The sequence below is a fragment of the Hevea brasiliensis genome, unplaced genomic scaffold, assembly GCF_030052815.1.
Source record: "Hevea brasiliensis isolate MT/VB/25A 57/8 unplaced genomic scaffold, ASM3005281v1 Scaf1, whole genome shotgun sequence".
NCBI classification, from domain to species: Eukaryota; Viridiplantae; Streptophyta; class Magnoliopsida; order Malpighiales; family Euphorbiaceae; genus Hevea; species Hevea brasiliensis.
Window position 1 is genome coordinate 3,331,612 of NW_026614585.1, and position 65,017 is coordinate 3,396,628.

The window sequence follows — 65,017 nt, forward strand, 5'->3', positions numbered from 1 at the left end:
GAGGTAGTTAAAGCGTCGCAGACGAAATCTCCACCGCACGCCCCAGAATCGCCCGCATTACTGACATGCGCCAGAGTATGTCATGATAGCGCTGTACATCCTAATCTCCACCGTTGATCTTACTTGTAAGGACGAGCTCGGAGCCCTTGAATCAAAGAAGAAGACGAAAAGATCAGCGCCTTTCACTCCTAGCCCTCGGATCGCTCTTGACAAGAAAATTTTGGGCCGTCAGATTAGAAGAGAGAAAGGACAAATATTTCGGAAGGGATCTCAGCCGTCCGTTCGGATTCTCTTTAATTCCCGAGCCTCAGATCATGTCCTTTAAAATTTTAACCCTCCATCTCCCTCAAAACAAATCCTGACCCTTCATGGGGAGCACCCGGTTCCTATAAATACCTGCATGAAAACTGTTCAAAGGAGGACGAAAAAAAAAGGGTGGTGACTATATCGGAAGAGCTCTGAAACTTAATTCAGTTCGTTACTCTGCTATTTTTGAAGCTTTCATAAGAAAAACTTTTGAAACCAGTTTTCTGAAGTGTTTTCTTGCGAAAGGGATTTTTGAATACTGAAACTCTCTATTTTCAGTTCGTTCATTATCCTGTGACGCTCTCACTTTTAGTTCTTTGTTATCTTTTTTTCCACTCCCATTGTCCAAGCTCAACTTCATTTAAACTCGGTTATTATTTTGACTCGATTGCATTTTAGTGAAGCATTCTTCATTTCAAGGCGAACCTTAGCCCTCAGGCTATCAGCCCGCAGTCCCATTACGTTTTGTGATACTGTAGTTAGTTCAATAGATTCGACTCCCTACAGGTGAGTGCTCATATTGCCGTTTTATTAAGTGCTCATTCTTTTTTACGTATTTCCTTTGTTCTTTTTATGTATGTAATTTTCTCCAAGTTTATATTGCGCTAAAGAACACGAAGAAGGTTGTTCTCGAGTTTACTTCCTTGTTGACCAGTCCACTCTTTTTGTTAATCTTTTTTTATTTCTGAAGGTAAGTCTTCTAGTCCGGAGTAGCGTATAAGTGGTTGGATAAAATGTAGGTAACTGTATCTTAAGGGTCTCTTTAAAATAATGAAAGGTCTGAATAATAAGTCAGGAAAATAGTAAGGCCGAATCACTAGAATAACACAAAAGACAATCGGGTAAGACGTCACAAGGCAGAGTAAAACCGAACCTTAGATAAATAAATGGAATAGATTGGGTATCAAAAGGTACTGGTAAGGCGACCACATAGGAAGGTCGGAAAATTCAGTTTGGTATCCCCTGTCTGGTCACAAGGTACCAATGAGTTAAAAAAAGCCTTATTCCGATCCCCGGCATCTTTGAATGCCAGAACCCTTAGTCTTAGGCTCTTATGAAGTGTAATTGTAATCAAATTTTGAGAGGTCGGAAAAGTCCTTATCCGACTCCCATTAAAAATAAAAGAGATCGGAGGAGAGTTCTTATCCGATTCTCACCTAAAAATTTTAATAAATATTTAAAAGAGATCGGAGGAGAGTTCTTATCCGATTCTCACCTAAAAATTTTAATAAATATTTAAAAGAGATCGGAGGAGAGTTCTTATCCGATTCTCACCTAAAATTTTTAATAAATATTTAAAAGAGATCGGAGGAGAGGAGAGTTCTTATCCGATCCTCAAGCCTAAAAATTTTAATAAATATTTTAAAGAGATCGGAGGAGAGTTCTTATCCGATTCTCAACCAAAATTTTCATAAATATTTAAAGGAAATCGGAGGAGAGTTCTTATCCAATCCCCAAATTAAATTTTAACAAATACGTAAAATGATCCCCCCCTAAAATAAAACTAATACACAACAGCAACTCACTAAGGTTGTCTCATTTACTTATGTATCTGGGTAATCCGGATTAGTGAAAAATCAAATATTCCTTTTTGTCAAAAGGATTAACATTTCCGTTCAAACCCTCCTAACTATCAATTCTAATTTATAAAAAACACGAAGTTAAATCTGCTTACCCTCATTGAGGGACGAGGTGGGGTGCCTAACACCTTCCCCACCCGTTTACGGACCCCGAACCTAGAATCTCTGTTTTTGAAATGGTTTCATTTTAATTTATTTTCGCAAATGGTTTTCTTTAATTTTCCTCAAAATTAAAGTGGCGACTCCTCACTCTTTCCCACTTCGGTGAGTGTTCGTCCGGGTGACCGCAAAATCCCTTGCGACAGCTTGGCGACTCCGCTGGGGAATTTTGACTTAACCCCGGTCCAGAGGTCCAAAAGTAGATTTAATTTTGCGATCAAATCACAGTTAGGTGGGCTCACTCCACAAAATTTTATACGTTAATTATTGTTATCCCTACTAACTGTTTTGCTTGTCTTGCTTGTTTTACTTCTTACAGCGCTCTTCGTTTAAAAGAAAAAAAGAGAAAATTCCCCCATACTGGGAAGAGGTAAAGGTGTCCCTTCACACACTGAACACTCACACGATGTCCTCACACACTTCAGCCCTATACCCGGGCTTTCTTACCCTTTTAGGAAAGTAGGAGGGAGTCATGTAGCGGTACCCGTGGGTTTTACCCCATTAGTATCCGTGAAGGCTTCTGCTCAAATTGAAACTCGTTCTATTCACTGTGATACCCATGGAACTTTCCCGATAGTATCATGGGGGATAGAATGGGGCTCTACTGTTTACAGTAGGGGCAATTTGGGAACCTGTGGCTTTTAGAAGATTAGACCTTGAGCTAAACTGTCACGATAGTTGAAAGCCATAGCAAGCTACCTTATAAGATAGAACTATCCAATTAGGTAGTACCTAGCCGGTACTAGGACTTTCCTTATTTTAGGAAAAAAGGGGCATACTTACTCCTACCCTATTCTGCTTGTGTTTTAATTAGTTCTTATTTTTGGGGGTAATCTTGAATCATACTGTTAAGAAAACCTACACACTTTCCTACTTTGATAAATGTGTAGGTGTCACTCTGCCAACAGTATAATTCAAGATTACCTGAATTTATCCTGCTAACAAGTTTTTCCTGCAGGCATCACCAAAATAAGGTCTGTAAAAGGATAAGCATCATTTTTAACATGGCATCCTCGAGTTAGTAGGCAGAAGATTCTTAAGTCAGAACAGAATGCTAAACCATGGCCCGAATCGTCTCATAGCTCAGTGCCCCCACAAAGGGATACTAGCTCATTACCTCCATTAGACCTGAGCAAGATTGAAGTCAGAATGAACAGTCTCGAGGGTTTGGCTAATGGTTGGAAGTCATTTCCCGATCAGGTCAAAGCACAATTTGAGAAGAGATACGGGAGGATTGCAACCTTGATGCGAGTTAAAGTTCAAGCCCCGGCATTAAAGGCCATGTTGCCAGTATGGAATCCTAGGTATGGGGTGTTCTCTTTCAACGACATCGATACTGCTCCCACTATGGAAGAATATCAAGCATTGCTAGAAATTCCTTATGTGGCGCAGAATCGGATTTACCTACACCTCGAGCATAGGCAGACTTGGAAATGGTTCGCACATATGCTGGGTATTCCACTAGAAGAAGCAAAGGTGAGGGAAACTATCAAAGGGAACATGCATGGATGGTATTGGACTTATCTCAAGAAGGGGTTAGATCAATGCATCCAAGATGAACAGTGGGATCGAGCTTCATTGATGCTCGCTTTAGCAATCTATGGCCTGATTTTGTTCCCTGGACCTTCTGGAATCATAACCTGTGGCGTTGTGGAAATGTTCTGGGCAGTAGAGAAACAGAAGGTTAATCCAGTACTGGCAATTCTTGCCGAGACTTTCTTAACCCTTACTTACTGTAGACAACAAGGCAAGGGGTCCATTAAGTGTTGTTCTCAATTTTTGCATCTCTGGATTATCAGTCATATGTGTCCTGTGGAGACGAAGGGATTAACTTGGTACCTTGACCAGCCTCTCATCGAGAAAATGACCCGATTAGTAATCAGCCCGAAGGATGAGCCGCATTGGCAAAAGCAGATTTTGAGCTTCAATAGCCATGACTACTGTTGGAGGAAATTGTGGACGTCAAGTCAATCCATTTTGATCAGCACGGGGGGTAATCAATCGGTATCCCTAATCGGAGTGACTGGATACACAAGTTACACTCCGGCATTAGTAATGAGACAGTTTGGCTCAACACAGTTCAGAATCAACATTGAAGAATACCACCAAGGTCATTTCTACCATGAGCTCAAGGAAGAGGAAGGGTTGAAAATAGCTCGCAAATCTTGGGAAAACATCACTCTGATGGAGAGGTCGCCTAAAGGCCCGAGTGCCACGGGCGATTATCTTAAATGGAGGGCTGACAGGGATCAAGAACACTTGACTGCAGATTCAACAAAATTCAAAAACAGCGACCCTCGCCGAAACGTCCTATCAGAAGAAGCTAATAATCATCTGGCCGATTCCTTACAAAAGACAAACACCGAGAACTTGCAACTGCAAGAACAAATAAAGCAGTTGGAGGACCAATAGCAGATCCTCAAGAGAAAAGTAAGAAGGCTCAGGGAAGAGACAAGGGCCGAAAAGATGGGGTTCGAAGAGCAAGAGATACGGTGGGAAAAGGAAAAAAGCTCTCTCCAAGCTGTAATAAAAGAAGCAGAAGTACAGAATAGCAAGCTTCATGAGAAAATGAAATATCAGGAGATATTCATGGAAGAATATAAACAAGAAAACAAAAAGAAGAAGCTCGAATTGAAGGAACAGGCACTACTCATCAACGATATTCTGAAAGAATGTGCTAAGGAAAGAAAGGAAAAAGAAAGACAAGCCGCTCTCTATCAAGAGCTGAAAGAGAATGTTGACCAGCTGGAAAGAACGATAGCACAGGGAAAATAAGAACTCCTACCTGAATCCGAGTATGCTCTGAAAGGGTTTAACCCTGCCAGACAAGAAGAAAGGTTATATGAGTATCTCAGAAAATGTCATTGCATTATAAAGAACCTCTCTGAGCCTAGGCCGATGTAAAGAATGCTGTGTACAAAATATTCAGTTAATGGAATACTTTTGGGCTATTGTTTAGCAAAATTATGAATGAATAGTATAACTCCCGTAGGAACCCCCTCGCTAGGGTTATGCGAAAAATTGGATGTGCCATATGGACAGGTATCATAGATGCGCATTCAATCCAGTCATTCACAGTCAGACTATCGAATGATGCCATGATAAAATTGATGCAATCATCCTTCTGCATATTTCATTTTGGCTCCCAAATGCCACTGTATCCTTTGTCCAAACCAGGACTTTTAGTTTTTTTTTACGAAATTCAAAATTCATTAAAAGCTTTTTTTTATTTATTTCCCTACAGAAAATCAACATTGCTTCAAACAAAGCAAGTCTGACCAGGCACACGGTTCAACCCAAACGAGTGTACTTAACGAGATCCTGAATAAAGAAGATAATGGAAGACCAGGAACAAGTCCAGAACCTACAAGGATAGGTTTCCGAATTGAAAGATCAAGTCTGGAAGCTCATGAGACTAATGAGGGAGATGTCCCAAAATAAACCCGCTTCAGAACCTAACCTACCACTACCTCCCCCGCCACCTACAACAATGGATCCTCATCAAGCTTCAACCTCTTTCACCTTTCAGTTACCTCTCCCGGATCCGACAATTACTGTTAATCCGGCTACCATAAATAATGACCTACCTTTCTCCCATTACCCAATCGTCTCAAATGCCGACCCATACCCTTCAATACTAATTCCTCCAGTTCATTCCGCCCCTCATCTCCCAACTGGGGGAGCATTTCATGCAGTAGGAGGAGAAAATAAGACCAGGGAAAATGAGAAGCTGTCTGCTCTAGAGGAGAGATTGAGAGTAATAGAGGGGCTGAACATGTATGGTTCAGTTGATGTGGCGTTACTTAGATTGGTGCCAGACGTGGTGGTGCCACCCAAATTCAAAGTCTCGGATTTCGACAAGTACACCGGGAACTCAGATCCCCGCATTCACCTGGCAACCTACATTGCCAAAATGTCTACCTTTACAGAAGATGACAGACTTCTCGTCCACTTCTTTCACGAGAGCCTCTCCGGAGCAGCCCTGAGATGGTGCATACAGTTGGACAGGAGCAAACTGCGCTCCTGGAAGGATTTAGCTGATACCTTCTTGAAGCAGTATAAATTTAACTGTGATGTGGCCCCCACAAGGAGAGACCTCCAAAACCTGGTGCAGAGGGATAGGGAAAGCTTCAAGGAATATGCCCAAAGATGGAGGAAGAAGGCTGCAGAAGTCTATCCTCCAGTGACCGACAATGAACTATGCTCCCTGTTCATCGAGACATTGAAGGCTCCTTACTTCAATTTGATGATTGGAAACACTTCCAACAGCTTCTCGGATATTATCCAAGCGGGTGAGAGAATTGAGGCCAACTTAAGGATGGGACGACTACAGGAGTTGGCCGAGAACCCTGTAAAGAAGACTGCCAGTTTTGGAAAGAAAAAGGAGGGTGATGTGCATTCCATCACCCTGCAGAACAATTATTCCCCACTTTCCCAAAATAACTACCGGCCATATCTTCCCCCTCATGGCCAAATAGTTGCCAACATTCCTCCCCCTTTCCCAAATTATCCTCACCCATGCCCACAATATCCACCACCTACAAATTACCAACCCAGACCGCCTCCTCCACCTACCCAACCCAAGCCACCTCAAAATAACCTGAGACCACCAAGAAATCCTGATCCACCCCTTTCCCTCCCACTCAGCGAAATATACCGATACCTCGTCGGTATAAACCAGATAGTACCGGTTCCCCTTGACCCAATTCAGCAACCATACCCTTGGTGGTATGATGCCACTGCCCGTTGTGAATATCATGGAAGGGCACAAGGGCATTCAACCGATAACTGCGGGGCACTCAGAGGGAGAGTGCATGCCTTAATCAGGAACGGGTGGTTGAAGATTGAGGGAAACGGTTCCCTCCCCAATGTTACCTCAAACCCGTTGCCCAATCATAATGCGGGCAATGGTGTAAATATGATAGAATCAGACCGAGAGGGGTCGGCACCAGAGGTAGACAAGCTGATTCCTCACTTTAAGGAAATTTTTAGAATAGCGGTAAGGGAAGGTTACCTCCACCATCAAGCCTCAGAATTTGAGACTGAAACAGGATGCCCCTATCATGGAGGAGTAGCTGGCCATGAGCTACAAAGTTGTGAAGAATTTAAGCAAGAGGTCCAAAACTTATTGTCCCTCAAAGTTCTGAGATGCCAGGAAAAGCCAAAGATGGAGGGTGGGGTAAATACAGCCCGACTCGGCCAAAACACCTCCACCCATAATCACAGAATTACTTTCTCACCCCCAGTATCCTCACCTCCAGTGACAATCATCCGAACCCCGCCTCAGCTCCCTGTTACAAACACCCATGCCATACCTTGGAATTATAACTTCCAAGTTTTCACTCAAGAAGCGTCAAGTAGTACATCGGTTCCTAATCTTGCTTCACCTTCAGCACCTCCAAAACCGTGCTTCACTCCTCATGAGCATTTTAAGATGACTTACGCTGGACCTACCAGCAGTACTACTCCCCAAACTAATCCTCAGCCCGTCACTGCCACAGAATCCTCCCCACCAGAGCAAGAAGTCGAGTTTATAACTCGAAGTGGGAGATGTTACGGGAACGAAGAGAAAGAAAAGAAGAAAGGGAAAGTAAAAATGGGAGAGTCACAGAAGAGTACAAAAGAGGAGGTTGAGAAAACGGAGGAAGTAGAACCTACCAGACCAAGAGAAGAAGAGGAGCTGTTGCTTCAAATAATGAAGCAAAGTGAGTATGATGTGGTGAAACAGTTAAGGAAGACACCTGCCCGAATTTCACTGTTATCACTAATTTTGAGCTCAGAGGTGCACCGTCAAGCCTTGCAGAAAATCCTGGATCAGGCCTTTGTGAACCCCGACATCGCACCGGGGCAGTTTGAGAAGATAGTGGGACAAATCCAGGCATCCAGTTTTGTCACCTTTTCTGAAGAAGAGATAGACCCTGCAGGCTTAACGCACACTAAAGCCCTACATGTGACAGTGAAATGTAAAGGTTGTATAGTGGCCAAGGTCCTTATTGATAATGGATCAGCCCTCAATGTACTGCCTAATGCCACCTTGGCTAGGCTGCCAGTTGACCAATCGAATATACGTCAGAGTGCTATGGTGGTAAGAGCCTTTGACGGTACAAGAAGAGAAGTGCTGGGAGACATCGACTTGCCACTCCAAATTGGCACATGCACCTTTAACGTCACCTTCTAAGTGATGAACATTGAACCGGCCTACACTATGTTACTAGGGAGGCCTTGGATCCATTCAGCGAATGCCGTTCCTTCAACTTTGCACCAGAAGATAAAGTACATCATGGACGGCAAAATCATCACGGTGAGAGGGGAAGAAGCCATATTGGTCACTAAGCCACAATCACTTCCTTATGTGGAAGCGGCTTAGGAGTCGTTGGAAAGCTCCTTCCAGGCCCTGGAACTACAAGAAAACGTTTCAAGAAATGAAGGGGCTATGGCTATGGTAGCCAAAGTGATGTCAAGGAATGGGTATGAAGAGGGCAGAGGCCTAGGCGCCGCATTACAAGGGATTGTTGAACCTATACCGGCTATCCAGAAGGTGGGCCATTGCGGTTTGGGTTATGAGGAGGATGCCCTCATGGATGGGCGATTCTGGATGAGGAACAGACTTCGGGATCAGAGATTCGATCAGAAAATCAGGAGAATGAAGTTAGTCCCGAGAATCACGGAAGTTTTCACTAAATCGGTCATTGAAAATCCGGCAGAGTGGAAGAATCACCCAATGAACCATCCATCGATGTCATCCACCTGGATTCCTTGTATGAGGCTCTGGTCTCGTCAATAGCTGAGGGGCAAGAACTGGACAACTGGACAACAGAGGACATCCCTGTACTTAATTTCGAGTAAAGTACCTTTGGTTATCTACACTTGATCATTTTGTCCATGGTGGCAAGTGTAACATTGTAAATGGACCCTTTTCTTATGTCATAAATCTTAATGAATTAATAGTGCATTTTATATCCAATTCTCTTTTTCTTTCCATTTGAATTCTATCCTTATAATATATTCTATTTTCGTTCATCCAGGACCATTCATCAATTAACACCTAATAATTCAATAGACTCAGAAATTCCTCTGGTTAATTTTGAAATCCCCATAACTGCCATTACTTCAAGTGATTCTGAGGTGGAGCTCACAGAAGAAAGGGATGAAAGGGATGAACCTTCCCTAGTGCCTTGTGGAGACGAAACGCACACCATAAACTTAGGCACGGAAGAAGTGAAAAGGGAACTTAAGGTTGTGGAGAGTGAAGAATTGGGAGATATGATCAGTTTGCTCAAAGAATTCTTGGATATATTTTCATGGAGCTATGACGATATGGTTGGTTTGGACCCCCAGATAGTGACGCACAAAATTCCTCTAATTCCGGGGACAATCCCGGTAAAGTAGAAATTAAGAAGAATGAATCCTGACACACTGCTCAAAGTTAGGGATGAGGTCAAGAAACAGTATGATGTTGGGTTCCTGGAAGTAGTCAAATATCCCCAATGGATAGCTAACGTTGTCCCGGTAATGAAGAAGGACGGGAGAGTCAGGGTGTGCGTTGATTACAGGGATCTTAATAAAGCGAGCTTGAAAGATGATTTCCCTCTCCCTCACATTGATGTGTTAGTAGACAATGCAGCGGGATTGGGCAGGTGTTTGTGTATCGATGGGGCATCAGGGTACAATCAAATCCCAATGGATGAGGGAGACAAGGAGAAAACTGCTTTTATCACTCAATGGGGGGTATTTTGCTATCGGGTCATGCCTTTCGGGTTAAAGAATGCTGGAGCCACCTACCAACGTGCCATGGTCACATTATTCCACGATATGATGCATAAAGAAGTGGAGGTGTACGTGGATGATATGATCATCAAATCCCGGGGAGAGGAGAGGAGAGCCATGTCCAGGTGATGAGGAAAGTATTCGAGAGACTCAGGAAATATCAGCTGAAACTGAACCCTGCCAAATGCATATTCGGAGCTAGATCTGGGAAATTATTGGGGTTCATAGTGAGCGAGAAAGGGATAGAAGTTGATCCAGACAAAGTCCGAGCCATTCAAGAGATGCCTTCCCCAAAAACAGAAAGGGAGGTGCGCAGTTTCTTGGGGAAATTAAACTACATATCAAGGTTTATTTCCAATCTCACCGCTAAAGCTGAGCCTATTTTTAGACTACTCCGAAAGAACAACACCACTCAATGGGATTCAGTTTGTCAAGAGGCTTTTGAGAAAATCAAGCAGTACCTGTCAAACCCATTAGTATTGGTTCCGCCGGTGGCAGGAAGGCCCTTGATTCTGTATATGGCAGTCCAACAAAGCTCAATGGGATGTGTTTTGGGGCAACATGATGATACCGGCCAGAAGGAAAGGGCTATTTATTGCCTGAGCAAGAAGTTCAATGATTGTGAGTCAAGGTACTCTTTCCTAGAGAAAACTTGTTGCGCATTAACCTGGACAGCAAATCGTCTCAAGCACTACATGTTGAATCACAAGACATGGCTCATCTCCAGGATGGATCCTATTAAGTATATATTCGAAATCCCATTCGTGCCAGGAAGGATAGCCAAATGGCAAGTCATTCTCTCCCAATATGACATTGTCTATATGACCCGGAAAACGGTGAAAGGTAGCGTGATCGCTGATCTCCTAGCAGAAAACCCTATCCAGGATTATGAAGCTCTAGATTTTGAGTTCCCTGATGAGCATATTAACGAAGTAGATTGCGAAAAAGGAGAGCCAGCTGATGTATGGGAAATGTATTTCGACAGAGCTGTCAATTTATCCGATAATGGAATCGGAGCTGTATTGGTATCCCCGGATGGAAAACACTTCCCGATAGCTATCCAGTTGAGATTCGACTGCACCAACAACATCACAGAATACGAAGCTAGTGTAATGGGTCTACAAGCTGCTATCGAAATGAAAGTCAGGAAGTTGGAGGTATATGGAGATTCAGCCCTGATCATTTACCAAGTCAAGGGAGAATGGCAAACTAAGGATCCGAAGCTAATCCCATATCATAAGTACTTACTGGAGCTGACTAAGAAATTTGAGGAAATCTCTTTCACTCACCTTAGTCGAGACAATAATCAATTTGCAGATGCCTTAGACACCTTGGCTGTTATGACTCAAATGGAAGAAGGGCAGACGACTCAGGTATTAAAGATTAAAGTAAGGAGTGAGCCAGCTTACTGCTTCATGATCGAAGAAGAACCTGATGATAAACCTTGGTACCATGACATCTTGCTCTACATCAGAACCGGAGAATTCCCTTCAGGGGCAAGCAAAAACGAAAAAAGGATGATTCAGAGATTGGCATTGGGATACTTCCCCAGTGGAGAAACTCTATACAAAAGAAGCTCCAACGGCAAATTGTTGAGGTGTGTGGATGCAAAAGAGGCGAAGAGAATACTTTTCGAGACTCATGAAGGAAACTGTGCAACCCATGCCAATGGGCACATGATGGCTAAGCAAATCATGAGACGAGGGTATTTTTGGACTACCATGGAAAAGGACTGCGTCGAGTATTTTCGAAAGCGCCATAAGTGCCAAATCTACGTGGATCCGATAAATGTTCCGCCTCACCAACTGTTCAACCTCATTTCACCATGGCCTTTCGCAATGTGGGGCATTGATGTGATTGGTCCCATCAACCCTAAGGCGTCCAATGGGCATAGATTTATCCTGGTGGCTATCGATTATTTTTCTAAATGGGTCGAAGCGACATCATATGCTCACATTACACAGAACACATTTTTCAAATTCCTCAGAAATAATATCATCTGCCGGCACGGCCTCCCCAATGAAATCGTCACTGACAATGCCAAGAACTTGAATGGTCCAAAGATTCAGAAGTTATGTGATCAATACAAAATCCGATATGTCAATTCCTCACCATATCGTCCCCAGATGAATGGAGCAGTGGAAGCCACAAATAAAAATCTCAAGAGAATAATCCGGAAAATGACAGTCACTTATAAGGATTGGCATGATATGCTTCCCTACGCCCTTCATGCATACCAGACTTCTGTAAGGACATCAACTGGGGCAACTCCATACTCAATGGTTTATGGGATGGAAGCTGTACTACCTATTGAGGTAGAAATTCCTTCTCTAAAAATTCTGAAAGAATCGGGGATTGATGAGTCGGAATGGATCCAGTCAAGGTTGGACCAGTTAAACCTGCTAGATGAGAAGAGGCTAGCAGCGGCATGTCACGGGCAACTGTACCAAAGAAGAATGGCCAGGGCATTTAACAAAGGTGTTCGCCCACATGAATTTCAACTGGGGGACCTAGTCCTGAAGAAAGTGCTTCCGAATCAAAACGATCCCCGGGGGTAAATGGTCACCAACATACGAGGGACCCTATGTGGTTAAAAAGGCATTTTCTGGTGGGGCCTTGATCTTGACCCACATGGACGGTGAAGAATTTCCAAGACCTGTGAATGCTGACACCGTCAAGAGATACTATGCCTGAAAAAAAAAAAAAAGGAGTAGGAGTGAAAACCCGAAAGTGCGCTCCTAGCAAAATGTGTGAAAGAAGGCGAAAACCCTGGAAGGGCGCTTTCTGTAAAATGAGTGAAGGATGAAAACCCGAAAGGGCGTCCTGAAAGAGTGAGCTAGAAGAAAATAAAAAAGGAGAAAAATTAAAAAATCTAGGGGTGAAAACCCAAAAGGGCATCCCAAGAACCAAAAGGGAGAAATAAGGAACGGGGCATGAAACCGAAGATGGAAATAAACCGTCATGGCCATGAGGCTTCAGAATACTTGAAATAATGGCAGTTAAGAGACTTCAAAGCTAACTACAAGGAATATGTGAGATCTATCCCTGTACCCTTTTTCTTTGAAATCTGACTTTATTTCTTAAAACCATAATAAAGTCATACTTTATTTGTGTTTATCTCTTTGCTTTTATCTTTCCCTATACTCACTCTTTAATATTGTCCTTCTTCAATCTCTTTATCTAATGCGCTATTAATCAGTTAAAATTTTGCCATAAGATTAGGATTTGAAAATTGATAACCTCACGTACTTTGCTATGAGATTTGCAGGGAATGGCCAAAAAAAAAAAAAAACTAGAGGTGAAAACCTGGAAGGGCGCTTCTAGTCAGGTGGGCGAAAGGAAAGTGAAAACCCGCAAGGGCGCTTTTCGTAAAGTAAGAAGAAAGTCAAGAACAGAAAAGGGGCATCCGAAGAAAGGAGGTCATAGGTCAAGTCTTGCAACTCGTCCTCTATTGATCATTGACCTTCGGGATCCTGTTAAGTACACTTCATCGGGGAGGAACCTCTCGTGGCAAGATTAGACTTGCTTTGTAAGTTGATTTTAATTTTCAGCATTTAAATTTCCTGTCAATCAACCTCTGGTTCCTTGATCTAAGTTGATTTTAATTTTCAGCATTTAAATTTTCCTGTCAATCAACCTCTGGTTCCTTGATCTAAGTTAATTTTAATTTCCTGCATTTAAATTTCCTGTCAATCAACCTCTGGTTCCTTGATCTAAGTTGATTTTAATTTTCCTGCATTTAAATTTCCTGTCAATCAACCTCTGGTTCCTTGATCTAAGTTGATTTTAATTTTCCCGCATTTAAATTTCCTGTCAATCAACCTCTGGTTCCTTGATCTAAGTTGATTTTAATTTTCCTGCATTTAAATTTCCTATCAATCAACCTCTGGTTCCTTGATCTAAGTTGATTTTAATTTTCCTGCATTTAAATTTGCCGTCAATCCTTAATCTAAATTGATTTTAATTTTTAGCATTTAAATTTCCTGTCAATCAACCTCTGGTTCCTTGATCTAAGTTGATTTTAATTTTCCAGCATTTAAATTTCCTGTCAATCAACCTCTGGTTCCTTGATCTAAGTTGATTTTAATTTTCCTGCATTTAAATTTCCTGTCAATCAACCTCTGGTTCCTTGATCTAAGATGATTTTAATTTTCCTGCATTTAAATTTCCTGTCAATCAACCTCTGGTTCCTTGATCTAAGTTGATTTTAATTTTTAGCATTTAAATTTCCTGTTAATTAACCTCTGGTTCCTTGATCTAAGTTGATTTTCATTTTCTAGCGTTTTAATTTCCTGTTACCAACCTCAGGGCGCCGACCCTAGTGGGTTTTAGTTTCCTGACTTTAATTTCAAATTTCAAATTTTAAGGTTTCGATCCGGTTCGATGGTGATCCTGATCTTAAGTGTTCAAGTCAAATTTCCAATTTTAATCAAGTCCCGTTTAGCGTTGGTTCCCAGCCGATCTCATGCTTATTGTGTTTTCCGACCTCTTACACTTAGATTAATAATCACTTTTGGATGTTGTTCTAATATACTCAGACAATCAAGTGCTTATGCAATTTAGAGATTTTCCGATCACAATCATTCATTAAACAAAAGGGAATTTCATTTCATATTGAAATTTGTACAAGTCATTCGGCTGGAGGATCACCCCCAGCCTGATCTACATTTAGTTCGCTCCCTCTCTCACCCTCGGCCTCCTCCTCGCTGTCCTCTTCGTCTTGGGGAGCCAGGTCGACCATCCAGGAGAAGTCCTCCTCGGGGTAACGCTTCTTGAGCTCGGCCAAGAGATCCCTGTGAGCATTCACATAAGCACCGACCTCCCTTGACACCGCCTCTTGTTATTTTGCTCTGAGCTCCTCAGTGAGGTGAGCAACTTCACCGGCTCGGAGCGCTCAAACTTCTTCAAGAACATGATCTAGCTCGGCCAGAACATGAGCTTGCTCGGCCAGCTTATCCTCGTAGAACTTCATCCGCCCTTCAATTTCAGATATGTAGCTCTGAGCGGATGAGAGTTGGGATCGGAGGGAAGCCACTTCATGACCCATCTTCTCGACCTCCTTACCCAGGCGGTGAGCCTTCTCCCGGATGATGTGCTGGTTCACCAAGCACTCCACGTCCAGGCTAATAGATCGGGTCAGGATGTCATCGAGATTTTCCGGAGACAGCCTATCCCGATCCTCCTGAAGGCAGATGGAGGACCCCAAGACCTTAGCAAAACCCGGGTTCTCTCGAACCGTGTGGTTCTTCTCCAGTGAATGGATCAAGATTTGGGCACCATGGGAAAGGGTCCTTACAGGAGGTTGGGAAGGACCCCCTTCCGCACTCGAAGCAACTGGAGGAGGTGGAGGCGGCTCTTCTTGGCGAGGAGGAGATCGGACCACTTCTATGACCGGCGGTCCCGAGGGTTGAGATGAGCCTCCTTGTATTTCCCCAGGTTCATGACCGGGTGTTTGAAGCAGCTCGGAACGCTTCATCTCCTGCACCTTTCGGGAGACCTCCCTCTTCTGCTTTTGGCTCTCCTTAGAAGCATCGCCGCTTGCCATACCTGCACAAAGAAGAGGTCAGTGAGATCGCTAAGGTCCAAAGATCTGAGATATAGAAAATACCGATGCCGAGGTCAGAGAGCTGAAGCCCGCGATCTTCGCCAGTGATAAACTCCATTGTCCAGTGATGCAGTTTGGCAGTTACTGCATCCAAACAAGAGAACTTTTCTCTGCCCGCCTGATCTTTCAGCTCCATCACCTTCAGGCCTTCTTCCCTATTCAAGGTGAGGTTCTTCGGAATTAATGGGCCTTGGTGTAGCCAGCTATGAGGGAAACCCTTAAAGCCGCTCGAAATTTTGCTCCTCAGAATGAAGAAGCGATTCTTCCAATACTTCAGAGAGGAAGGCAGATCGATAAAAATCCCGCAATGTGGCTTCGCCTGGAAGAACCAATACTCGTCGTCCTTTCGACGAGTTAATCTATGTAGTTCGGCGAATACCTTAGCTGTAGGACGGAATCCCTTAGCTCGGCAGAGGCCTCTGAAGGCTACTAGGATCCGCCACGAGTTCAGGTGGACTTGGGCTATGCACACTTGGTGAAATTTTAAGACTTCCTTGAAGAAGTCGTCAAGAGGGAACCGCAGCCTGGCTTTTAGTTGCTCTTCGTATACTATAATCATGTCATTCTCTTCGAAGAAGTGATCGGCTCGGAGATCGCCATGACACCGGATAAGTTCATATGAATCAGGCTTAATGTTGTACTCCTGGCTGAATGACTGCAGGTCGGTTTCTTGCAAGATTGATGGCAGCTCGTCCATGGGAAGATTCTCTCTCCCTGAAGAAGGTACATGCCTCAATAGTGCTGTTTGCCCCCGAGATGGAACAGAGACCCTAGGAGGTTCAGGTCGCACGCTTGGTCCGACCACCTCCACTTCATCAGATGACCACGAGATCTGAACGGAAGGGGGGCTTGCCGCTCTCTGACCCTTGGCGCTGCTCATTTTCAAAGGAAACAAAGAATTTAAACTAAAAGAAGGATCAAAACCCTTACCGGAGCTTGATCGGTGTCGGAAGAACTTGAGAAATCGAGAGAATTTTGGATTTGCTCGCGGGATGCTGAAAATGACATAAGAGAGCAACTGGCTGACCCATCCCCTATTTATACCCATCTGAGCATTTAATGCTCACAGTGTTCCAGGCGGTGCATCGGTTAGCGGGACTCGCCAGCTTTTCTGACACGTCTCACGAATATTCTAGAAATTCCATAAAAGAGATCGGCTAGTTAGAGATCGGCTAATTAAGGCGAATGTTTGGAAGTGCGGATCAGTTAAGGATTGTTCAGTTAGGAACCAGATCGGATAAACACATCAGAGATCGAAAAATAATCAAATCAATAATAATAAAATGACAGTTGTCAAAATAAAATTTTATTTCCTAAAAGGTCGGATTACATCATTTGGGCGATCTCTAGAGATCGGATTACATAAAAGTTGAATTACATCATTTAGGCAATCTTTAGAGATCAGATTACATTGAAGGTCTGATTACATCGTAGGGGGGATCTCTAATAAAGGCCTATGGCAAAGCGTAGTCTCATGGCTGAATCAAAAGATGTGTTTGATCAGGAGACCGGCTATTGACATCGAATAGATGTACAGCTTAGATGGGGTGATTATGACTCTCATGAGGATGGAGAGTCATCCCTACTATCATCGACCAGAACCGAGCTGTAGTCGGGACGCCCAATGTGGTGAGGAGCCAAATGAACTTCAAGGGGCAGCCACCGATGTTAAGGGGAATATTAGCAGTCTTCTCATCCGAAATCGGTTCGCCGATTATATTGGTCGAACGACCGAGATCGACACGATCGAGGTCCTTGATCCAGATTGGTTAATTAGTCCGATTCTCTCACTATCATCAGATAGGGTCATCATGATTCTTCGATCATCGAGATCGTAATCTTTCAGACGAGGGACAAAGGGGACCATCGACAAAAGATCAAAAGTGGCCACCATGGCCGGAATTGTTGCTGGGGCAGCTAGAACAAGAAAAGTGAGAAGGAAGGAGGAGAAAGTCAAATGAGGAAGGGCTTCCCGGTTGAAGGTATATATATAGGGAAAATTTGAGCATTTATTGTAAGCAGAAAACGAAGCGGATGCCTCGGGAATCGAAGGAATAAATGCTTTGACTGAACCGAACCAGAAAGAGGAAAAGACTGGAGCAGGAGAGATCGGAAGGGAGGAGCCCAGTATGAGAGATCGGAAAAGGATCATGTTGAAAAGATCGGAAGGGAGGGGAGGTCGGAAGACAAAGAGAATAAGACAACTTCTGCTGACTATCGTCATAATCAGGGCCGAGGTAGTTAAAGCGTCGCAGACGAAATCTCCACCGTATGCCCTGTGACCGCTCGTGACATCGACATGCGCCAGAATATGTCATGACATCGCTGTACATCCTAATCTCCACCGTTGATCTTACTTGTAAGGATGAGCTCGGAGCCCTTGGATCAAAGAAGAAGACGACAAGATCAGCGCCTTTCACTCCTAGCCCTCGGATCGCTCTTGACAAGAAAATTTTGGGCCGTCAGATTAGAAGAGAGAAAGGACAAATATTTCGGAAGGGATCTCAGCCGTCCGTTCTGATTCTCTTTAATTCCCGAGCCTCAGATCATGTCCTTTAAAATCTTAACCCTCCATCTCCCTCAAAACAAATCCTGACCCTTCATGGGGAGCACCCGGTTCCTATAAATACCTGCATAAAAACTGTTCAAAGGAGGACGAAAAAAAAAGGGTGGTGACTATAGCGGAAGAACTCTGAAACTTAATTCAGTTCGTTACTCTGCTATTTTTGAAGCTTTCATAAGAAAAACTTTTGAAACCAGTTTTCTGAAGTGTTTTCTTGCAAAGGGATTTTTGAATACTGAAACTCTCTATTTTCAGTTCGTTCATTATCCTGTGACGCTCTCACTTTCAGTTCTTTGTTATCTTTATTTCCACTCCCATTGTCCAAGCTCAACTTCATTTAAACTCGGTTATTATTTTGACCTGATTGCATTTTAGTGAAGCATTCTTAATTTCAAGGCGAACCTTAGCCCTCAGGCTATCAGCCTGCAGTCCCATTACGTTTGTGATACTGTAGTTAGTTCAATAGATTCGACTCCCTACAGGTGAGTGTTCATATTGCCGTTTTATTAAGTGCTCGTTCTTTTTTACGTATTTCCTTTGTTCTTTTTATGTATTTAATTTTCTCCAAGTTTATATTGCGCTAAAGAACACGAAGAAGGTTATTCTCGAGTTTACTTCCTTGTTAACCAGTCCACTCTTTTTGTTAATCTTTGTTATTTCTGAAGGTAAGTCTTCTAGTCCCGAGTAGCGTATAAGTGGTTGGATAAAATGTAGGTAACTGTATCTTAAAGGTCTCTTTAAAATAATGAAAGGTCTGAATAATAAGTCAGGAAAATAGTAAGGCCGAATCACTAGAATAACACAAAAGACAATCGGGTAAGACGTCACAAGGCAGAGTAAAACCGAACCTTATATAAATAAATGGAATAGTTCGGGTATCAAATGGTACTGGTAAGGCGACCACATAGGAAGGTCGGAAAATTCAGTTTGGTATCCCCTGTCTGGTCACAAGGTACCAATGAGTTAAAAAAAGCCTTATTCCGATCCTCGGCATCTTTGAATGCCAGAACCCTTAGTCTTAGGCTCTTATGAAGTGTAATTGTAATCAAACTTCGAGAGGTCGGAAAAGTCCTTATCCGACTCCCATTAAAAATAAAAGAGATCGGAGGAGAGTTCTTATTCGATTCTCATCTAAAAATTTTAATAAATATTTAAAAGAGATCGGAGGAGAGTTCTTATCAGATTCTCACCTAAAAATTTTAATAAATATTTAAAAGAGATCGGAGGAGAGTTCTTATCCGATTCTCACCTAAAATTTTAATAAATATTTAAAAGAGATCGGAGGAGAGTTCTTTTCCGATCCTTAAGCCTAAAAATTTTAATAAATATTTTAAAGAGATCGGAAGAGAATTCTTATCCGATTCTCAACCAAAATTTTCATAAATATTTAAAGGAAATCGGAGGAGAGTTCTTATCCGATCCCCAAATTAAATTTTAACAAATACGTAAAATGATCCCCCTTAAAATAAAACTAATACGCAATAGCAACTCACTAAGGTTGTCTCATTTACTTATGTATCTGGATAATCCGAATGAGTAAAAAATCAAATATTCCTTTTTGTCAAAAGGATTAACATTTCCATTCAAACCCTCCTAACTATCAATTCTAATTTATAAAAAATGCGAAGTTAAATCTGCTTACCCTAATTGAGGGACGAGGTGGGGTGCCTAACACCTTCCCCACCCGTTTACGGACCCCGAACCTAGAATCTCTGTTTTTGAAGTGGTTTCATTTTAATTTATTTTCGCAAATAGTTTTCTTTAATTTCCCTCAAAATTAAAGTGGCGACTCCTCACTCTTTCCCACTTCGGTGAGTGTTCGTCCTGGCGACTGCAAAACCCCTTGCGACATGTATCAATTGATTTCATGTCACTTTGTAGTGGGTAAGTAGGTCCCACATACCTATTTCATGTAATTTAGCATGTAATGACTTATTAGGGATAAGTCAATAATTTATTTCAAGAATCTTTCTTTAGGTTCAACTTTACTATCTTGTCTTTGCATATTAAATTAAGCAATTTGTGGCTACTATTTGGCCACACTTTCTCAATGGAAGTTATTCCTCTATGTCTTGTCTTTATTTTCCTTTTTGAATCATGTCATTTGGATTTGTATAACTCAAGTTATGGTCAATTAACCATAACTAGGTCAAATCTAAATTTTGGTTTCCTTAGTAGGCATTTTGATTCTAGAATTTACTAATTTATTTGGACTGCTTGTAGTAATATTTAGGTCTAGCATTCTTCATAATTCTTGTTACCCTATGTCTTAGGGTCAATTAAAAATTTTAGTTGTAATTTTTCAAGTCTTGTAGGGTTAATTATAACCACATTGTTGGATTGGACTCAAGTGTCCTATTTTAGCATGGTCCTTAATTAGGTCAGTAGTTTTGACCTATAATTCAAGCTTCTTGCATTCATAATTTGAGAAGGGTGTCTAAAGCAACATTTTAGTTCTATTTCTTAGCTTTCCAGAATGGTATTGGACATTTCAATTGAAGCTTTCTAGTGGTAGATAAGCTTAAAAGAATATGCTGGATTTATTGGTCACTTATGCATTTTCTAGATTTTGTGCATCAAATTGATCAAGCTAATTGACCTATTTCTCTTGGTTTCTGGGTTTTGGTCCAATTACCAATTTTGTAGGTCTATGTCTTATTGAAATTTTGGCACTGATGTCATGTCATTTCGAGTTCTATGGACCAAGTTATGGTCATTTTCTCAAAGCTGGACAGATTGCATTTGGTTTGCAAATTTTAGGTCAATTTCAATTCTGGCAGATTTGGTACCCGAACTTGGGCAAGCAAATTGACTTCGTTAATGTTATTTCTGGGCTTTGGTGTCTTCATAAGAGTTGTAGCCCTACGTCCAAGCTTTCTAATGGTATAAATTTCGGGTCATTTGAACCTGTCTAAAGTGAGTTATGGCTAAATGATTGATTACTGTTCATATGGTCTGATTTAGAGATTGCACATTACCAAATCTGGATTAGGTTAAATTTATGGTCACTTTCCGGACAAAATTTTGACAAGGTTTCTACATGAAATTTGGCACATTTTATGTCTAGTTTTACCTAAAATTAGCTTCATACCAATTGGGATCACACATTTTAGGTTATAGCCCCAAATGCATAATGCCCTTAATACAGTCTTCAAATCCCAATCAATTTACACATTCAACTTGCTATACCTTAACTTTCCATACCTAATTTCTGGACTCATAATGTACTAACATCATTAATCACATCTCATTATGGTCATTTTGAATAGTATATACAAATCCTTAATGTATAATATACAACCCTAATTCACAAAGTTTAAAATCAACATAATATTCACATGAATACACCTAATTATTACATATAATTCCAACAATAATTTACATACACTTCCATTAATCCCTTAGTTCCATAATTTATCAAGTAAATTCATGAAATCAAGACTCTTCATTGAAACACAAGGCTATCGAAAATCACCATTGGACAAAGTCTTCCACGATTCTTTCAAACCCCAATTCTAAAGCTCAATCACACATACACATGGAATTAATTCACTAACACATCAAATTACTTTAATCAACCTTAATTCCCATCAAATTCATGTAAGAATAAACCACTTACCTTTCACTTCCATGGCTGCCCAAAATTGAATATATCAATAACTCATCAAACCCTTTAAATTTCTTCACCAAACTACTCATCTCAACCTTAATACAAACTTTAATTAAGCGAGGTAAGGAAAACTAGCACTAACCTTTTTTGAGCTTCACCAAAACTTCACCAAAACTCTTCCTTTTTGTTCCCTATAAGCTACCCAAGATGTGTAGACCAACTTTAGTGAAGACAAATGCAAAATCTATGGCTTGATCATGGGTAGATTGGAGCTTGCTTCATGGCCGGCTATGTAGGACAATGGAGAATTTGGGAGAAATGGAATTCAGCTAAGATGAAGAATGAAGAAGAAGATGTTAGTGCTGCCCTCTTTGTCCACTAATGGCCTTAAATATGTCCACTAATTCCCCCACTAAGTATAATTAACATTATGATAATCCAAGTTTTCCCTAATTGCAATTATGCCCTAAATTTTTCATTATTTACATTATATGTCAAATTTCCTGTTTTCATGGCATTTTGAAAATTCAATACTACTTATTTTTCATAGATATTTAGGTCAAAAGTCCACTCTAGGTGTCAAAAAACCAAAAGGCCCCTCTTCGGGTTGTATTTCGAATTCTTCGGTACTACCGATTAACTCCTTGATCCGCCGATTTTTCCAATTTTCATTTTCATTTGTACTGACTTACTAAAGTTTCTTTAACATTTCCAATATTAATTATACCTCAGTAGACCTTTAATTAGTTCCCAAAAATATTTCTCGGGGTTCCCTGTGGTCTTGCAATCGGTAACTGTCTTCGCTGTAACTTCCCAGTGCGGTCACCCATCGCTACAGTTCCGGCACGTTTAACCTAGTTACATTTCATCTCTTTTATGTTTCCTTAATTTTTCTTGTATTTTCTTATCATTTATTCCATCATTTTATGTCTTCTCACTATCATTTAAGTGTAGTTCCAGACATCCTGACTGTCTGGGCATGCATCAGCCGTTAGAACAGTAAAACGTACGGATTACCGACAGTGAGGGTATTACAATTCTACCTTTAATTTCTTGCATAATTTTCTTAATTTTTCATGTTATCTCTACTCAATTTCACTCAAACTCAAACAATATACAATTAATCATGCTTAAAAGAACTAACCTCACTTGGCACTTTTTCAATATTTCCTTTCCTTCAATATCTTCCACTCTTCTTGCCCCTAATCTTCTTTTCAAGGCCCAAAATGAGGTTTTTGTTTTAATATCTATGGTGTTTAGGGAGAGAAGTCATGGTTTTTAAGCTTGAAAATGAGTGCTAATAGAGGAAAAATAAAATGGAGAGAGAAGTGAGAGGTGGCCGGTTGGTTATTGAAGAAGATGGTGATATTTTTATTTTATTTTTAACTAATTTTGTCTCTTTTAACACATATTTATCTCCTAGATTAATTAAATCACAATTAAAATTTTAATTGAGTCATGTATAGGTCATGATGATGTCATAATTTCACTTTAATTTTGAATTTTCTTTTCCCTTTTTTCTTTCTTCCATATACCTCTCCACTTTTAATCTATTTTTTATAATTTTAATGGACATGTAGGTCAGAAATCACCTCTAGGGGTGAATTGACCAAAATGCCCCCCGCTGGTTCAATCCATTTTTCCAATAGTGTTTAGTAACTCTTTAAATGCTGATTCAATTATTTGAACTTGTTTTCTTTTCTTTTCTGTGGTTTTCACAATACAATTAGCTTCGCAATTATCCTTAGGCTTGAGGTGTCACAGCATCCCACACGAAATTAGGGTAGCAACTGAGCTCGCAGTTACTTCCCATTTCGATCACCCATCATTGGGACCTCGGCTCATTGAACTGATTATTCTTTGTTTTTCTTATTTCCATTTCAGCTTCATATAATTTCTATTAATTTTTATTTATGGCTTTTCTAGATGGCTTAAATTTGGTTCTAAAATCCTGATTGTTCGAACAGACACTAGTTACCGGAATAGTAGAATGTATGGAACTGTCCAATGTAAGGGTGTTATAATTCTCCCCTCCTTAAAAGAATTTCATCCTTGAAATTTGCCTAATGTCAGTCTCTAAATAATCGTGGGTGTTGTCTTCTTATGTTCTTCTCATATTTCTATACGGCTTCCTAGCTTGGATGATGGTTCGATAGTACTTCAACCAAAGGTATACATTTATTTCAATTCTAAAGGTAAGTAAATCTGTGTGCTAATGGACCCACTCTTTCTAAGACCCCATATGATCTTATGAAGTGAGGACTTAATTTTCCCCCTTTCTCCATTTCGGCGGGGGCATGGGGGGGGGGGGGGGTGGGGGAGGACTTTAAAACACTTTATTATAAACAATATCCTTAATATCTCTATTCTTCAAGTCTATGTAACACTTCTAATAATCTAATGCAACTTTTAATTTATTTGTATAATTCTAATATTCTCTTACCATTGTTCTATCTAATATTTCAATTCATGTTTCCTTATTAAGTGACTATTGTCGCACCTTACCCCTCTGTAAGGCATAACTATTAGTATTATGCCCTAGAGCATATCATTTAGTTTGTATCTTATACATGTTTTATTAATAAAAAAAGGCAATTTCACTTTTCTGTTTACATAATATATTTATATGTAATAGAAAAGGTCCATTGATATTTTGTTAGAAATTCTATTCTTAAATTGTTAAGAATATGAGTGACAGTATTTCTAGCATAAAGTATCATAAATTGGTTCACAATCGAGGATACTTCACACAGGACATGACTTATCCAGAAAGATCATTTTCATATTTGTTCCCAAGGTATTTATATGAGATATAAATAAGATGGAATGGTGAGTCTCATGCCATATAACAAACATGATAGGCACTTATGCATGATAAGTAGGCCGAATCAGTGACACTTATGACAAGTACATGGAGTTTACTCTTGTCAATGCATTGTCATAAATCATATCAGTGCATATAATCTTTAGACCTGAGATAACACAGTTATCTTGTATATAGGTGGTTTGAGTTTGATACTGCTTTCATACTTATACTGTGTATGGGCATATGGGCATGTGTTAGCTCCTACTAGTTATATATGGAGGTAGGTGTTGATCAAGATGGATATATCCCTAAGTAAATAGGGATAAAATCCTATGTTCATTTAATTGTTCTTGATGTTTTAAGTTCCTGGCCAGAACATATAGATTTAATCAGAAAAGAGTTTCTAATGAGAAAATCTTTTTAATCAAGAATTAGAATTAAAAGAGAACATAATATTCATAGCAAATGGGGTTTGACATAAACTATGACTCCAGCTCGAATTGGGATTTTGTAACAGAGAGATTCTAATGCATGGTAACATATGATTAAAGGTTCATTTAAGGTATTCCTTATTATTGATTGGGTGGTCATGGCATGCTATGCTAGGTGTTAACCATGGTCTATGAGGTGCCTAAAATGATTTAGAGAAATCATTTATGGTAAGAAAGAGTTCTAATAATATTAAGAGTTAATATCTTATCTCATTGCAAATTAGTGATGTGCCTAGTGAGTCACACACATACACAAGATAATCACAAAGTTAAATGTGATTTAATTGATTAATTAAAGAGTTTAATTGATTAATTAAATAGGTTTGGTTTGCAATAAAGCTGCAAAATCTGTAACATAACTTGAAACCAAATCTAGGTTATTGGATGTATAGTATAAGTTAAATCTATATTTAAAGTATTTAAATATGAATTTAATTATGAGAAATTAATTAGTAGAGATTAATTAATTAATTTATATTTGATATAAATTGATTAGAAGAGGAGAAATATTTATTTTGGGTTAAGAACTCAAAATTACAACACAAGGGTAATTTGGTCATTTCACAGGGTGACACATGGCACCATATAAGCTTGCCATTTGTCTTCCAATCATGCATGATGATCAAAGTTAAGATTAAACCTAGCTTTGACACTTGGCTTAATGTGATTAGGTCAATTAAAATTAAGGTGCAATTAGAAAATGGCATGTGGCAAGGGTTTTAAGTGATGACCTAATTATATAATGTGATGTTATGAAAGAATAACATAACAATTTTCATGCTTCCGCTCCTTCAATTGGTGTTAGAACCACTATATTTGCCATTTATATTGTTTAATATATGATTTAATTGTGTGATTTGACATAAGATGATTGATTCATTGCTGGTCGCAAAGAAAAGTGTGGCGGCATGCTTGGTTGTGCACCTTGGTGGACATGGTTTGAGCACCACCATGGTGCACATGGTTTATTGGTCTTCAATTGTGCAATTTTTGTATGCTTGATGTCCATAATTATGCCTATGACTAATTAAATTGTTTAATTAGGAATTATAATCACACAATTAAATTTGTTTGAATGTGATTCAAATCTGAATTTTTAAATTTGTTTGAATGTGATTCAAATCTGAATTTTTAAATTTGTTTGAATGATATTCAAATCTGGATTTTTTAGTTGAATATGAGATATTCAATTTAATTTTAGTATGTATGTTTTATTTAATTGTTAAATGGTGATATGCATGATGGATGATCATGGATAATAAAAGACCAATGTGATTGGATTTATTTTTTTTATGTTTCTTTGGGTTGTAAATTAATTAATTTATTTTAGTAGCATGTATTATAAAGGTTGTAATATTTTTGGGTTGTAATTTCATTTATTTAGTTCTTGTAAATTTATCTTGGTATGCCAAGGATTACAATGTAATGGATTGTAAGAAGATCAAGGAGGTCAAGAGCATTGGTGGGACCAGTGAGAGAAATTCAAGATCAAGTGTTGATTATGTACTCCTTCAACAACTCTTGTAATATGAATGAATAAAATGCACCTAGGAATGCCCTGATTCAATTCTTGGTGGCTCAGAATTAAATCCCTTAGAAAGTCCATGATCATACCATATTTATATATTTATCCATGAATGCATGAGATGTATGAGAATGTTTGCAAGTATATGATATATGCATACTAATTGGATAATGTGCAAAGTGAGACCATAATAGTAATTAGGCCAATCACAAAATCTTCCAAACAAATGATTAAGTTGGAAATGGTATAATTAAAGGTAATTATATCATGGGCCCTCCATTGAGGCAATTATTTTAAGAAATTTTAAATACTCTCATATGATGCAATTAATTTAAGAGATTTTCTTAAGAATAATTGTTAAGCATGAGATGTTGTAAATATGTAAATGGTTTGGTGGCTAATAATGGATGTGCCTGAGGACATTAAAATTATTTGCATGTTTACTAGTTCAATGGGATCAACTTAACTAATGCAAGATAAGTCAATAATGGATGTGCCTGAGATTTTGAGCATTAGGGGCTAGGTAAATGATTGAACCTCACATGAGATGTGATGGGCAAGGAGTTGCTCACTTACAGTTTATTGTAATTCTAATAATGGATGTGCTTGAGGATGATCAATGAGACTATAAGAATTCAATCACCCACTAGAAATCCATCCAACTAGGATTTCCGTTTTCTACTTTGGAAGTGTAGGATTCGCTAAGTTAGTAAGAAGACCAATTTGATTAAAAGACCATAATCATTTTGGTTAAATACATGATACATTTACTAATTAATTTGATTATTTTCTGTAGTTAATTTTCTGATAATAATGAGCACACCACAACCACCACCATCCAATATCCTTGCGAGCATACTTGATCACAATAGGTTGACATGACCTAATATTTCTGATTGGCTAAGAAATTTGAAACTTGTCTTGAACCTTGAACATATACGATATGTTCTAGACTCACAGGTTCCTGGTCTCTTACCTCCAGAGGCCACTCAAGAGGAACATGAAACTTTGGACAAGTGGAAGGAACATGATATGAGAGCGAAGTGTTACATGCTTGCTTCTATGAGTAATGAGTTACAGAAGCAATATGAGAACATGCAATATGCAAGTGAGATCCTCCTTCACCTACAAGAGTTACATGGTGAACATAGCAGGAATGCCATGTATGAGATATCTAGGTAGCTATTTCGTATGAGGATGTCTAAGGGACAAAATATTGGGAATCATGTCCATAAGATGATTCGGCTTATTGACCAGCTGGAACATCTTAACTTTAATATGGACTTCCAACTGTAGATGGATTTGATCCTTCAGTCCCTTCCTGAGTCATTTGGGAATTTTGTGACAAATTTTCATATGACTAAGTAGGAATACACATTGGCTGGTCTACTTAACATGCTGGTTATTGCCCAAAAGAATATGCCGAGCAATAAAGGAAAAGAGGTAACTTTGATTGCATCTTCTTCTGCTGAAAAGTCCAATAAGAAGAAGGGCAATAAGAAAAAGAAACCTCAAATTCCTAGTCCTTCCAAGAAGATAGCTAAACAGAAAGGGAAGACCAAAGTTGATGGAGGCAAAGAAAAGTGTTTCCAGTGCCAGAAGGATGAGCACTGGAAAAGGAACTGCCCAGAGTATCTTGCTTCTCTGAAGGACAAGAAGGATACACCTTCAGAAGGTATGCCTATATCTTGTTATTTAGATATTGATGATGCTCATAGTTCATGTACAGCTTGGGTTTTAGATACTGGTGCCAGTTCTCACATTTCTTATGATATGCAGGAACTAGCAAACAGTAGCAGCTTGCGTTCTCGAGATGTTAGACTTCGGATTGGTGATGAATCAACTATTGAAACTTTAGCCATAGGATCTAAATCTTTTTATATGTCTGGACATGTTTTGTGTTTGAATAATATCTTATATGTACCTAATGCTTTTAAAAACATCATTTCTATATCTAGTTTGATTAGAAATGACTATGAATTTCAGTCCACAGATGATGTTTGCAATATTTATTTTGGAAATAAATATGTTGGCTTGGGTTATATGCATGATGGTCATTATTATTTGGATAATAATGACAAACACAAAATGAATGCAAGCAATCTAAAAGAATGCAATGCCATGATGAAAATCAACTCAAGTTCAAAATATATTTGGCACTTAAGGTTAGGTCATGTTGCAGAAGATAGGATTGCAAAACTGGAGAAAATGGGGATTCTATCCTCATTGGGTTCTGAACTTACTCCATCTTGTAAATCCTACCCTTAAGGCAAAATGACTAGATCACCCTTAGTAGAACAAGGATTAAGAGCTAAAAATATTTTGGAGCTAATACATATTGATGTATGTGGTCCATTTAAAGAAATGGCTAAAGGTGGTTTTCATTACTTTATTTCCTTTACTGATGATAAATCAAGGTTTGGGTATTTGTATTTGATGAAATACAATCATGAATCCTTTGAAAATTTCTAAGAATTTAAATCTGAAGTAGAAAATCAAACAGGAAAAAGTATTAAAACTCTTCGATCAGATCATGGAGGTGAATACTTGAGTACTGAATTTGATGAATACTTGAAAGAGCAAGGCATTGTTTCCCAGCTGACTCCTCCAGGAACACCATAGCTGAATGGTGTATCTGAAAGGAGAAATCGTACCCTATTGGATATGGTACATAGTATGATGAGCTATACTGATATGCCAATCTCCTTTTGGAGATTTGTATTAGAATCAGCTTTGCATATTCTGAATAGGATTCTATTCAAATCAGTATCTTCCACACCTTATGAGATATGGCATGGAAGAAAACCAAGTCTTAAGCATGTTAAGATTTGGGGTTGTCCAGCTTATATAAAAAAGCTGAACACTAGTAAATTGGAAACCAGATTAGAAAACGGTCGATTTGTTAGATATCCAAAAGAGAGTTTTGGATATGATAAGTAGAGATGCCACATTTCTTGAACAACAGTTTGTTCAAGAAGGAGGCAAAGGAAGGCAAATAGAGTTAGAATTAGAGAATTCTGACCAACCAACAGATCAAATGGATATAGATCCATCTAGTAAACCTACACCTATTGATGAAATATCTACTGTAATTCCTCGCAGATCAACCAGGATATCTCACCCATCAGTGAGATATGATTTTCTTCATGAAGAAGAACAAGAGTTGTTTACTCATGAAGAAGCAGATCATGAAAATGATCCACTAACCTATGAGGAAGCTATATCAGATATAAACTCTTCAAAATGGATTGATGCTATGAAATCTTAGATTGATTCCATGTATAAGAATCAAGGATCTTGTTCACCCACCTGAAGGTATTGTACCTATAGGGAACAAATGGGTTTTCAAGAAGAAAATTGGTTCTGATGGAAAGGTAGAGACCTATAAAGCAAGGCTAGTGGCGAAAGGGTTTCGCCAAAGGCAAGGAATTGACTATGAGAAGACTTTCTAGCCTGTTACCATGCTTAAATTAATTAGGATTCTATTAGCAATAGCTGTATACTATGATTATAAGATTTGGTAGATGGATGTCAAAACAGCTTTTCTCAATGGATACATTGAAGAAAACATTTTCATGGAACAACCTAGGGGTTTTGAATCCCAAGATGGTTCCAAAGTATGCAAGCTAAAGTGATCCATTTATGAGTTGAAACAAGCTTTGAGGAGTTGGAACATCCATTTTGGTAAAGCCATTAAGTCATTTGGTTTTATAAAAAATGAGGATGAACCATGTGTATATAAGAAGGTTAGTGATAGTGCTGTCACTTTTCTTATCTTATATGTGGATGACATTTTATTGATTGGTAATGACATAGGCATGTTGACAGCTGTAAAGATATGGTTATCAAATACATTCTCCATGAAAGACTTAGGGGAGGCAACCTATATTATTGGGATTCGCATCTATATAGATAGAGTGAAAAGAATAATTGGTTTATCCTAAAGTCTATACTTGGAAAAGGTGTTAAAGAGGTTTAACATGCTTGATTCCTAGAGAGGATTGTTACCAGTGAGACATGATATCCACCTTTCTAAAGAGATGTCTCCAAAGACACCTGAAGAAAGAGATAAAATGGCCAAGATTCCATATGCTTTGGCTATTAGAAGTTTGATGTATGCAATGTTGTGTACTAGGGCATATATCGCATATGCTGTTAGTTTGATTAGCAGATTTCAATCCAATCTAGGTTTGGAACACTGGATAGCTGTCAAGAATATCCTTAAGTACTTGAGCAGAACTAAGGATTTATTCTTGATATATGGAGGTAGTGACTTGCAATTGGATGGTTATACTGATTCTGATTTCCAATCAGATATCTATGATAGAAAGTCTACCTATGGGTATGTGTTCATTTGTAATAGAGGTGCAGTCAGTTGGAAGAGTTCCAAATAGAGTACGACTGTGGATTCCACTATAGAGGCTGAGTATATTGCTGCATCAGATGCTGCAAAGGAAGCTGTTTGGATAAAGAACTTCGTGACAGAACTTGCAGTAGTTCCTTCCATTTAGTCAGCAGTTTCACTCTACTGTGAGAACAATGGAGTAGTCATACAGGCTAAGGAACCTCGGTCTCATCAGAAATTCAAACACATAGAAAGGCACTACCACATTATCAGAGAGATAGTTGGACGAAGCGATGTAGCCATGCAGAAAATAGCATCAGCTGAAAATCTTGTTGATCCATTCACTAAGCCTATGTCATAAGCTCAGTTAGACCGACATCTTGAGAAGATGGGTCCAAGGTATTGTAATGAATGGCTCTAGTGCTAGTGGGAGATTGTTAGTAGTATGCCCTAGAGCATATCATTTAGTTTGTATCTTATACATGTTTTATTAATAAAAAAAAGGAAATTTCACTTTTTCATTTACATAATATATTTATGTGTAATAGAAAAGGTCCATTGATATTTTGTTAGAAATTTTATTCTTAAGTTGTTAAGAATATGAGTGACAGTATTTCTAGCATAAAGTATCATAAATTGGTTCACAATCGAGGATACTTCACACAGGACATGACTTATCTAGAAAGATTGTATTCATGTTTGTTCCCAAGGTATTTATATGAGATATAAATAAGATGGAATGGTGAGTCTCATGCCATATAACAAACATGATAGGCACTTATGCATGATAAGTAGGCCGAACCAGTGACACTTATGACAAGCACATAGAGTTTAGTCTTATCAATACATTGTCATAAATCATATCACTGCATATAATCTTTAAACCTGAGATAACACAGTTATTTTATATATAGGTGGTTTGATTTTGATACTGCTTTCACACTTGTATTGTGTATGGATATATGGGTATGTGTTGGCTCCTAGTAGTTATATATGGAGGTAGGTGTTGATCAAGATGGAATATGTTATCCTAAGTAAATAGGGATAAATTCCTATGTTCATTTAATTATTCTTGATGTTTTAAGTTCCTAGCCAGGACAGACAAATTTAATCAGAAAAGAGTTTCTGATGAGAAAATCTTTCTAATCAAGAATTAGAATTAAAAGAGAACATAATATTTATAGCAAATGGGGTTTGACATAAATCATGACTCCAGCTCGAATTGGGATTTTGTAACAGAGAGATTCTAGTGTATGGTAACATATGATTAAAGGTTCATTTAAGGTATTCCTTATTACTAATTGGGTGGCCATAGCATGCTATGCTAGGTGTTAACCATGTTCTATGAGGTGCCTAAAATGATTTAGAGAAATCATTTATGGTAAGAAAGAGTTCTGATGATATTAAGAGTTAACATGAGCCTAGTGAGTCACACATGTCAGACCTTAGCCCTCTACAAGATATAACATGATCCCGTAGTATACTTAATGAATTACCGAACTTCACCTACTGATAACCCATTAAATACACTACAAGGGATTTTAAAATAATTTTCTTACTTCTTGAAGGTAGTGAGCATTTTTGGTAGGAAATAAAAAACTTTTATTTGAAGTTAAACTACATATCAAATTTTCAATCAATTTAAAGTTTCCGCAAATTTTATAAAAATTTCGGCAGAGTGCTGTCTATAAATGAAAAAAAAAACCAGTTCTTCAAAACCTATGAAAACACTTTCAAATAGGGCACTTCATCAGATCTCAACCACCAAAACTTTCAATCAATACAAATCAACCCAATCTGCACAATTCAAAACAAAATTGTCATCCCAAATATTTCAAATTAATTTATACACATAGCATTTAAAATAAATAATTTACAATCACAATTTAATTTATAGGCATAAAAATCCAAAAGGTAATATTATTATAATTTACTGTACAGCTGCTCAATTTTACATACATACATATGACAATACCATATTTACATCAACCAAAACACAATGGGTATAAATAATATACCCATACAAAAATCTTCAAGTTGTGCTCACCTATTACTGTAGCAGCTCACTTTGCTGCTATATCCTTTTTCCTATCTGCGATAGCAAAAGAAGCTATCGCTGATTATAAAAATACTCAGTGGTGCACAATAAAATATAAAATGCATAATATAAAACATTTATGAATAATTCATAATTCAAAAATCTCACAATCGCATTTCATAATTTTTCAAATCACATTTATAACAAATCACAATTTTTAAAGCTTAATATAACACAAATTTGATCAAACAATTTAATAAATATAGTGTTGCCAATCAATAACACAACTTAGTTCATGACACAAAATTTCCAAACATGCCTGTTGTAGACCACGACAAGGCAAACTCACTCCACTAATCGAAATCAATGAGGGAGGTGGCTAGCTAGCTAATGAGTATTCATCCAAACTCACCTCAAACTGGCAAGCCAGAGAGGGAGGAAAGTGATCAAATATCAAACTCAACCCCATAAATGGAGGAGGAACATAGTAAGGGACTGCCATGACAAGTGTGAATAAAAAATAATTTCAAAATCATATTATTCAACATTTCATGCAAAATATTAATCAATTTTTATTTCAAATTTCCATTTACAAAGTAGGCAACACAACATTTCTCAAAGCATTGTTTAGCTTAAATTGCTCCAAAATGTATTCAAATAAATTTTCTAATAGCAAATCGAAAATGAAAAGTTATTGTGTACAAACCTGATGTGAGTCGCTTCTAGGCCTTGACTCAGTTTGCCCTATCCTTTTCTAGGTCTTTTTCAGCTGCAACACGCAATTTATAGTATTTCAGTATCTTATCTCACAATAAATCTAATAATTAATTCATATATACTTAATTCATATATATTTAATTCTAGCCCCAATATGCTTAAACTAACGTTATTAGAAATTTTCATTTTGATATTACTATTCACGATGCTATTCAAGTTAATTTATTGACTTTCTTATGCTTAATAGGTTTAGGGATTTCAATTTCACCCACATACTATGTTTTGGGTGCCAAATTTGTTGGTTTTGATTATTTCTTCAAATTTTAGGTCTCTTAGGTACAATTTCAAAATTTTCAGATTTGATGTCCTATTTTATACTATTCCATTGGTTATGTTGCTGTGGGAATTTAGCAAAGTGTTCTTCATAGAAGTTGTTCCTTATTGTCTTAAATTTAGTTCCTTTTTTGAATCACTCCATTTGGAGTTTTGTAGCCGAAGATATGACTATTTGAATGGGGCTGACCGGATTTGGCGTTACCCAGAATTCTGGACATTTTCTGGATACTGGCAGTTTTGGTGTGCTGAATGCAAGTGAATTTTCGGATAAGTTATGATCAAAATTTGGGTTTTTTTTTCTTCATGAAAGTTGTAGGACTATGTCTCAGCTTTCTATCGGTATAAGATTGAGGTCATTTGGACCTTCATAAACCAAGTTATAGTCATTTAAGTAACTACTGTTCATTTAGTCATTTTTGTACATGGCATTGTGCCCAAATCCGGATTTGGCCTAATTGTTCACTATCCTAATGTCATTTTCTGGGCATGGTTCCTAAATGAAAAATGTTTTATTTTGTGTCTATTTTCATTCCCAATTAACCTCACACCAATTGGGTTAGTAAATTTTCAGTTTAGTCCCTGAAATGGACCTAGGTCAAGCTGTCAGCATATTGACCCTAACCAATCCGAATTGAAACTTGGTTCTAGCAATTCACACACACCACAAATGGTCACAATTGACCATTTCTCAACTCAAGTAAGGTCAATGGCATCAATTAACAAATTCTCCAATTTTTTTCCCAATTATGAAAATACTCAAGAACCCTAATTACATAAAGTTCAAATCTAATACATTCAAAACATATATCCATACTCTACCTACATAATTCAACCTAGGTTAACCATTCAAATACATCAAAATCATTCAATCTAAACCCTACATAAAGTTGGCTGAAATTCCTATTTGGTCCCCCAAGGATAGTTTTTGTTTGGATTTAAGTTAAAATCTAAGTTAACTTAACTAAGAACATAAAAATTTAACAAAAAGAATTCAAAGTTACATACTAACCTTGGTTTGATTTTCAATTACTAAGTTTCTTCTCTTTTTCTTCTTTCTTTCCTCTTCAATCTCCTTCTCTAGTGTAGTTAACAAGCTTTTATCAATTGATTGGGGAAGAGATTAGGGTTTAGTGGGAGATGTCAAGCTTGAATCAAGCTTTCATGGTGCTTTGGCAATAGAGGTGGGGTGGGAGCATGGGCAGCCAAATTTGGTGAGGAAGAAGGTGAGTGAATTTTTTTTATTTTCATTTATTTTTATGTCTTACTTAGTACATTTGACTTCGTCAAAAAATGTGGAAAAATAAAAATTAATTTTGACATCATAATTGATGTCATCAAAGTGATGTAATAAATCAACTTTTTAATTCTTTTTCTTTTTCCTTTAATTTTTCATAGTTCTTTAATTTAATTTGCTATTCTGAAATTTTCATTTCTCTGATTTTATTGGACAGTTAGGTTAGGAGTCAACTCTAGGAGTGAATTGACCAATTTGCCCTTCACCGGTCAGATCCGATTTGTAAGTTATTCGATATTTCTTCCGGATCCTTCACCTAATTATTTGACCTGCTTAAAAATTCTTTTCTATGATTTTCTTTTTTCCACTGTGTTCGCAATAGTCCTAAGAACCGCGATGTCACATTTTCCGGTTCAAAATTCGGGTTTAGACTGACTTCACAGTCACTCCCCGGTAAGGTCACCCATCGCTGTGACCCTCAGCTCATTTAACTTTTTATACTTTGTTTTTCTTATTTTTTGTTTTTTCATCTGGTAATCACTATTTATTTTCGATCAGGGCTTTTCTATATGTCTTAAACATATTTCTAGTCCTTTTAATTGTCCTAACTGCCACCGGTCATCGAAACAATATAATTTACCAGGCTATGCAAATAGGGGTGTTACAATTCTCCCCTCCTTAAAAGAAATTTCGTCCACGAAATTTTTCCCAATATTCATCCTAAAATAGTCATATGTTTTGTTTTCTCATGTCTTTCTCACATTTCTACGTAGCTTCATAGTCTAAATAATAGTCCATAGCACTTTAACCAATACTATTTACCTAATCATTGGTCGTCTGACTATTCTAGTTAACAATCTTGCAAATATTCGTAACATTTCTTTATTACATCTGAACTAACTATTCAACTTTTTACTTTGATAACTTTTTTATCTATCGATATTCAATAATTTATTGTATTCTAAGTGATATCTTTCGCTAACAAGCTCTTCCAAAACTGATTCTAAAAAGACTAGTCACTAACATATCAAAATTGATTTTTATACATATACATATCTTTGTTAAGAATTGAGAAAATACTAGCAACAATGTCAGAAATCTCATCCTCGTCCCTCTGTCGCATAGTGTATACTCTAGCTGGAGTATCACCTTGTCCTGGCTGATTCACAGTACTTTGACTTCCAAGTGTACTACCCCTACCTGTACATCTGTCTCTACCAATTACTGGTGAACTCTTTGGTGTAAAAACTTAGGTTGATCCTTCTGACGTGGTAAATGATCCATAACGGCGTAGACTTACGCAATCCTTAGCAAAATGACCAGTCCCTCCATAATTAAAACATGCCCCTATAGCTCTACAACATACTCCACTATGTGGTTTATCACAAGTTTCACAAAGTCGATCCGACAAAGTATTTCTGTGCGTCTACTGAGTTTGCTGATCAAATTGGGGTAGTTTCTGTCTAGAAGATCTACCTCTACCCGATTCACATGAGCTAGATCCTCCAAAATGTTTTCTTTTCCCAGAACCACTCTCAGTAGCTTGGCCATTAACCTTTTTAGTTTTCTCTTTCTCTTGTGTACTCTTCTTCACTGCCCCTTCTGATTCTATCCTTTCCAGCTCCAAGGCCTGTGAAATCAATTCAGAAAAATTCTGGTGTCGAAGCCCCACCACTTGCATTCTCAAAGTAGGCCTCAACCCAACCTCAAACCTTTTACACCGATCTCTAGGGGTGGTGACCAGGCTTCCTGCATAGTGGCTTAATAGAGAGAAATCCTGCTCATACTCTGCTACAGTTCTGTCCCCTTGCTTCAAACTTAAAAACTCTTGCAGCTTCATGTCTATATAAGGATCGAGGAACCATTTCTGTCTGAATTCTCTCAAAAAGTCTGTCCAAGTGAGAACTAGTGGCTCTACCAGGCTATGGGGGGTGGCTTTCCACCATTCATATGCATCCTCTTGGAGAAGTGATACTGAATATTCGAACTTTAACTCTTCAGCACACTATAGATTTCTAAAAACCCGTTCCATCCTCTCTAACCACTGTTCTGCTTCCAGTGGATCTACTGTTCCTTTGAATTCTGTAGCCCCAAATTTCATTAACTTCTCATATTGTATTGCTGGGGGTTGTGGTTGTGCTGTTGGGGCTTGTGTTGGCAAGTTTCTCGCCATTTGTTGAAACAACGCAGCCATCTGCTGTGTAAACTGAGTAGGAAACTACGGTGCTTGAGGAGGAGCTGGAGTGGCTGACCCACTCACATTCTGGAGTGCTGGGGCTTCTCCTTGGGCCTCAGCCTCGACAGATTATTCTACGGAATGACCTCCCTCTTCCATTCCGTTTTCCAGAATTTCTACTTCCTGAGATTAAACACAAGGAGGTCGACCTCCATTAGTGCATATTTATGATGTAAATATGTCATATGTATCAATTTAGGACACTTGAGCAGTTGTACTTATCAAAGGAAATATGCACATGCACAATCAAAATTCATTTCAAAACCATGCTCTAATACCACTAAAACATGTCACACCTTATCCCTTTGTAAGGCATAACATGATCCTGTAGTACACTTAATGAATTACCGAACTTCACCTATCGATAACCCATTAAATATACTACAAGGGATTTTAAAATAATTTTCTTACTTTTTGAAGGTGGTGAGCATTTTTTGTAGGAAATAAAAAAACTTTAATTTGAAGTTAAACCACATATCAAATCTTCAATCAATTTAAAGTTTTCGCAAATTTTATAAAAATTTCGGCAGAATGCCGTCTATAATTGAAAAAAAAAAGTTCTTCAAAACCTGTGAAAACACTTCCAAATAGTGCACTTCATCAGATCTCAACCACCAAAACTTTCAATCAATACAAATCAACCCAATCTCCACAATTCAAAACAAAATTGTCATCCCAAATATTTCAAATTAATTTATACACATTGCATTTAAAATAAATAATTTGCAATCACAATTTAATTTATAGGCATAAAAATCCAAAAGATAATATTATTATAATTTACTGTACAACTGCTCAATTTTACATACATATATATGACAATACCATATTTACATCAACCAAAACACAATGGGTATAAATAATATACCCGTACAAAAATCTTCAAGTTGTGCTCTCCTATTACTGTAGCAGCTCACTCTGTTGCTATGTCCTTTTCCCCATCTGTGACAGTAAAAGAAGCTATAGCTGAGTATAAAAATACTCAGTGGTGCACAATAAAATATAAAATGCATAATATAAAACATTTATGAACAATTCATAATTCAAAAATCTCACAATCATATTTCACAATTTTTCAAACCACTTTTATAACAAATCACAATTTTCAAAGCTTATTATAATATAAATTTGATCAAACAATTTAATAAACACAGTGTTGCCAATCAATAACACAACTTAGGCCGTGGCACAAAATTTCCAAACATGCCGTGTTGTACACCATGACAAGGCAAGCTCACCCCACTAATTGAAATCAATGAGGGAGGTGGCTAGCTAGCTAAAGAGTACTAATCCAAACTCACCTCAGACTAGCAAGCCAGAGAGGGAGGAAAGTGATCAAATATCAAACTCAACCCAACAAATGGAGGAGGAACATAGTAAGGGACTGCCATGCCAAGTGTGAATCAAAAATAATTTCAAAATCATATTATTCAATATTTCATGCAAAATATTAATCAATTTTCATTTCAAATTTCTATTTACAAAGTAGGCAACACAACATTTCTCAAAGCATTGTTTAACATAAATTTGTAACACCCTCGTGAGCAACTCAAACTGATCTCTTTATTCGTGGCCGGTGTAGTCAGGGCAATTAAACGTCGGAAAAATATTTAAACTAAAGTGAGGAACCATAATTAACTCAAATATTAATAAGAAAAATTTAGTAAAAATTTTAGAAATAAAAATACAACTAAGTCAAATGAGCCGATGCCCAAGCGATGGGTAACCGGAGGGAAGTTGCGGTTCTCGCAACGAGGAGCCCTAAACCCGGGGGAAAAATTATAAAATAATTTTTGGGACTCCAGAGAAGGGTCATTGAGGTTCCCATGGCATTAGAATGCCAAGAAAATATTTACAAAAATTTTTCAATCGGTACAGACAATTTTGACCCGTTAAGCCAAACGGAGGGCATTTTGGTCATTTCGCCTTCAGAGACGATTTTTGGCCGACTTGTCCAGTTGAGTAAATAATTATTATGACATAAAATATGAATTAATGTTGATGAAAAATTAATTTGAGGCTAGTAGAAAAGAAAAGAAAAGAAAAGAAAGAAAATTAAAGATAATGACATCACATGATGTCACTCACTTAATCCCAACCAATCACAAGTTAATAAGCATTCTTAAAACACTTAAAAGAGTCAAAATGGACAAAAATAAATCTGCTCTTCCTCTTCTTCTTCCTCCAATACGTGACTCTCTTCTCCATAGCCTCCATAGAAGTTTCTTTCATCACTTTCATTTTTCCCATGAATTTCCACTACTAAACCCTAAGTCACTTTCATCAAAACTTGTCCATACCTCTTGGGGAAGCTTTTGGCAGCCAAGAAGAGGAAAGAAAGTGAAGGTTTAACAAGTTGGGAATTTTATCAAATAAGGTTAGTGCATATTAACTTCCTAATCTTGTTTACTTATTGAAATTTAGTTTGAATATGAATAAATAATTAAGAAATTGAAGAAAATCATGTGTGAAATTGAGAAGCAAATTTTGGCCAGCACTTATAGGATGAGGAATTGATGAGTTTTATTGGGCTAAAACCTAAATACAAGCTTAGATAGTGACATATGAATGATTGATGACCTTAATTGGGATGTGTTGCATGATTCATGGATTGGAAGCTAGGGTTTTGAGAAGTGAAATTTGGATTTAGCTTATGAAATTGTGAAAGAACATTATAAGGGTCAATTAGTGACCATTTTAGGTATGTTGACCATGAATTGGACTGAAAAATAGTATAGCCAAGTGAATGTGTAGGTTGCCTTGTGAGTCTGCAGAGTGATGAAATTTCAGTCCACTTGCACAGCCATAACTTTGGCTGTGTAGGTCCAATTGATGTTTGGCCAATTGGAAATGAAACTAGGCTTGTAATGGCACATTTTTGCTGAAGAAACCATGCCCAAAAGACCAAAACAAGAGGACCAAAACTTGGCCCCAATCCGGATACCCTGCAAACAGCCCCTGCAGAATGACCAAATGAACAGTAACTCACTGTAGAAATGGTCAGTTGATCTGAAAGTTTTACAGCAACAAGTTAAGACATAGACAAACAACTTTCATGAAGAAACCTACCCCAAATTATGACCAGAACCTAATCAAATCATTGAGCAAAGTGAAGTTTATCTTGAGATTTCGAATTTTCATTTGAGCGAATGTTTGGATGGCTATAACTCTCTCTAGAAAACTCGGATTTAGGCGATTCTTGAACCGATGGAAACCTAAGGCATGGTAGAACATTTCATATGAAGAAAGTTAGACCAAATTATGAACTTAACTTGGTCAAATTACTGACCAAAGTTGGACCAAAATCTGCCAAAACCCAAAATTTCAGCAGGAACAGTACACGTGAACAGTAAATTTATTTTGGCCATAACTTGAGCTACAAAACTCCAAATGGAGTGATTCAAAAAAAGAAATTCAACTAGACAAAATAAGGAACATTTTCTATGAAGGAAGTTTTGTCAAATTCCAATAGTAAATCGACTAATGAAACAGTGCAACTTCGGAGCACCAAAACCAAAAATTAGCAATTTTGCCAAAATGACCTAAGCTTTGAGAAAGTGACCAAAACCAACAAGTTTTAAATGAAAAATGTAGTATGTTGGAAGTGCCAAAGTCAATGTACATATTTTCTATGTAAAAGTCAACATTTTAGTTGACTAATGAAGTGAATAGTGACATGAAAATTTGAAATAAGCTTGGAAATGGATTTGGTAATTGATTCCAACAAGTTTTAAATGCAAAATGTGGTACATCGGGAGTGTTAAAACCAATGTACCTATTGTCTATGCAAAAGTCAATATTTTTGTTGACCAATGAGGTGAATAGTGACACCAAAACTTGAAATTCAAAATTTGAAATTAGAAATGCATCTAGGGGACTTTAAATTGCAATTGGCAATTAATACTAGTAAATGTAAAACTCAAAATGTGGGATCTTGGTGTAATTAGAATTAATATATCCATTAAGTATAAAAAGGTCAACATTTTGGTTGACTATGGTGAATAGTAATCAAAATGATTAGTGAATTAAGATGAAGACCTAGAACCAATTCTAAGCTTAAATGCTTAGAATTGTATGACAAATATGGACTATGCATCCTAGTCAAAATTGTTAAAAAAGAAATTTAGGCCATAAATTTGAAATCCATGAAATATTCATGGATTACTTGAAACATGAAAAATAAGTCACCTAATTGATGTGAATAGATAGTTAGGGCATATATGCCCATCACAAATGGAATTCATAAAATATTAGTAACTCAACTTGAAATATAAAATTTGTAATTACATAAGTAGACTCTTGAATGTATAAATGAGAAAGGAAAAATGTTTTGAATACAATGGTATATGTGAACCATTGTTTAGAATTGGGATCAATATGAATAACATAATGAATGGATAAATAAACCATATTAATGTATGAATGAGACATTAGTTCTCATTATTGTAAAGAGGAGAAGTATTTTGAGTACAATGGTATAAAAGGATAATTGATGTGAATTGTGATCATATAAATGATTAAATGAATGTATGAATTATGATTGAAATTTATCATGAAATAATGAAGTCATAAAGCACAATATATTAATATTTTAAAGTATCAAATGCCCTAGTATACCTAACAAGATTGGTTTGGATAGTTTGGCATGCCAATAGGGTATTGTTTTAGCAGTACTGCGAAAGGTTTTATGTCTGTATTCATGGCTTTATGCCCGTATTCATGGCTTTTATGCCCGTATTCATGGTTTTTATGCCCGATTATGTGATATCATGGCTTTTTAGCCATACTGACTGCATACATGGTTAACGTTCTGCGTCCCATGGTATGACGCCCGAGGCACGCGGTGTCAGTGCCAACGACCGTTATCGATTCGATCGTCTAGTATAGGTTACTTGGGCATCAATTAAAGTATTATTCAATTCAGCACTAAGTTAAGTTAACTATAATGAAAATCCAGTACAATTAAATTAAGTATTGAATGAATAAGCAAAAGAGATTAGCAAAAGAAACATAAAAAAAATATAAATTGCAGAACCGTACAGATTTGAAATACAATACAGATAGAATAAATTATATACTTGCTAGTATTACTGAAAAGTTATAAACTAAGCACTTCCAAAGAGGAACAAACTAGTATATAAGATCGTTGATACTAGAAATACCATACCAAATTAAATTGATTCTTGAGTATCTGAATTATCATTTATTTCTTTCTTTACTTGTCTATATTATTTCCAGTTATATTATTGCACCACTAAGTAGAAATGCTTAGCGATGGAATTGCTTCCTCGCAGTCTCAAGGTAAAACCAGTAGACTGTCGACTGAGATTTTTGGAGTCCAGATCTGCAGAAGTGTCAGAAGAGTTCAAGATTGTCACCTCCTCAGCAATGCATGTAGATAGGGCTCATTTTATACATGTTATGTATATTGTTCATTCCCAGCACATTGTAAATTATTTGTATATCTTATACAAAATAAACTCATGTAATTAACCTATGAATTATGGAAGCTATTCAAAGTAAGTATTTTAGTATGTGAATTGAATTTGAGTTATAATGAGATTATACTTGTGAATATTGAAATTGTCTTTGGCAGGTTCAGAAGAACTGTTAGTCCAAATTACAGCCGACACTTTGTCGGATTATCGTTAAAATTTTTGAAATTTCCAATTTAGTTAGATTTTGATAAAAGTAAAAATAGCCTAAATCTTCAATAAAGTTTTTGAATAAATAAATCAAGGACTGTAATGAAATCAGATAAAATAGAGTGCTCCGGCACACTGAGTGGCATAACTTGCTCGGCTACACTGTAGTCGGGTAAGGGGTGTCACATTTAGTGGTATCAGAGCGCAGTTTAGGCGTTTCTGGACCTAGATAGATTGCATATCATGCATTGCATTCATAAGAGTCGAGGTGACACTATTGCAGATCTGTATTTCCCGTTTATTTTAGATTAGGGTATGGAATAAGAGAATGAAGAGACAATGAGATAGCGAATGGAGATGAGATTGAGACTAAGGAGAAAGTGAAGTAGGATAACACGGAAAGGTGAAGAAATAAAGAGGTAGTAGCTCCTTGGCTATTTACATTGGATAAATTTCGAGGACAAAATTTAAATTAGAGGGGAAGAGTTGTAACACCCTCTCGGTAGCAACTCCGCACAGTCTACTGTTCCGGTGACCGGTGTCGGTCCGGACAGCTAGAACGTCCGAAAAAATATTTAAACTAAAGCGAGGAACCATAATTAACTCAAATATTAATAAGAAAAATTTAGTAAAAATTTTAGAAATAAAAATAAAACTAAGTCAAATGAGCCGGTGCCCAAGCGATGGGTAACCGGAGGGAAGTTGCGGTTCTCACAACGAGGAGCCCTAGACCCGGGGAAAAAATTATAAAATAATTTTTGGGACTCCAGAGAAGGGTCATTGAGGTTCCCATGGCATTAGAATGCCAAGAAAATATTTAGAAAAATTTTTCAATCGGTACAGACAATTTTGACCCGTTAAGCCAAACAGAGGGCATTTTGGTCATTTCGCCTTCAGAGACGTTTTTTGGCCTACTTGTCCAGTTGAGTAAATAATTATTATGACATAAAATATGAATTAATGTTGATGAAAAATTAATTTGAGGCTACTAGAAAAGAAAAGAAAAAAAAAGAAAGAAAATTAAAGATAATGACATCACATGATGTCACTCACTTAATCCCAACCAATCACAAGTTAATAAGCATTCTTAAAACACTTAAAAGAGTCAAAATGGACCAAAATAAATCTGCTCTTCTTCTTCTTCTTCCTCCAATACGTGACTCTCTTCTCCATAGCCTCCATAGAAGTTTCTTTCATCACTTTCATTTTTCCCATGAATTTCCACTACTAAACCCTAAGTCACTTTCATCAAAACTTGTCCATACCTCTTGGGGAAGCTTTTGGCAGCCAAGAAGAGGAAAGAAAGTGAAGGTTTAACAAGTTGAGAATTTTATCAAATAAGGTTAGTGCATATTAACTTCCTAATCTTGTTTACTTATTGAAATTTAGTTTGAATATGAATAAATAATTAAGAAATTGAAGAAAATCATGTGTGAAATTGAGAAGCAAATTTTGGCCAGCACTTATAGGATGAGGAATTGATGAGTTTTATTGGGCTAAAACCTAAATACAAGCTTAGATAGTGACATATGAATGATTGATGACCTTAATTGGGATGTGTTGCATGATTCATGGATTGGAAGCTAGGGTTTTGAGAAGTGAAATTTGGATTTAGCTTATGAAATTTTGAAAGAACATTATAAGGGTCAATTAGTGACCATTTTAGGTATGTTGACCATGAATTGGACTGAAAAATAGTATAGCCAAGTGAATGTGTAGGCTGCCTTGTGAGTGCAGCAGAGTGACTGAAATTTCAGTCCACTTGCACAGCCATAACTTTGGCTGTGTAGGTCCAATTGATGTTTGGCCAATTGGACATGAAACTAGGCTTGTAATGGCACATTTTTGCTGAAGAAACCATGCCCAAAAGACCAAAGCAAGAGGACCAAAACTTGGCCCCAATCCGGATACCCTGCAAACAGCCCCTGCAGAATGACCAAATGAACAGTAACCATAATTCACTGTAGAAATGGTCAATTGATCTGAAAGTTTTACAGCAACAAGTTAAGACATAGACAAACAACTTTCATGAAGAAACCTACCCCAAATTATGACCAGAACCTAATCAAATCATTGAGCAAAGTGAAGTTTATCAGTCTTGAGATTTCCAGAATTTTCATTTGAGCAGTAATGTTTGGATGGCTATAACTCTCTCTAGAAAACTCGGATTTAGGCGATTCTTGAACCAATGGAAACCTAAGGCATGGTAAAACATTTCATATGAAGAAAGTTAGACCAAATTATGAACTTAACTTGGTCAAATTACTGACCAAAGTTGGACCAAAATCTACCAAAACCCAAAATTTCAGCAGGAACAGTACACGTGAACAGTAAATTTATTTTGGCCATAACTTGAGCTACAAAACTCCAAATGGAGTGATTCAAAAAAAGAAATTCAACTAGACAAAATAAGGAACATTTTCTATGAAGGAAGTTTTGTCAAATTCCAATAGTAAATCGACCAATGAAACAGTGCAACTTCGGAGCACCAAAACCAAAAATTGGCAATTTTGCCAAAATGACCTAAGCTTTGAGAAAGTGACCAAAACCAACAAGTTTTAAATGAAAAATGTAGTATGTTGGAAGTGCCAAAGTTAATGTACATATTTTCTATGCAAAAGTCAACATTTTAGTTGACTAATGAAGTGAATAGTGACATGAAAATTTGAAATAAGCTTGGAAATGGATTTGGTAATTAATTCCAATAAGTTTTAAATGCAAAATGTGGTACATCGGGAGTGTTAAAACCAATGTACCTATTGTCTATGCAAAAGTCAACATTTTTGTTGATCAATGAGGTGAATAGTGACACCAAAACTTGAAATTCAAAATTTGAAATTAGAAATGCATCTAGGGGACTTTAAATTGCAATTGGCAATTAATACTAGTAAATGTAAAACTCAAAATGTGGGATCTTGGTGTAATTAGAATTAATATATCCATTAAGTATAAAAAGGTTAACATTTTGGTTGACTAGTATGGTGAATAGTAATCAAAATGATTAGTGAATTAAGATGAAGACCTAGAACCAATTCTAAGCTTAAATGCTTAGAATTGTATGACAAATATGGACTATGCATCCTAGTCAAAATTGTTAAAAAGAAATTTAGGCCATAAATTTGAAATCCATGAAATATTCATGGATTACTTGAAACATGAAAAATAAGTCACCTAATTGATGTGAATAGATAGTTAGGGCATATATGCCCATCACAAATGGAATTCATAAAATATTAGTAACTCAACTTGAAATATAAAATTTGTAATTACATAAGTAGACTCTTGAATGTATAAATGAGAAAGGAAAAATGTTTTGAATACAATGGTACATGTGAACCATTGTTTAGAATTGGGATCAATATGAATAACATAATGAATGGATAAATAAACCATATTAATGTATGAATGAGACATTAGTTCTCATTATTGTAAAGAGGAGAAGTATTTTGAGTACAATGGTATAAAAGGATAATTGATGTGAATTGTGATCATATAAATGATCAAATGAATGTATGAATTATGATTGAAATTTATCATGAAATAATGAAGTCATAAAGCACAATATATTAATATTTTAAAGTATCAAATGCCCTTGTATACCTAACAAGATTGGTTTGGATAGTTTGGCATGCTAATAGGGTATTGTTTTAGCAGTACTGCGAAAGGCTTTATATCTGTATTCATGGCTTTATGCTCGTATTCATGGCTTTTATGCCCGTATTCATGGCTTTTATGCCCGATTATGTGATATCATGGCTTTTTAGCCATACTGACTGCATACATGGTTGACGTTCTGCGTCCAATGGTATGACGGCCCGAGGCAATCGCGGTGTCGGTGCCAACGACGTTATCGATCCGATCGTCTAGTAAAGGTTACTTGGGCAGTCAATTAAAGTATTATTCAATTCAGGCAGCTAAGTTAAGTTAAGTATAATGAAAATCCAGTACAATTAAATTAAGTATTGAATGAATAAGCAAAAGAGATTAGCAAAAGAAACATAACAAAAATATAAATTGCAGAACCGTACAGATTTGAAATACAATACAGATAGAATAAATTATATACCTGCTAGTATTACTGAAAAGTTATAAACTAAGCACTTCCAAAGAGGAACAAACTAGTATATAAGATCGTTGATACTAGAAATACCATACCAAATTAAATTGATTCTTGAGTATCTGAATTATCATTTATTTCTTTCTTTACTTGTATATATTATTTCTGGGTATATTATTGCACCACTAAGCGAAATGCTTAGCGCGATGGAATTGCTTCCTCGCAGTATCAAGGTAAAACCAAAGATCGTTGGATCGAGATTTTTGGAGTCCAGATCTGCAGAAGTGTCAGAAGAGTTCAAGATTGTCACCTCCTCAGCAATGTATGTAGATAGGGCTCATTTTATACATATTATGTATATTGTTCATTCCTAGCACATTGTAAATTATTTGTATATCTTGTACAAAATAAACTCATGTAATTAACCTATGAATTATGGAAGCTATTCAAAGTAAGTATTTTAGTATGTGAATTAAATTTGAGTTATAATGAGATTATACTTGTGAATATTGAAATTGTCTTTGGCAGGTTCAGAAGAACTGTTAGTCCAAATTACAGCCGACACTTTGTCGGATTATCGTTAAAATTTTTGAAATTTCCAATTTAGTTAGATTTTGATAAAAGTAAAAATGGCCTAAATCTTCAATAAAGTTTTTGAATAAATAAATCAAGGACTGTAATGAAATCAGATAAAATAGAGTGCTCCGGCACACTGAGTGGCATAACTTGCTCAGCTACACTGTAGTCGGGTAAGGGGTGTCACAAAATTGCTCCAAAATGTATACAAATAAATTTTCTAAAAGCAAATCGAAAGTGAAAAGTTATTGCACACAAACCTGATGCGAGTCGCCTCTAGGCCTTGACTCAGTTTCCCCTATCCTTTTCCAGGTCTTTTTCAGCTGAAACACGTAATTTATAGTGTTTCATTATCTTATCTCACAATAAATCCAATAATTAATTCATATATACTTAATTCCAATCCCAATACGCTTAAACTAACGTTATTGGAAATTTTTATTTCAAGGTTACTATGCACAACACTATTCAAGTCAATTTGTTGACTTTTTATACTTAATAGGTATAGGAATTTCAATTTCACCCATATACTACATTTTGGGTGCCAAATTTGTTGGTTTTGATTGTTTTTTTAAATTTTAGGTCTCTTAGGTACAATTTCAAAATTTTCAGATTTGATGTCCAATTTTATACTGTAGAGTCTACTAGACCTTATCACTTGAACCTGCGCGAGGAAAAATCATCGCGCTAAACAATTTTGCTTAGTGGTGCACTAATAGAATGAAAGTACAATATACAAATAAAAGTAATAATTTCATACTTGAAGTAATATAAGAAAATGCACATTTAATTAAATCATGAATCATTTAGAAGAAATATAGAATTTGTAGTATCAACTTTTTGTGTTGTCACTTCATTATTTAATCACATAATAATTTTAAGTACCTTATTACAATATTTTTCTTATTCCCTCATGTTTATACATTTTTATAACCTTTAAAAATATTTTATTTTCTTGAGATCTTCCCCGGTCTTTAACTTAACATTCAACTTTTTTAATTTATTTCAGTACCCAAGTAACCTTTAATCTGACTGTTTGGACTGGATATGCAGGTTATACTGGCGTTGGACATTCAGTACCTCGGGCCGTCATACCATCAGACACATCGGTGTCTACCGGGTATGCTATGTAATTAGGCATAAAAGCCATCAAAGTAAACATGAACAAAGGATAACCACATCAGACACTCGGTGCCTGCCAATGATATCTAGGCATAAAAGCCAAATACAGTACTGCTAATCATCCCTTCTTGGCATGCCAATCTATCCAACCCATACACTACTGTCTAGGTATATTCGGGCTAATTTATCATTATTAGCAAGTTATTATTCTCATTATTTCATCATTCATTCACGATGAAAGCATAAGTTCCAAAATACCATTTCATATGTCATTCATGTTTTTCATGCCATTGGCATTCATTACCATTCATATTTTGAACTATTATGTTAACATTTCATAGTTTCCAAATTTATTACTTCAATTTTTTTAATAATTTGGACCAAGGTATAGCCAGAATTAGGCCATACCTTCTTCATGAGATTTATAAATCTATGTTTTAGGTTTATTTTGGCTTTAGAATCATTCAATTTGCATTTGTGTAGCTCAAGTTATAGCTATTTTATCAAAACTAGTCAAGTGACCAATTTCTAGTTTTTAAAGCATTCCAAAATCCAGACAGATTCTGGACTCATTTTGTCAAGCTATTTTGGATAGGTTACATTCATAATTTAACTTTGTATTCCTCATATGAATTGTTCTACTGTGTCTTAGGATTACACAGGTTCAAGAATCATTCAATTTGGGGTTTTATAGAGTGAGTTATGGCTAAATGATCAACCCTTGTTCACGGATGCAGTATCCTATAGTTTTTCAGATTTTCAAGTTTTCAGGTCAGTTTTATACTCAACATTCAAGTATCTTACATCCAGAATTTGAACAAAGTCTCTAAAACAAAGTTGTAGGTCTATATCGTAGGTTTCTAAAACATTTTGAATAATCTCAATTGGATTTATATAATGAGAGTTAGGCTCTGTTTACAAAACAGAGGTCATAGGGCAATTTACTGGAATTACAGAAAATTCCAATTCAGCAACTCTAACTTGCTCTAGCAATTTAACCAAGTTACCCTAGGAATTTGGTTTGGGTCAAAACAAAAAAGTTGTAGGTATGGGTTTCAACTTTAATTTGGCTTTGATTTCACAATAATTAGATTTGTGTAACTCAAGTTATAAGCATTTGAAGTAACTAGACACAAGCTGTCCAAAACTAGTCCCAACGTACAACATTACATTTAATCAATTATTTTGCTATCTCGTTAACATATCCCAACAATTACATAGCCAATAGCCATGATATATATACAATTACATTAAATAGGTTACAAATAAACAAAACCCTAACTAAATCACCAATAGATTTTAGAATTTGTGAAAACTCATAGCACTAACCTTTGCGCATAAGCTTTAAACAACTCCAATTAACCAAACCTTGATTTCTCTTCTTGTCTGCACCCAACTGAATTTCCCTCCTTAAATTACAATCCATAATTTTAATCAAGTTCAAAGGAAAACTTCACAATCAAACTTAAATACTAAGAATTCATCATTAGTTAAGCTTAGAACATAGCTTACCTAAAATGGGTTAACACTTCCTCTTCACAAGCTTCCAAATTCCTTGAATTTTTTGTGTGTTTTCTTCAATTCAAGGTTTAATTTAGGATTTAGTCTTGATTTCCTATGAGAATTGTGAAAGGATTTAAGTGATTAAAGCTTGGGAATTGAGTAACAATGGTGGAACTTTGAGAGAAAATGAGAGAATGAGAGAGAGAGAGTGGTCGGCTAGTTATAAGGTGGAAGAAGACATTTTTAATTGATATTTATCTCTTCATTTAATATTTATATTAATTTCATTTATAATGGCAAAGATGTAATTAAGAAGAATGGAAAAATTGTAAATACTTTGAAATCCATAATCATTAGGTTTTAACTATTTTAATAATTATGTTTAATTTTCATAATCTTAATTAATTAAATTAATCTTACTTCATTAATTTAATAACTCTCATTTTTTGTTAATATTGGACCTTTAAATTTAATTGATAAAATTTTTCTCTTATCGTTTTTCTGTTCATCTTTTCAATAATACCCGATAAGTCATTATCTCCTTTCCACTTTAGCTTTTAATCTGCCTATTTGTGCTTATTTCTTTTTATTTTCTTGACTTATTAATTCATAATAATATCTCATTTAAATCTTAATTAAGGGCCTTACAAGGTCATGCATGAGTTTGGAGTAGCAACTGAAGTTACAGTTGTTTCCCAGTAGGGTTACCCATCGCCGGGACTTTGTGTTTATTTAACCGGTTTGTACTCCACTTCTTTTATTTTTCTTCAACCTTACTTGATCTTTATTTAATTTAATTATGACTCCTTACTCTAATTTAAGTATAGTTTCAGACATTCTAACTGTCTGAACAGACTTTAGTCGCCGGAATAGTAGAATGTATGGAACTGCCTATAGTGAGGATGTTACAATTAATTCTTCCACTCTAAAAAGAAATTTCATCATCAAAATTTACCTGATGTAAACAGTTGAGGATGCTGTTGCCTCATTATTTCTTCCCTTTCCCAAGTAGCTTCCTCCATGTTATGGTGTCTCCAGAGCACCTTCACCAATGGAATATGCTTGTTCCTCAATTCCTTGATCTCTCGAGCTAATATTCTTACTGGTTCTTCCTCATATGTCAGATCTGGCTGCACAACAATCTCCTTTACTGATATGGCATGTGATGGATCTAATCTGTATCTCCTCAGCATTGAGATATGGAATACATTATGAATCTTGTCCAGCTCTGGTGGTAAAGCTAGCCTATAGGCTACTGGACCTACACGTTCAATGATTTTGTATGGACTGATAAACCTAGGGCTTAACTTACCCTTCTTCCCAAATCTCAACACTTTCTTCCATGGTAACACCTTGAGGAAAACTTTATCACCAACTTCATATTCTATATCCTTTCTTTTTAGATCTGCATATGACTTCTGTCTATCTGAGGCAGCTTTCGAACTAGCTCTGATCACTTTTATCTTCTCCTCAGTCTATCTCACGAAATCTGGCCCTACCATCTTATCTTTACCCAATTTTGTCTAACATAAGGGTCTCCTGCATTTCCTCCCATACAGTGCTTCATAAGGGAACATCTTGATACTGGCCTAATAACTATTGTTATATGCAAATTTTGCTAATAGGAGATACCTATCCCAAATTCCTTCAAATTCCATAACACAACTTCTTAACATGTCCTCTAGTATTTGGATTACTCTCTCTGACTGCCCATCTTTTTGAGGATGAAAAGTCAGATCAGAATGCGCTTGTGTACCCAAGGCTTCCTATAACTTCTTCCAAAACCTAGATGTGAACCTCAGGTCTCGGTCTGATATGATGGATACTGGCACCCCATGTAACCGAACTATCTCACTTATATATAATTTTGCTAACTTCTCTAGTGAGTTGTCAATTCTAACTGGTAGAAAGTGAGTTGACTTCGTCAATCTGTCTACTATTACCCAAATTGCATCATGCTTTCTCTGTGTGAGGAGTAGACCACTAACAAAATCCATCGTGATACGATCCCATTTCTACTCAGGTATAATTATAGGTTGCAGCAAACCTGATGAAACTTGGTGCTCTACCTTTACTTGCTAACATACTAAGCATCCGGTCACATAATCAACAATGTCCTTCTTCATACCAAGCCACCAATAAAAGGGCTTCAAATCATAATACATCTTTGTGGTCCGTGGATGCATAGTATAAAAGCTATTGTGTGCCTCTTTCAGAATGTTTTTCTTCAATTCTTTATCATCTGGTACACACATTCTTCCTTTATAGTATAAGAACCCATCTTCCTTTATCTCATACTCATTTTCCTTCTCCTCTTTGGTTCGGCTCATAATGGTCATTAATTTCTCATCTAGCTTCTGCCCTTCTTGGCCTATTGTAGAAGATTAGGCTTTACTTGCAATTCGGCTACTATAGCCCCATCTTGTGCCAAAGCCAAGTGAGCATTCAAAGTCCTTAAGGCCACTAATGACTTTCTACTAAGTGCATCTGCCACCACATTTGCCTTCCCAGGATGATAATCAATAACACAATCATAATCCTTTAAGAACTCGATCCATCTTCTCTGCCTCAGGTTGAGTTCCTTCTGGGTTGGCAAATATTTAAGACTTTTGTGATTTGTGAGGATATAAAACCTTTCACCATACAAGAAATGCCTCCATATCTTCAATACAAATACAATTGCTGCCAATTCTAGATCATGAGTAGGGTAGTTCTTTTCATGTGATTTTAGCTGTCTGGAAGCATAAACAACCACTTTTCCTTCTTGCATCAGAACACACCCAAGACCATTATGCAACGCATCACTATAGACTACAAACTCTTTCCCTAAAACTGGTTGTGTCACCACTAGCGCTTCAGTAAGCATAGCCTTCAGTTTCTCAAAACTGGCTTGGCAATTATCATTCCAATCAAACTTCACATTTTTATGCAGTAACTCAGTCAATGGGGCTGCTATAAGGGAGAATCCTTTTACAAATCTCCTGTAGTAGCCAGCTAACCTCAAGAAGCTTCTGACTTCTGTTACATTCTTAGGTGGCTTCCATTCCACTTTGGCTTATATGTTCTTGGGATCCATTCTAATCCCATTAGCTGATACTATGTGTCCGAGGAAAGAAATCACATTCAACCAGAATGCACATTTGAACAACTTAGCAAACAACTTCTTCTCCTTCAGATGCTCATCATGCTCCTCTCGATCATTAGAATACACCAATATATCATCAATGAAGACCACTACAAGCCGATCTAAATAAGAATGGAAGATACAGTTCATAAGATCCGTGACTGCTGCTAATGCATTTGTCAACCCAAATGGCATCACCAAAAATTCATAATGCCCATACCAGGTCCTGAAGGCAGTCTTAGGCATATCCGCTTCCTTTACCCTCAACTGATGATACCCCGATTTGATATCAATCTTGGAGAAAACACCTGCTCCCCTCAACTGATCAAACAGATCATCTATTCTGGGTAAATAATACTTATTCTTCACTATCAGTTTATTCAATTGCCGGTAGTCTATACACAATCTCAATGTCCCATCCTTCTTTTTCATAAACAACATCGGAGCTCCCCATGGTGACACGCTAGGGCCTATAAACCCTTTATCCAGCAACTCTTGTAATTAGATTTTTAACTCCTTCAATTCTGTGGATGCCATCCTATAAAGAACAATTGATATCGGTGTTGTACTTAGCATTACTTCAATGGCAAACTCTACTTCTCTTTCTAGTAGTAAACTAGGCAATTCCTCTAAAAATACATCCGGAAAGTCACACACAGTGGGTATATCTTAGAGACTAAACCCAACCTTCCTGGTATCAACTACATGTGCCAGGTATGCTTCACAGCCCTTCCCTATCGGTCTCCTTACAGTAGTAGTTGATATGATATTAGACAAAAAATTCGTCCTTTCACCCATAACAGTGATTTCTTCATTATCAAGAGTTTTCAATGTAATTCTTTTTAAATGGCAATCAACTATAGCTCGATGACGTGACAACTAGTCCATCCTCAAGATCACTTCAAACTCATGAAAAGGCAACTCAATCAAGTCAGCTAAAAACTTATTTCTCTGAATTTTTAAGGGATAACCTTATAGACCTTATTCATTACTACACTATGGCCTAAAGGGTTAGTGACCAAGATATCATGCTCAGTCTCATCTATCTGAACTCCCTTTTCCACTGGTAAGGCAACACAAATATAGGAATGTGTGGATCATGGGTCTAACAATGCATGAATAGGCAAATCATAAAGAAAGAAGATACCCCGGATCACATCTGGTGCATCCTGCTCCTCCAGAGCTCTCATAGCATAGGCACGTGCTGGGCCCTAGCGTCTGGCCTCTCCACGGTCTTAAAAGTAGCTTTCTGTGAATTGATTGCTGCTTGTGTCCTGTCAGGTCTCCTACTCTTCTGAGTTGTAGGGCAGGTCTCTATGTCTGTGCTGGAGTAGTAGAAATACTCTTCCGAGGGCAATCTTTCTGGAAGTGATCTGTAACCCCACATCGAAAATAACCCCCGATCAAAAACCAACACTCTCATCTATGCCTCTTATTGTAGTGACTGCATACGGCTGGAGCTACTCCCCTGGCTATTGTCCCCAAGGAACCCGCTACTGATACTATTGATTGGCCCCTCTTGGGCATAGGCTATGATCTAGGTCTCTGAGGCTGACTCTGACCCTAACTCTGGCTCTGAGGTCCCCTGAGCCTCTTACTAGCTACAAATGAAGAGTTAAACTGCCCTGGGGCTCTTTTATGTTGTCTATCTTGGTGGCTCTGCTCGTTATCTCTAACCCTCTTTACATTTAGAGCTGCCCCTATCATCTAAGAGAAGTTTGTGATCCGTAGTGCCGCAATATGAAGCTTTACATTAACATTCAATCCTTCCTCAAATTTACGACATCTCTCGGCCTCTATGGGTACCACCTCACGGGCATAGTAGCTCAACCGCATAAACTCCCGCTCATACTTAGATACTGTAAGCTACCTCTGCTTCAAATTAATAAACTCCCTCCTTTTGCCCTCTAGGTATATATGGTTGATGTATTTCTTCTTGAACTCAGCGAAAAAGTACTCGCATGTTACCGTTGTAGGCTGCACTATCTTAGATACAGTGTCCCACTACTGGTAGGCATCCTCCTATAGAAGGGAGACTACACCCTCTAGGTTCTGCTCTAGAGTGTAGTGCAACGGCTAAAGAATCCTTTTTGTCCTCTCTAACCAATATTCAGCTGCTGCAGGATCATCCTCTTTCTTTGCCTTGAAGTCCACTGCCTCATATTTTTTAAGTTTCTCCAGATGGGACTGTTGCAAGGATTTTGTGATCACCAGGCAATTCTCACCGAAGTGGAAAGTGAGAAGTCACCACTTTAATTTTGAGGAAAAATTAAAGAAAACCATTTATTATTACAAAAATTTGAAAAAAGTGTTTACCACATTTAATACAGGGTTCAGTGTTCGTATACGTGTGGGGAATGTGTTAGGTACCCCACAGTCATCCCTAAACAGGGTAGATAAATTTAATAATATGCTCATAATAATTAAATACAAATAATTTTAGTGGAGTTTAAATCATAATATTGGTTCCCTATTTTTGTTCAAAAAAGGGCATTAATGTAAAAATGCATAAACATCTCATTATTAGGGTAAGTCAGATATAAAAGTAGGTGAAAAGATATCATAAGTGAATCTCGACTCTATTTATTTTTATTATTTTTATCTATTCCAAAAAAAAGTCAAATCTTTTGAATTTTGATCTTCTAAAATGTATAAGAAAATGATTAAAATAATATGATAAAGAAGGGAGCTGTCCAGTTCGGTAATTTTTATGAGAATGAAGCATAATTTTTAAATTATTTAAAAAAGGGTATGGAAAAATAAAGTCTAGAATTTCTTGATGAAAACTAAATTTACTAAAATTTAAAACGTATGTCAAAAATTGAACATTAAGCCATTTACCAATTGAAAATTAAGCTTTGCATAAAAGAAATAAATTTTGAAGATAGAAACGCATTGTAAAAAATGAAAGCCTTTTTAGAATTAAAAAAATTTAATGTATAATTTGATTATCGATCCAAAAATTAAATTAATAAAAATTAGGACTTCGATTCATTTTAATTAGTATCCCAATTAAAAAAGAACATGTTAATTAATGCCTAAAAAGTTTGACCATTAATTGGTACCCTTCTTAATAAAGTCAAAGTCCCATCATCTGCACTAATTAACCACAATTTTAATCTTTGTTAATTTAATTAAAAATTATCAATAATTTAAACATAATTTAAATATCGTAGAGAAGAGATTGAATTAATACAAATCAAAATTTCTAATCTTTTAACCAGTACCCCGATTAAAATGAATGTGTTAATTTAATGCCTAAAGAGTTTGATCATTTAGCAGGTATTCCCACCAAACCGAATCAAAGTCTCATCATCGGTATTAATTTAACCATAATCTTAATTTTTATCAATTCAAATAAATTTATTATTTACCAGTTTTGTTAAAAATATACTTTTATTAGTTCAATTATTTAACAATCGTATACTTTGTAATCCATGAATTAAACATCTTCAACAATTACAGAAATAAAATTAAATTAAAATAGGTCAAGGCTTTCATTCTTTTAACCAGTACCCCAATTAAAAGAATGTATCAATTAATACCTAAAGAGTTTGATACACTCATGGGTATCCCACTAAACAAATCAAAGTCTCATCACTGACACTAATTAATCACAATATTAACCTTTACTAATTTAATCAAACTAAAAAAAAATACCATACACATTTCATCATTCATGAGTTAAACATGATTTAATAATAAATGAGATTTAATACATATTAAATCAAATATTAATTGCTTACAAATTTATCAAAAATTTAGGAAAGTTTCCCCTAAAAATTGGATATTTTCCAATTTTTAACAAAAGACAACATGTACAAAATTGTCATCCTGGCCTACATATTTATTCATGCATCTTCCATCTAATAATAATAATAATAAAAATGAATTAGGGGGTGAGTTTAGATTTTTAAGTAAAGCTTTAACTAAAAAAAATGACCCAAACAATTTCAGTAAATTAATAACAATTTAAGGAACATTCTTATTTAAGTAGCTTAAGGGGAGTCCTCTTTAACTACTAAAGAAAATATTTGATTTAAATAAATTTTAATCATTAATGACGACTTAAGGGGTATCCCCCATTCAAGTAGTTTACGGGTATCCCTTTAACTACTAAAAAATTTCTATATAAAAATTATTTGATTTAAATAAATTTTAATAATTAACAACTATTTAAGGGGCATCCCCACTCAAGTAGTTTAAGGAAAAAAAGTTTATTTTGCCCAAATAATAAACTAAGGGTATCTCCCATTTAAGTAGTTTAGAAGAAAACAAAAAATTTATTTGGTCCAAATAAGTTAATAATAAATTAAGAGTATATCCCCATTTAAGTAGTTTAAGGGGTACCCTATTTAACTACTAAAAGTTTTTATAAAAAGTTTATTTAATTCAAGTAATTTTAATAATTAATAACAAATTAAAGGGGTATTCCCCATTCAAGTAGCTTAAGGATATCCCTTTAACTACTAAAAAAAATTATATAAAAAAAATTATTTGATTTAAATAGATTTTAATAATTAATAACAACTTAAGGGGTATCCCCCATTGAAGTAGTTTAAGGTATCCCTTTAGCTACCAAAAAAGAAAAAAAAAAAAACCTTTTTATAGAAAGAATTTTATTTGAATCAAATAATAATTTTTTTCAAAAAGAAAAAATGCTATTAAAGCTTTTCATTTATGTTTCAATGATTCTGTGAACTCCTATGCATGATAAAAATAGAAATTAAATTTAATCATAGTAGATGATGTTAATGCAGAAAGCTAACTAAACCCACAAGTAATAACTATCAAATCTTTATCAACCAACAAAAAGAATAATAATGATAATAGTAATTTAAAACAAAAAGGAAACTTTGTGAGGAAACTTTCTCGAAATGGATACACACCCCTTGAAATCTCATCACGAAACAAAATTGATTGTAATGGATGTAACCTTTGAAAACAAAGAATAAATTACATATGAAAGAATTATAGGAAGATAACTGGTCATTGACCAACATCCGCATAAAAATATAAAAAAATATACCTCATTTTGAATATTAACCATCTAATCATTGGTGTCAATGATTTATCAACACAGCCACAAACTATCAAACAACGGCAAATACATCACATTTTGCATACGATCTTTATAAACAAAAAAAATCAAAAGCAAAAATAAAAATAAAAATAAAAATAAAAAATGAATAAAAGATAAATGAATGAAAGAAAAACTTCAAGAAGAAACTTAATTTACTACAATCTTTATAAGAGTAGACGTACTATATTAGTTGTTCTAAAAACTCTATTTCAAATATCCTTAGTGGTTAACCTATATGATGAACCCATTTGCTACCCGTCCAAGCACCAACATGAAAAAGAAGAAAAAAAAAATGCAGAACATAGGAAATTAGCATCCATTTCCACAACACAAGAGATTCATCTGCATAAGGTTCATCATGGATCAATCCCAAGAACCGACCAAAATTAACCAAAGTATTAATTTTAGCACAACAGCAAGGAACCACCATATGTTATTTTCATCAACAGGAATAACAAAACAATTTGAACAGATTAGGAAATCCATATATCACAATGATCACAATGCAACAATACAAAATACCCATAAACATACGTGAATCCTAAATAAAAAAACTGAAATGAAACTGGAAATAGATTTGATCTTCACCTAAAACCTGGAGAGAAGAAATAATCTAAGTAAGAAGAAAAGGAGTGGAAATTTAAACAATCCCCAGTGCTTCGTCTGCCTCTAGTAATGGTTGGCGGAATGACAACTCTGATAGAAATTCAGTGTTGCGTCCAGTATAGAGGGATCAATTTGTTGATTTGATTCGGGTGATATGGACAGAAGCAAAGTCGTGAATGAGGAAAACAGGGCAATACGAATCCTTTCTGTGGTGCAAAGATTCGAAATAGGGGTTATGAGTGAAGAGATTTATGGGTTTTGGGGGAGCTCCACTTCCCTATCTAAGAGAGGGATGATTCAAGTTTGAGAAATCATGGGTCACTGGTTCTGCGAGAAGAGGAAAGCAGGGGGGCATGGATGTCGTTTTGAGAGTTGAGTGTAGTGGCTTTTGTGAGGAAGGACTATGTCGTTTTGGGAACTTAGCTTTAAAAACCCCTTTTTTATTTTCCCTATTTGCTGCTCTTTAAACTATTCACCTTCCTTTTCTGAACAATTAAGGATGGTATTTATAGGGAAATAAAACCCTGAAATTAAGGGTGAGGATTTTAGAAACCAAATGAGGGGATGAGATTTAAAGATACCACAATTAATTTTTATTTTTATTTTTATTTCTTTACCTTGAAACTAATGGTTAAAAATTAAAAAGATAAAAGATTAAAGGTTTAGATTAAATTAGGACTATTTTGTTTTATTTATTTTGATCCAAGTGTCAAGAATTTTTCCTTACAAATTAGATCACCGGTTGAAATTAAATTGCACAAAATTTATCTTTTCTTTAACTTTAACTAGTTTTTGATTTAAGGTATAAATTAAATCTCCTAAAAAATAAGGGTTAGGATTTAATGGTACTAGAATTTGTTTTTATTTTTCTTTAACAAACTCCTAATCTAATGGTCCAATTTAACTCCTAAGAAGAATGAATGGCTAAGATCACTTTGAACTATTTTATTATTTTCACTTTTAATCCTAATGTCTCAATTAATTCTTACAAAAATTAAGGGTCAAGATTAAAAGGTGTAAAATGTTTTAACTAATTTTTAATCTAAGGATAGAAATTAAATCCTAAGAATATTATAGGTTATGGTTGAAAATCAAATTTGGAATCAAAGACATGGATTAAAAGCAAGAATTTTATTCATTTTTCTTCAATCTTCTAAAAATTCTAAATCTAATGTTTGAAATTAAATTTTCATAAAATTGATGGTCAAGATTAAAATTGGCACAAAAGAAATTTTTCTTTTTCTTTTCTTTTTTTTTCTTTAAATTAAATTAAGATAAAAAAACACATAAATAAACAAATTAATTAAAATTTAAAATTCAAATTCAAATCTGATTTGGCCCAAATGAAAATTAAAGGTGGATTAAATTTTATAATTTGGAATTAAAACTTGCTTTAAAATTAACAATTGAATTGCCATATCAAGAATCGAAATTTGATATTATTATTTTTATCATTTTTATTAAAATGTCTGGACAAAATATAGTGTCTACAGGGACTTTTGTGGAGGCTGAGCCTGTGGGATGGCTCCTATAATTTGTCTGAAGAAGTCAGCCATCTGCTGAAAGAAAGCTTACTGAGGCTGCAAGCTCTCCAGGTGCCTGTGTAGTTGGCTCTTCCCTACCTCTATCATCATCTCAAGCAGGGGCATGACTTTCCACCTCCTCCTCAAATGCCCTCTGTGATTCGGACTCCATTCTATAACCTAAATAAATAGGAAAATAAATCTGTATTAGTGTCACATCGACTCTTAATGAATGCAATGCATGACATGCACTTTATGTTCTTTTATCTATCTAGGTTTAGGAATACCTAAACCTTGCTCTGATACCGCTAAATATAACACCCCCCTTACCTGGTCTACAGTGTAGCCGAGAAAAGGAATGCTACATCCTGTGCCAAAGTACCTAATCTTATCTTATTCAATTTGGGATTAATTATATTTCATTATAATTTAAATTCAAGGAATTTTAACAGAAAACTGCAAGAGTTTCCCCGTATTATTAACCATTGACCTGTTAAACCATTGACTTGTTAAATCATTAACCTGTTTAAATCATCTCAAATAATATAATCTCAATTTTTTATCAATTTAACATCTTAATCAAATTCCATATTCATTCACATAATCATTTCCATCCACTTTTGTATATGAAATTCTTTCATTTCATTAATTTACTTAATGTACATAATTATTACACAACTTAAAATTTAGTTACAAACTTATATATAATTACAACACATGTGATGATACATAACTGTGGCCAAATATATATATATATATACCAAAATGAAATATGGAGGTGACACTGGCTCCTACTGCAGATCAACTCAAATCTCCTTGTCCCAAAGTCTACTGGACCTTATCACCTAAACCTGCACAAGAAAAAACCATCGCACTAAGCAATTCTGTTTAGTAGTACACTAATAGAATGAAAGTATAATATACAAATAAAAGTAATAATTTCATACCTGAAGTAATATAAGAAAATGTACATTTAATTAAATTATGAATCATTTAGAAGAACTATAGAATTTGTAATATCAACTTTTTGTGTTGTCATTTCATTATTTAATCACATAATAATTTTAAGCACCTTTCACAATATTTTTCTTATTCCCTCATGTTTATACATTTTTATAAGCTTTAAAAACATTTATTTTCTTGAGATCTTCCCTTGTCTTTATCTTAATATTCAACTTCTTTAATTTATTTCAGTGCCCAAGTAACCTTTAATCAGACTGTTTGGATTGGATATGCAGGTTATATTAGCACTGGACACTCGGTGCCTCAGATCGTCATGCCATCAGACACATCAGTGTCTACCGGATATACTATGTAATTAGGTATAAAAGCCATCGAAGTAAACATGAACAAAGGATAACCACATCGGACACTCGATGCCTGCTAATGGTATCTAGGCATAAAAGCCAAATTCAGTACTGCTAATCTCATCCCTTCTTGGCATGCCAATCTATCCAACCCTTACACTACTGTCTTGGCATGCTCAGGCTAATTTATCATTATTAGCAAGTCATCATTCTCATTATTTCATCATTCATTCATTCATCATGGGAGCATAAGTCCCAAAATACAATTTCATATGTCATTCATGTTTTTCATGCCATTGGCATTCATTATCATTCATAATTTGAACTATTATGTTAACATTTCATAGTTTTTAGATTTATTGCTTCAAATTCTTTAATAATTTAGACCAAGGTATAGTAGGAATTAGGCCATACCATCTTCATAAGATTTATAGATCTATGTTTTAGGTTTATTTTGGCTTTAGAATCATTCAATTTGCATTTGTGTAGCTCAAGTTATAGCTATTTTATCAAAACTAGTCAAGTAACCAATTTCCAGTTTTCAAGGCATTCCAGAATCCAGGCAGATTTTGGAGCCATTTTTATCAAGCTATTTTGGATAGGATGCAGTCATAATTTAACTTTATATTCCTTATATGAATTGTTCTCTTATGTCTTAGGATTACATAAGTTTAAGAACCAGTTAATTTGGGGTTTTGTAGAGTGAGTTATGACTAAATAATCAACCCTTGTTCATGGATGCAGTATGCTGCAGTTTCCAGGTTTTCAGGTCAGTTTTGCACTCAACATTCAAGTATCTTACCCCTAGAATTTGAACAAAGTCTTTGAAACAAAGTTGTAGGTCTATATCTTAGGTTTCCAGAACATCTTGAATCACCTCAATTGGATTTATACAATGAGATTTATGCCCTATTTACTACACAGAGGTCACAGGGCAATTTACTAGAATTGCAAGAAATTCCAGTTCAGCAACTCTAACTGGCTCTATTAATTTAACCAAATTACCCTAGGAATTTGGTCTAAGTCAAAACACAAAAGTTGTGGGTATGGGTTTCAACTTTAATTTAGCTTTGATTTCATAACAATTAGAGTTGTGTAACTCAAGTTATAAGCATTTGAAGTCACTGGACTCAAGTTGTCCAGAACCAGTCTTAATGCACAACACTACATTTAATAAATTATTTTGCCATCTCATTAACATATCCCAATAATTAGATATCCAATAGCCATGATATATACACAATTGCATTAAATAGGTTACAAAAAAAGAAAACCCTAACTATACAAAACCCTAACCAAATCACCAATAGATTTCAAAATTTGTGAAAACTCATAGCATTAACCTTTGTGCATAAGCTTTAAACAACTCCAATTAACCTTCCAATCAACCAAACCTTGATTTCCCTTCCTGTCTTCACCCAACTGAATTTCCCTCCTTAAATTACAATCCATAATTTCAATCAATTTCAAAGGAAAACTTCACAATCAAACTTAAATACTAGGAATTCACCATTAGTTAAGCTTAGAACATAGCTTACCTGAAATGGGTCAACACTTTCTCTTCACATGCTTTCAAATTTCTTGAATTTCTTGTGTGCTTTCTACAATTCAAGGTTCAATTTAGGGTTTACTCTTGATTTCCTATGAGAATTATGGAAGGATTCAAGTGATTAAAGCTTGGGAATTGAGTAACAATGGTGAAACTTTGAGAGAAAATGAGAGAATGAGAGAGAGAAAGTGGCCGACTGGTTAGAAGGTGGAAGAAGACACTTATAATGGCAAAGTTGTAATTAAGAAGAATGGCAAAATTGTAAATACTTTGAAATCCATAATCCTTAGATTTTGACTATTTTAATAATTATGTTTAATTTTCATGATCTTAATTAATTAAATTAATCTTACTTTATTAATTTAATAACTCTCATTTTTTTTTTATCAATATTGGACCTTTAAATTTAATTGATCTAATTTTTTTCTTACCGGGTTTTTGTTCGTCTTTTTCGTAATACCCGATAAGTCCTTATCTCCCTTCCATCTTAGCTTTGAATTTGCTTATTTGTGCTAATTCTTTTTATTTTCTTCACTTATTAATTCTTAATAATATCTCATTTAAATCTTAATTAAGGGCCTTACAAGGTCCTGCATGAGTTTGGAGTAGCAACTGAAGTCATAGTTGTTTCCTAGTAGGATTACTCATTGTCGGGACTTTGTGCTCATTTAACTGATTTGTACTCCACTTCTTTTATTTTTTTTCAATCTTACTTGATCTTTATTTAATTTAATTATGAATCCCCACTCTAGTTTAAGTGTGATTCCAAACATTCTAGCTGTCTGAATAGACTTTAGTTGCCAAAACAGTGGAATATATGGAACTGCTTATAGTAAGGATGTTACAAATTTTTACTATCATCACTGATCAAGAATCTTTAAAAACAACTAGAGGTTCGATTGTTATTTTTTATCTATCATATTTTTCTAAGTTATACTAAGAAAATAATTACGGCTTGTCTATCTATCTTGATTTTTATGTTTTATATATGTGAAAATTATTGATTTTCAAAATATTAAAATGAAGTTAATTGGACATTTATTGAGTTCACATAAAAAATGTCACACCTTATCCCTCTGTAAGGCATAACATGATCCCGTAGAATACCTAATGAACTATCGAACTTCACCTACCGATAACTCATTAAACACCCTACAAGGAATTTTAAAATAATTTTCTTATTTTTGATAAGTGATGAGCATTTTCTAATATGTATTTAAAGCATTTAATTAAAATTAAAACTGGTTAATATTTTTGGTCCATTTTATTTCTCCGCAAATTTTATAAAAGTTTTGCCAGAGTTCCGTCTGTATTTTGAGAAAACAGTTCTTCAAATACCTGAAAAAAAGGCACTTCCAATAATTTTTCAACCACTGCTTCAAATTCATACCCAATCTCAACCAATTTCTCAAATTTCAAGATTCAACAATTCTCAAAATACTGTCAATCAATATCATTCATTCATAATTCATTAAGGACAAAACAACTTATATACATCCTTACAAAATTTATATTAAGAAAATCCAAACTAAAATTTATTACGAATTTTAAACAGATTTTGTACAAGCTGCTCAAAACCCATTTGCACATGTCCATATATTTGC

At 36.0% G+C, this 65,017-nt stretch overlaps 1 long non-coding RNA gene across 2 annotated transcripts; it reads right to left on the reverse strand.

Moving 5' to 3' along the window:
* Positions 1-32,354: 32,354 nt before the first annotated feature.
* On the reverse strand, positions 32,355-51,946 carry LOC131176339 (uncharacterized). 2 transcript variants are annotated; one of them, XR_009146445.1, is made up of 6 exons: positions 51,177-51,946; positions 47,857-47,919; positions 38,187-38,260; positions 36,163-37,441; positions 33,502-33,564; positions 32,355-32,554 (listed from the first exon to the last, which is right to left on the reverse strand). It is a non-coding gene; the product is annotated as an uncharacterized LOC131176339 (long non-coding RNA). The 2 variants fall into 2 exon arrangements; XR_009146444.1 differs by lacking the exon at positions 32,355-32,554 and adding an exon at positions 32,556-32,873.
* Positions 51,947-65,017: the final 13,071 nt, after the last annotated feature.